Genomic DNA, 72,089 nt, shown 5'->3' with positions numbered 1-72,089 from the left:
TCATATTGACCTAGCCTAGCGCACGCCCTGTGCAGCGTAACCTATATGCCTCTCAGACATGTTTTACAGCCATCGTTCAGTACATCCATGCTTACCTTGATCTTCCTGGATATTTTGGCACAGGACAAAATAAATCCTCATCTCCCTACCCCCAGCTCCCTCCAGTGCTCACGATCAGGTTTCTCCGGTCCTCACCCCCAGGTCCTCCCATTCCCCCAGTTCCCCTTGACACTATCCCCAGCTCCCTGTGAGCTTTGTCTCTCACTGTTTCTCTCACACTGCCTATTTCCCTGTGTTTTCCTTTTCCCTGTCTTCTGTTACTTTCCCTGAACGTATTATCTTCCCTTCTCCCTGCACATGCAACTGTTTGTTTCCTTGTTTTGTTTCCTTTCTCTCTTTGACTGACTGTCCATCTGTTTCGCTCGCTGCGTTCTCCTTCCTTCCCTTTGTTTCTGTTTCTTTGTCCTTCGTTGTGATGGTGATGGCTTCTATATTCGTTTGAAGCAGGTGAATGGTTCATTGGTTCGATGTTGGCAATACAATGCATTCAACAAAGTTTTGGTATGGAGGACATAATTTAAAATTATCAGTTAAATTTCAATTGTTGTCAAAACAGCAACCAGAACGTGGGTATCCATTTAACAGCCAATTATTGCATCTAACTATTTTGAAACCGCTCGGCTCACAGTGCTCTGCATACCGGCAACTCAAAGCATTCTGTTCGGGTGCATAATGACCTGACATGGTAACTGCTCTGTCTAGGACCATAAGAAACTACAGACGGTTTTGTGCACAGTCCAAACCATCACGGAAGACAACCTTTCGCCCATTTGTACTTGTCATTGTCGCAGAAAGGCTGGCAACATCAAAGATCTCCCCCAAAACAGGAATGATATCCTACAAACTCTTCCTACAGGGAGGAGACACAGAAGTTTGAAAACATGGACCAGCATGCTCAGGAACACTTCCTTCCCTACCATTATTAGACTGACAAATTGACATGTCTCACTTTTTAAATAATATTAATCTTGCTAATGTCGATCTTACTTTGCCCACCTCCTGTGAAGCTGTAACCATTGTATGCCTCACTCTGTCCAAGGACCCTGTGATCTCTGTTTTCTTGTTTAGAGTCATGTGCCTGCATTATAATAAAAACAAACCTTTCCATTGTACATTTGACGAAAATAAACGAAACCAAATCTGATCAAACACGTGGACTGCAGTGGCTCAAGGTCTTCTCAGGGGCAACTGGAGAAATGAACTCATGCTGCCCCAGTCAGAGAGACCCTATGTAATTAATGAATATACGAAGATGACCACACTTAGGGAGGACAGACAGAGGGAATCAAATCGCTTTAAACATGATCTTAGATATATACAGGTTTCCCTCAGTATTTGTAAGTTGAGTGTTCCTACGAAACCGTTTTCAAGCTGATATGGTGTAAAGTGCAGTAGGACTAATTTATCTGGGAAAAATTTCGGCTTTCTCCGTACAAGTGAAAATCCTGTTCGGATTTATTTTTGGTTAGCGAAACAATGTCATAATGTAAGTCAGTCGGAAAGGGAAGTGGCGAAAAGCGAACTTTGAAAAGTAGGGGATACCTGTATTTACAAGGGCATGATATTCAGGAAGATGGGAAAGCCGAAAAATAGATGAGGTGAATCTCACATTATATTTCCAGCCCAGCTGATCATCACTCTCTTTGTTTGCTGTTTTTCTTCTATATCTCTCTTTCTCTATTGATCCCTCCTTCCCTTCAAAGCAGACTTCCCTGTCAACGGTATTAATCACACTCCTTTCCAGCTGCTTTCAGTTCAGGAACGTTCCCCAGCACTTTCTGTTCGTTTCTTTGCATTTCTTTCTATAATTTCAGATTTAGAGCATCATCCTTTATTTGATTTCACCTTCAATTTTATTAATTCGTGGGATGTTGGTATCTCTGCCAAGGGCAGCATTTGGGACAATCACTCATTGCCCTGACTCTGAGGCCATTCCACAAGCCAATATAAAGTTAAGCAGATTGCCATGGATCTCAAGTCACAATTAACCCAGACTGGGTAATAACACTAGATTTCTTTACCGAAGGTGATCAGTGAAAGATGAAGGTTTTCAGACAAAATGTTGCTTTTATATTTGGTTTTCGTGAAATTCAGTTTTATTCCAATTCTTATCATTTTTATTTCAGTTCTGTCATCAGCTGTAGTGGACTTGAAACAAATCATTTGAAACATTATCTTTCGTTCAATAAATTTTGCTCTGAATTACGTCCAGCGACATTCCTACATTCATGCATTGTCCTAATCATGAAGTAACTCGACAAGAGCAAGTTTGTGATTGAGATATTTGTAATTGGGAAAGTGGTCAGAAGAGAGCTTGAAATCTTTAGTCTGAATTTTAGCAACGTACAGCCAATGGTTTGCTCAGCAACAGCACTGACACAGAGATGAAGATTGTGGATATGAGGAGCTGGGAGTGGACAGGTTTGGTGACAGAGAGAACACGAGACATAAGTCAGTTCAGGGCAAAAAGGGATCTCGTGGTTGTGCACAGCTTTGTTCGCAGATGTTTGTGAGGGAGGGGTCTTCAATTCATGGATAATGAATGGAGACTGAATTGAAACTGAAGGCAATAGTTTCTTCCTCTGACAAATATAGGTAACAGAAATTGCAATGAAGTTCAAACTTGTTTATGGGATTATTGAATGGACAGAGGTAGAGAACGCCAACAATAGCGAGAATAGGTTAGTAGCACACCCTCCACCCCGCCCAGAATAGCCATCAGCACTGCTGATATCCGATATGGTAGAAATCCCTAAGAGGGGGAAATCTTGAAAAGACTCTAGGAAAACCTCCTCTCCATTGTTGCAATGTTCCAGTCCGCTATTCTCAGATTAAGATCCATGCAGCTGTTGATCTCTGTTACTGTTGGAGCTGATGCATCTGTTACTACTGTGGGTTAACGCACTGAATGAAGCGCTTATTAATAGGAGAGAGAAACCCTCCAGTGACACAGTTACATTGCACCGAGACTGACATCAATCACGGTCAGAGCAAACAGTCCCAGCTTTCAATACAGCACAGTCAGTTCACATTATATCTGGACTGGACTACATGTTGACATTTCTGACTATTGGTCACATCTCCCATCATCAATTGCTCTAGTGAAGTCAGTTATGAGGGAGAATAAGAATATTTTCTTTTCGTAGGCTACATGATTCTGCTCTGTTGTCCGTTTACTATGTTGTACCCATCTCTCCAAAAATCCTTCCACCCCCCCCCCGCCCCCCACCAAAACAATCACAATCAGGATGTTGTGACTGTGCTGATCTCTCCTCCACGGGACCAAACGCCAGCGAACAGACTGTTACTGGGCACAACCGCCCTGAACATAGACAGGAAGTGTGGACTTCTCTGAATATTCCTCTCACTGCTCTAATAAGGCAACTTTTGAACTTCCATAGGGAATATGCTTCAGTATTTAATTTATATAAATTGACAGACTTCTAAATGCAGTTTTATTTGATGTAAACCGTATTTTTTTACGCATTTTGGCATCTGTCCAAAACTAAAAGGGATAATTATAATGAAAGTATTCATTTAGACTTATGAATTAATGAGTCAGGTTCGAGTGAACATGATATTGGGTGGGAGATAGGGCGGAATGGGAGCAGTGCCTGTGGAGACTGCATGGGCAGTACAATGATATTCCCCAGTCATCATCCCTCTTTCTGACAGACAAAATTAAATCTAATGCATAACAAGGAAACAGCCAACATTTGGGTGATGCAATGCTGAATGACAATGTGAACTAAAAGAATAATATTAAATGTGATAAAGTGAACTATATTTTATACACACACCATTTAATCATTGGGAATACAGATCGAGTAGGGTCACCGGGCCTGAAACGTTTACTTTGATTTCTCTTCACAGATACTGCCAGACCTGCTGACCTTGCCCTCTAAGTTCTGATTTTCTTTTTGTTTGAGATTTAACATATTGTTCATATCTGGCAGGATACTTACAATAAAAAAAGCAGACACTCATAACAAAATGTGAAGGGCAATGGGGCCAATACAGGAGACTAACAGTAGAGATAGTCATTCCAAGCTGGAAGAGACAATGGGTTGAGTTCCCCCCACTTTTGCTGTAAATAATTCTGTGATATGTAATCAAAACCTTTGGAGACAGGGTAGACAAGTTTGCTCAAATGGTCACAGAGTGCTCCACCATAAATAATCTATTCCTATTATCTCATGAAATTTCAGCTGCATCTAAAATGTCTTTTTAAACAAAGTGGAGTTCCTGAGATTTACAGGGTCATCAGAAAAAATATTCTTTTTTCCTTTGAATCTTAAAGAAGAAACAGATTTCGGCCATAACAGAGGTGTCCCAGACACACCAACCATAATAGGAACAGGAAAGGACTACATTGTCCATATATAACCAAATTCAGCATGTAGCCCTGTCAAGAAACATGAAATATAGTGATACGGAAACATGAAATACAAACTGAAAATGATGGCAGATGAGGAAGTATCTGCAGAGTGAAACAGAGTTAACATATCGATTATGCTGTGACACTGTTCTGAAAAAGTCATATTGAAATCAAATGCTAATTCTGCGTATCCCTGCTCAGAGGGTGCCAGACCTGCTGAGTTTCCCTCTATCGATTTCTTTTTCTTTCTGAACTGTGACAAATTGACTGGTCTGAACGATATAAGTAAAGTTGCTATCTCAGTTGAATCTCGAATATTAGTTTATGGGCATTAAATGAGAAATTACAAAGTTCCTGTGTTTGACAGAGCTCCAAAAATCCATGACGTATTGCATTGTGATACAAAAACATTGTGAGACATTGTTGAAACAAAACCCCAAGTTCCTGCAAAAGGTCTGCAGCATCTGTGATGGGAAATCAAAATTAATGTTTCTAATTCAGTGGCCCTTCCTCAGAACGGATGGTAGTCCTGAAAATGTTGATTAATATACAGCAGAAGCTGAATAACTGTTCATGAAAACTGTTAGTAGCTAACAATAGGGGTGAGTAATGGAAGGCCACGTGAGAACTAGGCCTGGTGTCTGGGTCGGGGGCATTGAGGAGTTCAGTCCCTAAAATTATTGACCATTATTTTGAGTGTGAATGTCTGCAGGGTCCACCCGCGGAAAATGAGGTGTTGTTCTTCCAGCTTGCGTTGAAATGTCCTGGAACACTGCAGCAAGCCTGACACAGAGATACTGGCCAGGGAACAGGATGGGGTATTAAACTGGCAGGCAACTGGAAACTCAGGGTCTTTTGCAGAGGTACAGCTTGGATATTCAGTGAAGTGGTCACCCAGTCTACCTTTAGTTTCCCCACTGTAGAGCAGATCACAATGTGAGCAGCGAACGTAGTAGACCGGGTTGTGGGAAATGTTGGTAGGATGCTGCTTCACCTGGAAGGTATGTTTGGACCTTAGATAAAGACGAGGGAGGAGGTAAATGGGAAAGTGTAACAGCTTCGGCAGGGGAAAGTGAAGTGTACCTGTGGTGGGGCCTGGGGGAGGTGGTGTGTGTGTGGGGGGGGGGAGGTGTTGGCAGTGAATAACGAGTGGACCAGGGTGTCCTGGAGGAAATGGTCACTTCAGAAGGCGGAAAGGGGAGAGGAGGCAAATATGTGTCTGGTGTTGGCATCTTGCTGGAGGTGGGAGAATGCAGACTGATGATCTTCTGCATGTGAATGCTGGTGGGATGGTAGGTAAGGATAAGGGAAACTCTAACGCTGTTGCAGCAGGGAAGAAAGATGCTGAGGGTAGAAGTGCAGGAGGTGGGTCGGAACTGGTTGAGATCCCTGTCAATAACAGTGCTGGGAGTTCTCGGGTGAGGAAGAAGGTGGACATATCAGAGGCCACATTTTTGAAGTTGACATCATCAGAAGCAATGTGGTGGAGACGGAGGAGCTGAGAGAATGGAATGGAGCCTTTCTAGGAAACAGGGTGTGAGGATGCATACTCCAGGTAGCTGTGGGAGTTGGTCGGTTATTACTGGATATCAGTGACCGGTCTATCCTCAGAAATAGAAGCAGAGATATCAAGTAAAGGAAGGGAGGAGTCAGAGGTAGAGAGGTGAATGTGAGGGAGAGGTGCAAATTGGAAACAACGAACTTTTCCAATTCTGGACAAGAAAGAGGAGCAGCAGCGATGATAATATCTACATATTGGAGAAAGAGTTATGGATGGGGGCTGGAATAGAACTGAAAATAGAATGACCTACGTACCCCATGAAGAAACAGGTATAACTTGGGACCACGTATGTATCCATACACCCCCTCTGTATGGGAGGAGCAGGCTGAAGCAATGGGTCTGCATGGGCAGTTCAGTTTGTGGATTTTCAGGAGGAGATAAAAGCGAACTCTGCTATCAGAGGGCCAGCAGCTTCGGGACTGTTAGGTGGGGTGAGTAGGGGTGGGTGGGAGGTGTGGGCCAGTGAGTGGGAATCTCCAGATGAAATGTGGTCAGATTTAGTAAATAAAATAGCCTGATGTGTCATGGTAGAGTTATGGATCAGCAGGTGACGTGTGGAGGTATCCGAGAGCTGGCACTCAGCCTCTGAAATGTAGAGGTGAGTCCACCAGACTACAGCAGCACCACCCTTATCGGCACAGGCTGAATAACACAGTCAGGGTTGGATCGAAGCATACAGCGTACAGTCTGTTCAGAGGGTGATAGGTTGGATAGGGAGAGGGGGAATACAGAGAATTTAAGACAAGTAAACTCACATGGAAAGTTATCAATGAACATATTGAGTTCAAGTAAATGCCAGAGGAATGGATCCAGGTGGAGGGAGAGTGTTGGAGCTGGGCGAAGCGTCTATGGGATGGGGAGTGGACTCTTGTCCAAAGAAATGGACACCGAGGAGAAGATGGTGGAAGAGGAGTTCAACATTCTGTCGTGCCTGAAATTCATTAAAGTGGGGGCGCAGAGGGATAAAACTGAGACATTTGCTGAGTACAGAACATTCAGCATTAGAGCGTGGAAGGTTAGGAGGGATGGTGAATACACGACAGGAGGTGGGCTTGGGGGAGGGAATGGAGTCAGAGCACAGGGCATGGTGGTGTGGCAGGTTCCAGAGGCTCATAGGCATCTCTAAGTTATTCCATCTTGTGGGCCTCGTATATCTGGTGAGCATGGCAAATGAGCTGGAGAATGAAGTAGAATTGGGGAATGGTGCAGCCTTGAGTCAATGCGATGTGATGCTGTTAGACAGAGAAAATGTTGATCTCAGTGGCAACGATACCGCACGACCAGTCTTCAGAAAGTAAATGATTGAAGATAATCTGAATCGTTACCTTATTGTAATGCTCTGATTTCATTGGAGTGACACTCAACCAGCAAGCTTTTACTTTTCTGAGACTTTAGACCAAACTGTGAAAACTGATGTATCTTGATGTTATTAATAAAAGAAATCCATTCATGGTTTTGTAAGGCACTAGCAAGGGCAGAGTTTATTTGTCATTCCCAATAGCTCTGGGTAAGGTGTCATTGTTCATTGAGGAAATTACCAGCACAGAATTTCCTCTGATTCCCATTAACCACAGTTTGCTGAGGGGGAATGATGTGACATGAATCAAATGCTACTTTGATGGCAAGGGAAGTTAGTCTGATCTCACCTCAACTGATATTGGAAAATAAGTTAAAATACTAAAGAGCAAAAAGGATAGACCACGGCTTATTGAACAATGTGGTCACTGTCCTCGAAACATTTAAGGACAAACAGATGCATGGACTTCTGATTCTGAGGAGAGTTATTTCCTATTTGGGATGAGGCTGCTTGGTTAAGCACTGTGACAGAAAGACAGAAAAAAAAATGTTCCACTCTGTATGGGGAAAATATCTCACCCTATTCACGGTGCATTGGACAATGACAGAAATACACGATTAAACATTGGGCATTGATCATCTCACTCTCATCATTTTTGATGACCAATAGCAGCACAGAAGCCAGGAGCTCCCATCACCCCAGTTGAAAAGCAAAAATGGGTAAGAGATGGCCAGTAGAAGTGGGAGTAACTAGGGAACTGGTGTAATTTACAGTGGGAGTGGCAGAAGAAGGGTGTGAAGAGATATCATCAGTGGAAGAGTATGTGGTAGCAGAAGGGGTCGTGCAAGGGAATTAGGAGTGTAAAAAAAGAGTAGGAACGGGAGGAAGAATGGCTAATGAAGTTTTAGTGACTGGGTAAAGCTTGTTTTTGGAAAAGTGAGGTTGGGTGAAAACCACCACTGTTCAGGAAAATTGGGATCGGATTCCATTGAAAATTAAAATTTGATGCACTTCTTTTTCTATCACTTGATGCTTTATCATATTGTACATTCACTCTGTAGTTTTGTATCTCCATCAAATGCAGGTGACGTGTTACCCCCGGTGTTGTGTCTCAACATTTTTGAATTTTTTTTAACAGTATGTATTTGCTTCCAATCCAAGGTAGACATAAAAATATGATTTGATCTCCTGCAGTTTGTCCATAACATGGAATTTAATTGAATATTTTCCTCATCACATTAGCTGATTCAAGAAATGAATCAGTGTCCATACTGCAGATGAAAAATTTCTTCAGTTTTCACTATTGTTACAAAGGACAGCGCCACACAACAGGCTAATGTTCCAGTGCAAGGTGCCAAACCGAAGTTCTCCCTAAATTAGGTACATGCTTTATGAATAAGACATGCTGAGGGACAGAGTGTAAAAGGTGAATTTAACTTTGTGTCGAAAATGGTATTTTCAGCACCTTCATAATAGGTGTTAACTACATCACTCTGTAAATTCCCCAAAATAAGAACAACAAGAGACTGGAATTTTTAATTATTCCTTTGTAAACAACATGTGGAGAACAGGAAGGAAATCAAGGTTTGTTTGTGATATTCATAAATGATGATGGTGAGAATGTGGAAGATGGATGGAAGTGGAATGATAACTAATGTTGGGGATGACACAAAGATTAGCTGGGTGCTTCACAGTGAGGAGGACAGGGTTAGGCTACAGGACGATATAAACAAATGATTTCAATATCCAGATTTATGGCCGATGAAGTGTAACACTGATAAATGTGAGAGGATGCACATCTAAATTAACAAGACAAGTGAGACCTCAAACTTTGAAGAGCGAGGGCTAAACTTGCTCCTTTTTTCTTTGAAGCAGGGAAGGTTGAGGAGGGAACATGGTACAGGTGTACAAGAGAATAAAGGGTGTGGAGAGGATGAACAGACAGCAGCTATTGAGAGGGGATTTCTGGAGTCTGTATTGAACTGAGAGGGTGGCACAGACATAGAATATAAAGTTCCTATGTGTGGAAACAGGCCCTTCGGCCCAAAAAGTCCACACTGATCCTCCAAAGAGTAATCCACCCAAACGCATTCCTCCTATATTTACCTCTGATTAATGTACCTAACCTACATGTCTCTGAACACTTTGGGCAATTTAGCATGGCCAATTCACTTATCCTGCACATCTTTGGATTATGGGAGGAAATCGGAGTACCTACAGGAAACCCACACGGATATGGGAGGAATGTGCAAAATCCATACAGGCAGTCACCCAAAGCTGGAATCAAACCTGGGTCCCCAGCGCTCTAAGACAGGCGTGCTAACCACTGAGCCACATTTCTGCCCCTAATAGCATGTGTCTGGAATGCATTTCCTAGGCGGGTGATTGATCAGGTAATCTCACAAACGTTAAAAAAAATGCCTTTGGATATGCACTTGGTGATGCAGGCTCGCATTTTCATTCAATGATTCTATGTGGTGGCAGCCACGAACACACAGATATATTCTGAAGCAATAGCTAATGGCAGTTCCTAGTTTGTTCCATTGACTACTCAGTAAATTAGCCTCCAGTGAAGTGCTGGTATTATCTCCCACTTTCTATTTAAATGTTTCGGTTTCCTTGAGTTGGTAATGTAATTACCGGTGTCCATGATGTCATTTCCTGCCCTTTTTCTCAAAGGATGATAGGTGGAGTCAAAATTGATGTGTTTGTTGATGGAGTTCCAGTTGGAATGCCATGTTTCCAGGAATTCTTGTGCTTGTCTCTGTTTGGCCTGTCCTGGGATGGATATGCAGACCTAGTCAAATTGGCGTACTTCCTCATCAGTACGTAAGGTATTCGTATTGGGATCATATCTTTTGTAGCTAGTTGATGTTCATATATCCTGGAGACTAGTTTTCTGCTTGTTTTTCCGTTGTGGTGTTTGTTAAAGTTCTTGCAAGGCTTATTGTTCCTGGAGCAGAACAGACAAAGATGTGAATTTATTGCGGTGCTCAAAAGTATGAAAAACGTTGCAGAGTAGAAAAAGAATACTCGATTAGTAGGCATTATAGCATCAAGGAATTCTAATTTCAAGGTTGTCAGTAAAAGGGCTAGAAGTGAAATAAGAGAAAACGTCTTTATTTAGAGAGTTGTTACGAATTGGAGTTGACCGGCTGGGAAAGTTGAGGATGAAGATTCAAAAGAGAACTGGATATATGTTTGGAAATTATGAATTTAACGGACAACAGAGAGAGAGCTGGCAAATGGGAGGTGCTTGGGAGATATTTTTGGAACTGATGCATACGTAATGGCCAAGGGTTCCTCCTGTACTTTAAAGTTTTGTCCTCTATCATGTGTCAGCTGTAAATAAATGTCAGTATCCAATTATTTCACTGTGTAAATGCTCGCAAATATCTGATTACTTGGTGCAGCGTAAGCATTTAAAATGCAAGTATTGCAAGGTCAGCTTCATTATGAAGTCTAATTACTAGTCAGAACATGAATATTTTACATGTTGTATTCCCATTACTAAAACAAATATATCATTGCTTTGTCACAAAACCCTTTGGAAAGCTTTGACTTTTCACTGACACAATATCATGTTCGTTGCTTTTTTTAACTCTCCACGTTTCATATTAAACATCGTTCATTCTAAAAATTGGAAGTTTTCAAATTATTACTCACTAAAATTTGATAATGCAAATAATTTATTTAGTTTAATGTTCACAGTCCATGGTGAATCATTGCAATTTTTAAATTGCTGGCAAATAGCTGAAGATCGTACATTTCAGTGAGAAAATAAACTGATTGTTTACATATAAATGTATAAGAACCCTAATTCTATTTGTATGTTCAGTCGTTTGCTCATTCCGAACATGTTATCATTCAGAAACCAACCACTTTAAAAATATTGGAGTGGCAAAACATTGCTTTGAATCCTGACATTGAATGTCTAATTCTGATTACCACAAGATGTATGTTCTTTCCTCGATAAAATAAAATGTACATACTTTATTTCTGTGTTAGAAAATCTTGTCAGGAGTTTATATTTTAGTTCCATAAATATAGAATCAACAGAATTGATTGAACAGATTCTAGTTCAGTTGAATGATTATCGTTCACATCTTATTTTTGCCTAATTCATGGAATATAGCAAACATCCGACTATTGTTTGGCTCAGTAAACTCACCACCTTGCAATGAGCTACGCTGAAAATTGCTTCAAATAGATCTGAAATCATTTACAGTGTTATTGGACCTCACAGCTGCCTGAGATACACAGAGACTCAGTCGCCTTTTCCAAAATCTGTGCATTGAGTTTCTAACCTGGTTCGGGGCAGTCAGTCAAACATTTCTTCAAAACAAATAATTTGGAATCCACCTTGGGCAGGGGGAGGACCCGCCAACTGATCTCAGTGGAGGTACAAATGTTGTCCAGGTTAAATACTAATGGCTGACCAGCAACCAAGTTTTAAAATTCATCTTCAGTCAGAGCCTGGCCCAGAGAGCAGAAGTGTTGACATGGAGAGCCAGAATCACACCATACAAGTTACCTATGGTGATGAAATCTGACCTGCCTCCAAGATTCCATACACCTGCACCCCGGGTGAAGACGTTAACAAGTTGACAATCTATTGCAGTGCCTTGTGCCTCACAAAGAAACCTCTAAATCCATATCCAATAAATGTCACCTTCACATTCTCCAGTGTCAAAATAAATTTGTACATCTCTGAATGGTCAGAGATTACTACATGGGTCACACAGTAGAATGTATGTGAAGTAACCAGCAGCAAACGGCAATCCAAAAATCACATTAATAACTGAACTTTACGGATTCTGTCTGGTTTAAGTTACCACACATATTAGACTGGCTTTCAGGTGCCTGTAACAATGCACACCATAACTGGAGGATTTGGCCTTACACCGCTCCACAGCTTCCTGATCTCACACACATCATTCCCTCACACATTCAACAACTGATGACAATCCACAAGCTGGGTGAAACTGGTAACACAGAACAGTGCAGAACAGTGCAGCACTGTACAGGCCCTTCAGTCTTTGACGTTCTGTCGACCTTTGATCCTACTCTAAGATCAAACTAACATACATACCTTTCATTATTCTATCATTCATGTACCTATCCAATTATATATCCCTAATATAGTTGACTTTACTGCAACTGCTGGCTGTTCCTTGTACACACCCACTCCTCTGTGAAAGAACCTAACTCTGACATCACCCCTAAACCTTCCTTCAATTACCTTAAAATCATACCCCGTCGAGAGTCATTTCCACCCTGGCAGAAAGTAAATGGCTATCCACTCTATCGATGTCTCTCATCATCTTGAACACCCCTGTCAAGTCACGTTCCATTCTTCTTCGTTCCAATGAGAAAAACACCCTAGCTCCCTCAAATTTTCTTTGTATGACATGCCCTCCAGTCCAGGCAACATCTTGATAAGTCTCCTCAGCACCCTCACCAAAGCTTCCACGTCTTTCCTATAACGAGGCAACCAGAGCTGATCACAATATTCTAAGTTGGTCTCACCAGGGCTCCATAGATTAGCAGCATAACCTCGCAGCTGTTAAACTCAATCCCTCGGCTAATGAACACACCAAACAGATCCTTAACAACCTTATTAACCTGGGTAGCAACTTTGTGGGAGCTATGTCATGAACCATATGATTCCCCTGTTCCTCCACAATGGAAGAATCCTGCCTTTAACCCTGTATTCTGCATTCAAATTCGATTTTCCATAATGAATCATATCCCATTTTCCATATCGAACACCATCTGCCACTTCGCAGCTTTTTATTGCATCCTGTCAATGTTTCTGTTGCAAACTACAACAGCCCTCCACTCTATCTACAGTTCCACCAACCTGTGTTACATCATCAATCTTACTAACCTACCCTTCCACTTCGTCATCCTCGTCATTTATGAAAATCACAAACAGCAGAGGTGCCAGAACCGATCCTTATGGAACACCACTGCTCACCTAGTTCCACACTGAATACTTCCCATTTACCACCGCCCTCTGTATTCTATGGGTTAGCCAATTCTATATCCAGGCAGATAGGTCTCCCTGTATACCATGCCTCCTTACATTCTGAATGAAACTACCACCTTGTTAAAATCCATGCACTCCGCATTCACTGCTCTACCTTCTTCAGTGTGCTTCATCCCATCCTCAAATAATCAAATAAGAGTTGTGAGGTATGACCTGCCCCTCATAAATCCATGCTGACTATTTCTAATCAAACCTTGTTTTTCCAGAATCCTCTCCAATAGTTTGCCCAATACTGATGTAAGACTGACTGGTCTGTCATTCTCAGGAAAATCCCTGTTTCTTTGCCTGAACAAGGGATTACATTTGCCACCCTCCAATCAACCGACGCTACTCCAGTGGAGAGTGAAGGTGCAGAGACCATCGACAAAGGCACAGAAATCTCTTCACTCTCTTCCTGTAGTAACCTAGACTGTTTCCCGTCTGGCCGAGGGATTTATCTATCCTTATGTTTGTACTTCAAACAGTCTGTATTTCACCTCAACTTTTTACTCCCTGTCCAACCAAATGATTGACGGCTTTCCATTTCAGGACTCTGTATAGTGCTGCCTTCCTGAGCAAGTATGGTTCCCTATATCATGTGTATTATGGAATGGAAAACATGGGAAGCTTTGACTCTGCTGCTCCTCAGATGCAGCCTGACTGCCTGTGCTTTTCCAGCGCCACAATTTTCGACTCTGATCACCAGTCCTCACTTTCTCCATCACTGAGGGCTGTCCCCTCTGCACACTGAGCAGGGAACTAATCAGCAGAAACTCGTTGTATCTGGAGCTGACTATTCAGTTCTGGAAAGTTGCATTTGATGAACACATTTACTAAAAAGGAATTTCACATTCAACAAATATTCATTCAGTCCAAGAGTTACAGTTTTGGTTCATGAATTGGACAGGTTGATAACGAACAGTGAATGACTGAAGAACCCCGAAGTACAGAGTATTCAAGGTGATATATTCCAGCTTGGATGTGCTTTACCTTGATGCTGGTAAAATTATCAGACAGACAGATATGATAAGGAAACGAGGTGACATGTGGAAGTGTGACATTTTTGCCATTACAGAGATGTGTTTGAGGGAGGTCGGAGCTAACAACTCAATATTCTGTGGTACCAGCACAAGAGTCAGGACTGAAGAGAGGGTAAAAGAGGAGGTGGTGGCTTATTAATTATGGAGTTAGTTACTGGCGTAAGAAGGGACGATATCTTGAAAGGATCTTCTAAAGAGACTTGGTGGTTCGAGCTCAGGATCAAAACCATGACAGAAAAACTGCTAGGGATATATTATAAACCCCCAGATAAAGGACAGTACCGGAGCAGGTATAAAACCAAGTTATTGAGGTGTGTAAAACAATAATCGGATAGTTATATTCAGGCATTTCAATTCCAAACATTCATTCGATCAGTGATAAATTTTTAAGAGGGGCAGGTGTTTTTAAATTTATTCCAGACAGTTTCTTGTATCAACATAGAGCAACTTAAACAATGGGCCGTGCAGTGCTGGGCCTCACTGTGGGGAATAAAGCCAGTCAGCTGTTCCAGGCGGAAGTGGGAGAACATTACAGGACCAGTGAATGCGATATCACACATTTTGACTTTGCGAATGAAAAGACCCCAAAAATGTTAGAAAAATAAGAGCTTTTTGCATTGAGGAGACAGATTTTATGGGAACAAATGACAGGATCTGGCCCAAGTGCAATTGTTTCTGTGTGAAACTGTAGCAGAACAAGGTGGAGCGTGGGTGGGGAGATCATTTGACTAAAATGGAATTGATGACAGTGTCGGTCCAGCATGTTACACCGAAGATAAAACTTAGGAAAACAAATCCAGAGAATATCAGATGTCGACACAAATTCCGAACAGGATGAAAAAGGAAAGAGAAGTTTAAATCTGGTACCAAGTGAGCAGGTCAATGAAGGTCCTAAAATAATATAGCAAGTGGAGGGCTAAACTTAAACTATCAGTGGAAGAGCCGAAGGAGGGTTGATAAAACATTAACGGGTAAGATTAGCAAGAATCCACAGTCATTTTTTTTGGTTTATTAAGGGGAAGAGGATAACGCGGGAAAGAATGGGAGTTTTAGAGACTAAGGGGACAGCCTGTTCACAGTGCCAGAGAATATGTTAAACACACCCTTCGAATCGGTCTTCAGTTTGGAGAAGCAGTTCCTGGATTCAGGGAAAGTGACCGTTCGACCCTTGAGCAAATTGACACAGGAGCTGAGGAAGAATTGGAATTTTATGCAAGATGGACTGGGTAAATCACCAGATTAAAGACCACGAAGTCTCACATCAGTGAGAGGGAAACAATTGTAGAAAATTCGGAGGACTGTTGAGGCTGCATCATTAAATATCTTCAAGGCTGAGACAGACAGATTTTTATACAAGCGTTACGGGGAAATGACAGGAAAGTGGAATGGGGGATTAACAAAATAATATAACCTAATCGAAGGAAAAGCAGACTCAGTGAGCGGATAGACATATTGTTGTCCCTACGTCTAATGGTGTTCTTTTCCAATAACCTTGTGTTCACAAGAACATCAACCTCTCTAACTATGGAATGAGACACAGTTTGGAATGCAATTGAGGGATTCAAGGAATTCATAAACGCAATACAAATAGACAGAAAGTACGAGAGGACTGTAACAACACGGATTGCCTGTTAGGGTGAGGATTTGCATCGACACAATCACCACTACCAGAAGAAAGACGTCAGCAAGACACCCTCCAAGGCCAAGAGCAGACCTGCACTGGGGAGCAGGTAGTCTGGGGCCAGGTGTCAAGGAGTGCTGAAGACCTAAACACTACATCACTGTGGTGTCTCCTTCCTTCCCTGACCAAAATTAAATTTGGAGGAGTAGAGGGACATGCCGTTGGTAGTAGAGTAAGCAGGAAAGCTTTGACATGAGAGGCTTCGGATAGCTCAGCTCAGCGACATGTACAGGTAAATTTAAATAAAGTCTTTTAACTTTATTGTTACAGCAGTCGAGATGGCATTTAGGGCAGTTGCACTCTCCATCTTGTGAGATGTGGTAGCTCAGTGAGAATTCAACCATCCCTGATGGCTACACGTGTGGGCACTGCACCCAGCTTCAGCTCCTGGGAGACCGTGTTAGGGAGCGACGCTGGGCGGCAAGGTGGATCATGGGTTAGCACAGCTACCTCAGAGCACCAGTGACCAGGGTTCAAATCCCGCCTCGGGCAACTGTCTGTGTGGAGTTTGCACATTCTCCCCTTGTCTGCATTGGTTTCCTCTGGGTGCTGCGGTTTCCTCCCACAGTCCAAAGATGTGCAGGTTAGGTGAATTGATCATGCTTAATTACCCGTAGTGTTGCGTGTAGGGGAGTGGGTCAGGGTGGACTGCTCTTCGGTGGATCGGTGTGAACTTGTTGGACCGAAGGGCCTGTTTACACACTGTAGGTAATCTGATCTAGGATGCACTGAGGATCATCCGAGATACTGACAAATTCATAGACACGCCCCTAGTTATGTTTCTTTAATGACTGTAATATTTCAGTCCATCATTCATCGTCCTGAGTTCATTAGCCTTACCTGTCAGTCCTGTTGTATTTAAATGAACACAACTTAATCCAACAGGCGTTCCTTGCTTCCTGTCATGTTCCAGGCAGAGGGTAGATGGAGGACCACCAGGAATGACAAAGGAAGTAGGCAGGGATTGCAGGAATCCCCTGTGGCTATTACCCTCGAAAACAAGTAGACCATTTTGGATTGTTGGGCGCAATGTCCGTTCAGGGGAAAGCAACAGTTGCCAGGTTGGTAGTACGACCACTGGCTCTTGGGCACAGCAGGAAAGGGTAAAGGTGAACAGGCGTTAAAGTTAAGAGGATCGATTGTTAATGGCACAGATCAGAGATTCTGTGGTCGCAAACGGGAATCCCGGATGGTGCGTTACCTCCCAGGTGCTAGGGTCCAGGATGTCTCCAATTGGCTGCAGAACATTCTCAAAGTGGAGGGTGAGCAGAAGAAAACATGATGCACGTTGGCACAAATGATATCCGTAGAAATAGGGATGAGGTCCTGCAGCATAACTACAGAGAGCTTTGAGAATCATTCTTTAAAAATACCTTGACAGTGATAATCTCCTGAGAGGGAGATTAACGTCAGAGAATTGCACTGGACGGGATTCCAATATCTTGGCGGCCAGTTTTGCTCGAGTTACAAGGGAGGGTTTAAACTAGATTGGCAAGTGGTCATATCCTCAAGGGCAGGGAGGCAAGTGGAAGGAGATACAATAATCAGAAATAGTAAGGTTAGGCTGGAAAACGACAGAGAGTAAGTCGTGCCTTTTGGATTAAATTGCATCTGTTTCAATACACGAGGGCTGACAGGTAAGGCCGATGAACTCAGGGTGTGGATATGTAGGTGGGACTGGGAAATTATAGCCATTACAGAAATATGGCTAAGTGATTGAAAGGACTGACAGCTTAATGTGCTAGGGAACAGGTGCTTTTGGTGAGACAGAGATGGTGGAAGGAGGGGAGGGGGAGTTGCATTTCTGATGAAGGGGAGTACCACAGCAGTAATCAGAGATAAAATAACTGATGAATCACCCAATGAGGATTTGTGGGTGGAGTTAAGAAATAGGAATGTAATGGTGAGGTGTTGGGGTTGTAATATAGGCCCCCAAAGAGTCAACAGGAATCAGAGTAACAAATATGCAGGGAGAGAGGGGAGACCTGCAGGAGCAATAGGGTTATCATACTAGGGGATTTTAATTTTTCTAATACAGATTGGAACGGCCAGAGCATTAAGGGATTTGATGACATAGAATTAGTTAAATGCATCAGGAACGTTTCCTCAAGCAGTATATAGAGTGTCCTACTCGGGAAGGGGCAAAACTCGAACTTTTCTTAGGAAATAGGGCTGGACAGGTGACTGAATTAATAGTGGAGGAGCACTTTGGGACCAGTAACCATAGTTCTATTAGTTTTCATATAGTTATGGAGAGGGACAAAACTGGTCAACAGGTCCATGTTCGAACTTCGGGCTTGGCTCAGTTCTAGGCCGCTGGGATCAAGGGAATCCATGGATGCATAAAAGAGATACAGGATTTTACTGAAGAAGGACATCAGTCGGGTGAAAAGGGGGCAAGAAAAAGCCTTGGCTGAGAAGATTAGGATGAATCCAAAAAGGTACTTAAATATATTAAAAGAAAAAGCAATAACTGGAGAGAAAATAGGACCCATCAAAGACCAATGTGGACAAGTATGTGTGGAACTATAAGAGATGGGTGAAATCCTCGACGAATATTTCTACTCTATGTTTACCGTGGAGAAAGACATGATGACTTGAGAACTTGAGGAAGTTAGTCGTGATATCTTAGGGACAATACATGTCATAGTAGAGGAGATTTGGACGTACTAGAATGTTTGAAAGTGGATAAATCTCATGGTCCTTACTCAATATATCCAAGAACACCTCAAGTGGCTCCAGAAGAATTTTCGGCGACCCTGGACTATAATGTTGATCATCACTGACCACAGTGGACGTCCTGGAAGACTGGAGGGTAGCAAATGCCATGCCCTTATTCAAGGAGAACTGCACAAAAAAAGCCTTGGAACTACAGATCAGTAGGTTTAACGTCCGTGGTAGGTAAGTTACTTGAGAAGGTTCTGAGGGATAAGATGTACATGCATGTAGAAAGACAGGCTTTGATTAGGAATAGTAAGTGTGGCTTTGTGCGAGAAAGTTTTTGCTTGACAATTTTCTTAATGAAATTGGATGAAGTGACCAGGAAGATTGACTTGGGTGGGGCAGTAGACGTCGAAACACGTGATGTTGTAAAAGCACAGCAGGTCATGCAGCATTTGAGGGGCAAGAGATGTCTCTTTCGGACATAGGCCCTTCATCAGGAACGTCCAATACATCGATTCTCCTGTTCCTGTGATGCTGCCTGACACACCGTGTTTTTCCAGTAGCACACTTTTTGACACTGATCTCCAGCAACTGCCGTGCTCACTTTCTCCAATGGCGGTAGATTAAGTCAATATGGATTTCAATTACACCAGAACAGAATGAGGCCTTTCAGCCCCTGGAGCCTGATATACAATTACAGGAGGAGGCCAATAAACCCCCCGGGCCTATAAAACTGTAACCAGATCATGCAGCACCAGTATCCTGTTACACAGCAACAGGATCAGTCTATTCAGTTACTTGAAGTCAGTAACACAGGAAATGGAAGAGGCCGCAAAGTGACTGGACTATGGGGTTTACTGGAATAAAACCAGGCTACATAGCCCATCAGACCTGCACTTCCATTCAGTAAGTCAGGGCTGATTTGTACTCGGCCGCAATTACTCTTTTATGCCCAATTCTTTGTAGCCCTCGACTCTCTGACGGGTCAAAATCCACTGACACCCACTCGCACCCCCCAAACATTTCAGTGCTTTGGCCTCCCCAACTGTCTGGTCCCAACCGTCACTACCCTCTGAGAGAAGGAAACACTCCCCACACATATACCTTGGCCTATTGAAATGGATAGAAGATATGAACAAAGCGTAAAGTGACTGGCCCTGATATCATGGCAGTATTTGATTGAGCGAGATGTCAAGGAGACTGAACAAAATTGAACTTAATGGGAATTAGTTGTAATCTCCCCACTGGTTGAATCATTCAGAACACAATGGGGCTGGTGGACATAAATCCTCCCAGTCCCTGGATATCCCTGTGGGCAATCCTCAGGGTAGCTTCTTCGGCATAAACATCTTCAGCTGCGTCATCAATGTCTTCCCCTCTGTCATACGATCAGAGGTGGGGATGTTCTGTGAAGATTATACAGTATTTAGAACAATGAGTCACCTCCTAACGCACTCAGGTGTCAAATCTGGACAACATTCAAGCTTGTGCTGCTAATGTAAAGGTAACATTGATCAAAAACACTGCTGGGCACTAAACATTTCCATGGTTAAAAGAAAGAGGAACTCCTTCAGCAACTGTAGCTGGTTTCACAGTAATATTAGAAAGCCATTCCACCCATCTGATCTGTTGGATAACAAGAGGCGCAATGCGGTCACTCACTCCTGCCTGTTACACAAGAAGACAATTTAAAAAAAGACAGTAGATGTTGGAATACAAAATACACACGCAGGAAGCTGGAAGTACAAAATAAGTAAGGCAGCATCAAGACTAGAGAAGTGAATGCCTTGGATATAACCATTCATCAGGACTGTGGATGGGAGTAAGGGAGTTTATAGATAAAGTGGCGGGTGAGGGAGGAAGAGGCAGAGTGACGAGGTGGGGGATAAGTGAACACAGATCAAGGGTATCAGCGGGTTGGTGATGGGATGGCCGAGTCCAGTTGGTAGGTAGCTGGACAAAAGCTTGCTTAGAGGAATGGAATGGAGGGGAGTGTATGGGAAGGGAGTCGGGGAATTGGAAGGGAGGTTATTTGCAATTGGAGAATTCAGTGTTGAGTCCCCGGGGTGTAGGCTACACAGGAGACAGATGAGATCTTGTTCTTCCAAATCATGGTTTGGTTCATTGTGGCAATGGAGGACGCCAAGGATGGCCATATTGGAAAGGGACTGGGAAAGAGAATTGAAATAGGAGTAATTTAGCTAGGATGACTACTACATTTTAAAAAAAACAAAAACTTTATTCATAAAATTGCAAAATGAAACACAGAATAAAGAATCACGACAGAATTCAACCTAATTCAACTAGACTTAATTATGCTGTTCCGAGCATACACAACTGTCCCAATAATCAAACTCCCAATAAAAACCAGTACAAATGCAACAAATACTTCCAGGTTGAAAATGAAGGTCAGAAACGAGAGAGAGTTTCCACACAGCTCCCAGATGAACTTCCTAGTTCAAAACTCGACTGAAAACTGCTCAGCTCAATTCAGCTCAACAAGTTCAGCTAAAATAGCTCACCACTCTCCGTTCATTATACTGGTCACTTATAAAGCATGACCACTTTGGCCTGAAGTCTCATCTGTTTCCATATAAACAAAAGGCCTCTAAAAGTCCTTTTCATCTCTGTACCAAACCAGACTGAGAGGGGCTTGGCCCCGTTTTATTGTCCCTGCGCAAAAAAAACAAGGATAGAGTCTCCTTGAGCCAAGGAACAGCTTTTTGACAAATAAGGGACTTGCTTTGTGACATGTCTCCCCCCACTAAAAAAAAAGAACCATCAATGCTAAAAGATAGCTGTATTTTTAACCCTTCAAACCGAGTTAGTAGTCTCAAAACAGACATATACACTATGCTAACTGTAAACATTCAAACATGCACAAACCCTTTCAAATTCAGGCCGTGGTATACCCACCACGAAACACCTCCGTATTTCATTCGCGTCTCAATAACTCATCAGCTTTCACGCTTTCGCGACCTTCTACATGCACAATTGTCAGATTGAATGACCGCAACAACAAGCTCCATCTAAACAATCTGGCATTTTTGTCCTTAGTTTTTCCCACAAATGTATTATGATCAGTGTATACGATTGTCTCAGATGCATTGCTGGTAATATAAACACAGTTATGGTGTAATGCCAACACTAACTTTAAAGTCTTTTTCTCCACCATTGAACATTTCTGTTGATGAACGTTCGACTTCCCAGAATAATATCCGATGGGTCTTTCTATTCCCCCATCATCCTCCTGCAGGAACACCGGACCAATACCCACATCACTGGCAACGATAGCCACCTTGATAGGCTTCGTGTAATCTAATGTAGCTCATACTGCGGGCAGTGTTAACACAGTCTTTAGGTAGTAAAATGCCTTTTGGCAGTCCTGTTGATAAGTTGGAAATAGATATAGTGACCATATAGAAAATGGAGCTTAGAATGTTAACTAAAATGGCTGAAGCACATTGGCTGTATTGCCCGGCATGCTGAGCGAAACAAATTGCTAACACAGCAACTTGTAAGAATCCCTGCACAAGCTGGGTAAACATGTCCAATCCCACAGATTTGAGAATGATGTAGTACATAGCAATAGGTCAAAGGGCAGCCATCAGAGGAGTACTGGTGCCTCACGGTCTATCTGTAACACAGTAATGAGGTTTGAATGTTTACATTTAAGAGCATCTCTGAGATTTGACTGTTAACTTGAAGAGCAAGAGAAGAATGATGGGGGCTAATGTCTGACTTTAAAGATAGTGTTAATATCTTAACCAGATGGCTGCTGGTGTCTGTGTGTTAGATTTAGAGCATTTTTTTGATGTGTAAGCTTACAATTAAGTATACGTTGATTAATATACTTTGCGATAGCTTAATGACACGGGACTCTGTATTGCGTCAGAAGTTATGTATAAATGTAACAACTTTCCCTATCACCGGTGAGAGAATCCACTCTTTAGTACCCGGCGTGGTCTAAAGTGGCTTTTCTCCCAGGATTGTTTGTATATTCGTATACTGACAGTCTTGAATAAAAACAGTGCTGTTGAAATGTGTTAATCAAGTGGTGGTTCTCTGTTCTTGGACAGGCGTTCACAAGAAGCCAGGTAGCGTGGCTGAGCTTCCACACTGTACCACTGAGAGTTCTTGCCCTTGACAATTTGGTGTGTGGAGACGCCGCACTGCTTAAAGTTTGGCACAAACTTTCGGTAAAATCCAGTCAATCCCATGAACCGTAGTACTGCATATTTATTTTTGTCGACGGTGTGAAACATTCCCCAACTACTTTCATTTTCGTATCTCATGGGGCCATTTGTCCATGTCCAATAACGTGACCCAGGGACGTGACTTGGGCTTTCTCAAATTCACTTTTATCGAAGTTTACCACCAAGCCTGCCTTCTGAGGTTGATCGCACAAGTCTGATAAATGCTCTAAATGTTCCTTCCATGAGTGACTAAAAATCATCAGGTCATCAGCGTAGACCACACAGTTGGGTAATCAGGCAATGACCTTATTATCAGTCTCTGAAATGTGGCTGGATCGTTTTTCATACAAAATGCCACAATTTCAACTGTCCATTTGGCGTTATGAATGCCGAAATTGCCTTTGCTTTTTCTGACAGAGGTCCGTACCAGTAGCCTCTGAGCAAATCCAACTTAGAAATGTAAGTAGCTTCTCCCACTTTTTCGACACCGTTCTCCAAACATGGAATTGGATCTGCATCAGTCTTTGTAACGGCATTGACTTTGTGATAGTCCACACATGACCGTTGGGTGCCATCTGGCTTTGGTACCATGACTATATGTGAACTCCAGTCACTGTAACTCACTTCGATTATGACATATTGGAGTGTGCGCTCTATCTCCTTCTGAACCTGTGCCAATTTTGGAGAGTCATGCCCATAAGGATGTTGCTTAATCAGAACAGCATCTCCTGTGTCTACATCATGCACAATTATGTTCGTACTTCCCAGTTTATTGCAGCATATCTCTCCACAAGATAATAAAAACTCTTTCAGGTCACTTTTCTTTTCTTGTGTAAGGTAACTCAATAATTTATCCCAATTTTTGACAACTTTCTCATTCTCCAATTTGATTTGAGGAATGTCCAATTCAGAATCCTCTGAACTTGGTTCTTCCTTCTGTGCTGTAATCATTAACACCTTCTCCTCTTGCTTTCCTTCCCTGTCAAAATACCTTTTGAGGGTATTCACATGACACACTCCGTGAGATCTCATCCTGTCTGGAGTCCGTATCAAATAGTTCACCTCATTCAATTTCTTCCCAATTTGATAAGGTACGCCAAAACTTGCTTTTCAAGGTCCAACTGTTACTGAAAGTAACACCAATACTTTACTCCCAATTGCAAAATTGCCAATTTATGATTTCTGATCCACTTCCTTTTTCATTGTATGCTGCAATACTTTTAAATGCTGTCTACCCAACTCTCCAGCCCTATTTAATCGTTCCCTAAAATTTGACACATCATCCAAATGGATGGTCTTTTAATTCTGACCTATTAATTCCTCCTTAACCAATGTTAATGGTCCTTTTACTTTATGCCCACAAATAAATTTAAATAGACTGAATTTGGTCGATTCATCCTGTGCATCTGTGATCACAAATAGTTCAAAAGGAATTTCCTTATCACAATCATCTGGATAATCCTGACCATAAAACCTCAACATGGTCGTCAGTGTTTGATGCCATCTCTCTCATGCTCCCTGTGATCCCAAATAGTACGCAGTAAATTTGAATTGCTTTATTCCCAAGTTATCCATCATCTCCTTGAATAGTTCGAATGTGAGGTTTGATCTGTCTGGATCTCTATTGGTAGACCGTACCTAGTAAAAAAACAAGCATTTTTCTACAACTCTTTTAGCTGTGATGCTGCATAATGGGTCTGTCCCTGGAAATCTAGTCGACACATTCATTATTGTTAATAAATACTTATTTCCACTTTTTGTTTGAGGTAGGGGCCTACACAGTCTATCAAGACTCTTGCGAAAGGTTCCTCAAATGTTGGAATAGGTATTAAAGTTGCAGGTTTATTACTGTCTGTGTGACATGTTTGAGACATCTGGCAAAATTCAACTACATCTTTGTGTAGTCCAGGCCAGTGAAAGTATCTTTGTATTCCAGCCTGTAATGTCCTAAACCCGAAATGATCTCCAAGTGGTAGGTCATGTGCCACTCGCAGCGCCTCCTTTCTATACCCAACAGGAAAAACAATTTGAAGAATTTCTGTCCACGCCTGATCTGCCACAATGTGCGCTGATCTCCATGTGCACATTAAGACATTATTTAAGTTATAACACACAGGAATGCATTCATTCTCTTTCTTGCTAAATGTCTTTTGATATAACTTTTGTAACTCCTCATCTTTTTGCTGCCATTCAATCACCTTAGCAGAGCTAAAATACTTTCATGTTTTCATACTTGCTCCTTCTGTTCCACTTACCTGGTCAAAAAGAAACTTTCGGATAACTCTATGCCAGCTTCCTTATCTCTGCCTTTATCCCGCTTCACCCAGTGCATCTGTGATCTGCTGATGACGTAATCAGGTAAAATTCCTGGATAAACATTCTCCAGGTCTTCAGTTGCCTGCATCTTCACTGACTTTTCAACTAGAGTAGGCAGCACGCCTACCAGTGAATCAGCTATATTATTTGCAAGGACAATTTTTATTCCTGGAGCTGAGAGTTAGGGGTCCAGTACTCCGACCACACATTCTCCGCTCTTCTCTGGACTTCGTCGCCTCACTTTACATAACTGAGCACTTTTTGCCTCACTGTGAATTCCTGTTCCCAGCACATTTTCTGGCAATAGTCTCTCAAGAGTTCATAAAGCCTCACCCCTCAGCATTACAGACTGAAAATATTCTGTGTCAATTAATGTTGGAACCTCCTTACCAATTACCCTTCCATGTAGATTTTTTTAACGCAGATTTAGCATGTCCACTGATCATCTTGTACACTCTGAGGCAGTTGCCTAACTCCCCCTATGCTTTTTGTTACTAGTTCAACGAAACTTCCAGGCTTGTCTTGTTATCCTACAGCTGGATTTCTCCCAGCTCACCAACACTGTGAATTTGTGTGGCCCACTTTATTACAATGAAAACACCATAGCATTTAAACTTCTTTGTCCCCCTCAAGGTTTTCTTTATTACCGTGGTAAATTATCCTTACATTCTACACTGTGATCTACATTTCCTTTTGCACATGAGGATATCTCTTTGCTCCAATTTCTGTCCCTCAGAGACCAGAACTGGTTCTGGAAAGCAAATCAAGTTTATGGACCAGTTCATAATCATCAGCCATTTCAGCAGCAAACCTTGTTGTTTGCACTCTCTGCTCTTCCACCTGAGTTTGCACTACTTCAGGAAGTGAATTTTTGAATTCCTCCAAATACTAACTCTCTAAGGGCATTAAAGCTTTGCCTGAATTTTAAAGCTCTTATCCAACAATCGAAATTAGTCTGTTTGATCCTGAGACACTCAGTGTAGGTTTGACCAGGATCCTCAATAGATTCCTGAAAGGTTGCCTATGTTGACTTAATGTTTTTTTTAATCTCTTCCGACTCCCTAGATACCTCCTCTGATAGGGATGTGAATACCTCACCAGTCCTACCTACAAGTTTCGTTTGGATCAACAAAACCCACATTGCCTCTGGTCACTGCATTTTTGAGCCAACTTTTCAAATGAGACGAAATGGTCATCACATTCATCTCATCAAGTTGAAGCAATGGTTGAACATACTCAAACAAATTCTCACTAGGCTTTTGGCTACATGGGGTTGCTCACCCGCACTCTCTGCCTTACTAAGCCCACCCTCAGTCGTTATCTCCAGTGCTTAACACTTACTTCCCTTTTTAAGTGTCAGTTTTTGCTTTTCAAAAGCTCCCTCTTTCTCTCTCCCCTGCTGCTTTCTCTTTTGCCATTCTTTTTTTTTACTTTCTGTTCTGCTGCTCTCTTTTTTCCCCCTTCTTCTGCATTTTATTGAAAGTCAAATGTTTCATTTTGGCTGCCCTTTCCTTACGTCTCGCCGCTAACTCAAGATGTTTCATTTGCAACTGAATTCTTCCCATCTCTATAGATTCTGATGGTTTCTCCAGCAAGTTTAATTGACGAGCTACTGCTGTAATTTCCTCTCCTTTCCTCACAGAAGCAGTCAGTTCCAATTGCAAATTGGTCTTATTCACTTTTCTTAAAATATCCAAAGTCACTGCATGCACACCGAGGAAACGATTGGCGATTGAAATAGCCATTACTATTCGAAGTTTTGTCAACCCAGTCAAACGAATACCCGAACTAAAGACATTAGCACCTCCCACTCGCTGTTGAAAATCCAGCAATGAGCCCCCAATCTGTTATGGACGAGATTAGACCACTCAAAACATTCTTAAGCAAGCAGCACAGATCATAACTTTGCAGTTTGATTTGGTAATTGCCCAATGAAAATTACCCGGAGTAATTTAGCTAGGGTGACTACGAGATATTAAATCAGAGAAAAACATTATTCACAATATGATACAATGAAACACAATGAACAGAATAAAGAACCCCTACAGAATTCAACTTATCCACCTAGACTTAATCCTGGCACCGTTTTATTGACCCTCTGAAAATCATCAAGGACAGAGTCTACTTGAGCTAATGAAAAGCTTTTAGCAAAAAAGAAGGATTGGTTTGTGACAGAGAAGACAGGCTAGTGTTCTGTATGGAGGTCAGAAGCTGGTGGGAATGGCTAATACTATCAGAGTGTGGCTGATGACAGATTTGTGAACAACATGACGTTCAATGCAGGGTCACACAACAACTGTACATCCAGACGGTGAGAGTTCATTTAGAACTTGGAGCTCTTTCTCTCTCAACCAACATGGGGGCTCCATAGAGCTCTGTAAATTATCATAGAGTCATAGAATCATATAGCACGGAGACAGGCCATTAGCACAAACTCGTTTATGCTGATCAAAATGTCCATCCATGCTAACCCCATTTCCCTGCGCTTGGTCCATATCCTTCTAAACATTTTCTATCTATATATTTGTCCAAATGTGAAGACTCATATCATGGAAAACATGGTATATCTAATGTTATCCGTGTTTTGTTTTGGAAATAATGAGTGTTGATTGATAACATTCCAGTGTTAATGCAATCACGTTTTTATTCTTTTTGTAGCGTTACAGATTAAACACTTATTTCCTTCACACTCTCCTCATGGTACCATCACTGCAGGGAATTGTCTGGTGAAACGCCATTACACTGTCTCTCTGTAGCAAGGAGATCATTGATTATAAATGAACGAAAATACTGTCTCAAGTATACTCCACAACTGCAGGACGGTGTCTTCACTCTTATACTTCAATAATTTTGTAATGAACGATACTACTCATTATTGTGCTGATTACTTGCTGAGTCATAGAGTCATAGAGATGGACAACATGGAAACAGATCCTTCGGACCGACCCGTCCGTGCCGAGCAGATATCCCAATCCAATCTTGTCCCACCTGCCAGTACCCCACTGCTCTGTAGGGATTCTGTTAGTGCCTCATGATCAAGGACATCCAGCTCCTTTTCACCAAGAGCACTTCCCATCATCTCGCCTTCTCATAAGTACAAAATGAGAAGGATTGCAGTTTTGGCCAATCATTTATTTGCCTTATGAAGCAAAGTCACACCAACAACAACATCACTGTTGCCATTGGAGTTGATTGGAGATACTGAGGAGGCGATGATCCAGCTGTATTATCTCTGAGTATGAATCCAGGGAATCAGGTAATGACCCAGACACCGGATCTGAATCCCACAACGGCAAATGTTGGAAATTGAATTCAATAAAATATCAGCAATTAAGAATCAAATGAAACAATGAAACCATCGTCGATTGTCCTAGCTGGCACCCTCATGCCCTTCAGGAAAGGAAATTTACCATGTTCAGCTGGTCGGGCTTACATGTAACTCCAGACCCACAGCAATGTGGTTAACTCTCAGTTGCTGTTTGAAATGGCCAAACCAGCCACTCAGTTATATCAGTCACTTCAAAACCTCAAAGAAATGAAACCGCATGGACCTCAGCACTGACTACATACAGCCCACGGACTGCAGTGGGTCAGGAAGGCAGCTCACCACCACCTTCTCAAGGACAATGGGGAAAGGGAATTAAATACTGGGCCAGCATCCCATTAATGAATAAAGGAAGATGATCACACGCAGGGAAGAGAGAAAAACAGACATAAAATCTTTAAACAGGAACTTTGACATATACCTTACATGGTCATGATTATCAGTAATATGGGAACAGGAGAAACATAAGTAAGGTTTAATTTCATTTTTTATTTCCATCCCAGCTGATCATCAACAATCTCTTTGCTTCTTTTTCTCTCTATCTCTCTTTCTCTATCTATTCAACTCAGTCGTTCTCCCTTTCATAACAGATGTCGGTGTCACCAACATCAATCACGCTATTTCCCAACTGTGTTCAGTTCTGATGTATGGTCATTAGAATTGAATTGCCAATTCTATTTTTCTCTCGACCCGAGGAGGCTGCCAAATCTGCTCAGTTTGTCTGGCACTTTCTCGTTCTTTATTGTTTCTGATCTGTTGCATCACTCTTTGAGTTATTTAACCTTTAATTTTGTTATTACTTGGAATGTCTGCATCACTGACGGGCAGCATTTTTTGACCTAACCAAATGTCATTTACTGTGAGGTCATTCTTTCAGGCAGTACAGAACCAAGCACATTTCTATGGGTCTCACATCAATCTTAAGCCAGACCAGATAATAACACAAGATCTATTCATCAAAGGACATCAGTGAAATAGATAAACGTATGGACAAAATGCTGGAAATGTTATGGTTGTTATTTCCAATTCCTGTCTTTTGTATTTACTTTCTGACATCGTCTGTGGTAGGATGTGGGATATCATCTTTCTGTGTAATAGTCTGTGCATCTGAATTACATTTCTTCCGACATTACTGCACTGAGAGAGTGTTTCTGTCATGAAGTTATTTTAGAGACAAGAACAAAGTTGCGATCAAAATATTTGCAACTGAAAGAGTGCTTAGAGGAAAGGTGTAACCATAATGTCTGAATTTTACCAAAGCATAGATAATGGTTTATTAAGCGTCAGCATTGAAGCCAAGATCGTGGCTGGGCATATAATCGAGCTGGTAGTGGATAGGTTTTGTGATGGACAGAATACCGAGACACAAATGAATTTTATTTATTTTAATTCGGTATGGTGAACAGTCTCGTTCTCAGATGTTTGTTAGGGCTGGGTGTGGGCGGTTCTGACATTTGTGGGTAATCAATGGAATTTGCATTTGAAACTAAAGACAATAGTTTCCGTCTTTGTCAAATATAGATAACAGAAATAGCAAAGAAGTTCGCCATGGTTGAAGGGATTAATAAATGGATAGAGATGAAGAAACTTACCAGGAACACCAACAATAGCGAGGATAGGGTAGTAACCCGCTTGGATAATCATCAATGCACCCCATATCCGATATGGTAATGTTGACCAAGACCGGTAAAAATAGTAAAGACCCCAGGATAAACCCCTGTCCATTGTTGCAGCATTCCAGTCTAATGTTCTCAGATTCTGATCCATTAATGGATCATTCCAAACTATTCTCAGATGTTTAAATCTCCTTTTTCTGTCTCTGCAGCTGCTGATCCCTTTGAGCGTTGGAGTTGATGCATCTGTTGCTACAATGGCATAAACCATTGCAAGAGGCCCCTTACTAATAGGAGACAGAAACATCCAGTGACACAACTCTGATCCATGGAGACTGGCATCAATCACAGTCACTGAACAAACAGCTCCATTTAACCCCTTTCAGTATGGTCCCTTCAGTTCACAAAAACTACTGGACAGGATTGAATGTTGGCACCTTTGGCTATTGATCACATTTCCCATCACCCATTGCTCTCGTGAAGTTAGTAGTGAGGGAGAATGATGCATGTTTTCTTATCGCAGGCTAGATGATTCTGATGCGTTGTCCGTTTGCAATACTGTAACTGGCTGAACCTCCCACCATCACCACCCTCAAAAACCACAATCTACATGCTGTTACCGTGCAGATCTCTCCTCGACTGGAACAGGTACCAGCCAATATACTTACAGTGGATATATTTGCACTCCAATACATAGGAAATGTGAATTTGCCTGGGTATTCCTTTAATTGATCTAATAAGGCAATTTTGTATCTTTAACTCTCAATGTGCTTTAGCATTTTTTAAAATATAAACTCACAACCACCTTAACACACTTTATTAAGCACAAGTTTCTTCACTTTCTCCTCATGGTAGCATCATGCCAGGATTTAGTCTGATGAAACCCCGTTGGACTGAATCCTTGATAAGATCATTATTTATAAAGCTGATTCAGCCTGTACACAATACACCTCACAGTCTCTCAACAAAACACTATTACTGGGAAAGATACATTTACTCTGATACTTTAATCATTTGGCATGAAGAGCCACATATCATTTACTTCCTGCTACATAAAAAATCTGTTTGTGACATATGACCAAACATATCCAGGTCTGTTTCAACAACAGCATTTCCCAATCTCTCACTATTTAATGAACATAAATGTGAATTATGATATTTGTTGTTCATATCTAAAATATTTTATATCTTGTGAAGGGCTATTGCCCAACCATTGATCCTTCTGATACCCCAAAGCCTTCACTCCAGATAATTATCCTACTTTCTTCATTCTCTCGATTATCCAACTTTTACTACATTCGGTGTATTCCACCCCTACTTATCCATGGACTCTAACATTCCCCACTCACCCCATTCAAACATGTCAAACTCTGCTGAAAATTTAAATACTTCATTCCCACTGGTTCTCAATTGTCGATATCACAACGGACAACCTCCACAAAATCCAGCAGGTTTATCAAAAATCAAGATCATTTCCCCTTCCTGATTCTAGATTGACTCTACTGAATCATGTCATTATTTTCCAAGTGTCTAGTTGTCACATTCCTCACAAAAGGTTCCAAAGTTTTTCTCACAGCTTACACTGCTTATAGTCCAACAGGTTTAATTGGAAGAACACTAGCTTTCGGAGCGACGCTCCTTCATCAGGTGATAGTGGAGGACTCGATCGTAACACAGAATTTATAGCAAATGTTCACAGTGTGACGTAACTGAAATCATACATTGAAAAACTGATATTCTGTTAAGCCGTTCATCTGTTAGAATACAGTGATAATTTCACTTCTTTCATGTGTAAATCACAAAACTTTTTTTTTAAAGCTGCCTTCTCAGGTTAGCTGTTAACAATGGTGATAGCTAGACAATATGTTGAAGGTGTTACAGGGTTACATTGTACATTGTTCAAAAACTGCATGCATTCATGTAGAACTCTGAGCTGAAAAACTGCACGACTTTATGAAAAACTCCGTTATCTCACTTTTTACATGAGAATCAAAAGGCATAGAGAGAGAACACAGGAGGCTCACACCTTCAACATATTGTCTAGCTATCACCATTGTTAACAGCTAACCCAAGTATACAACTTAAAAAAAAGTATTGTGATATACACATGAACGAAGTGAAACTATCAGTGTATTCTGACAGATGAAAGGCTAAACAGATAATCAATTTTTAATGTATAATTTCAGTTACATCACACTGTAAATTTTTGCAATAAATTCTGTGTTATGATTGAGACCTCCACTATCACCTGATGAAGGAGAGTCCCTCCGAAAGCTAGCGTGCTTCCAATTAAACCTGGTGGACTATAACTTGGTGTTGTGTGATTTTTAACTCGGTGTATAATAGCTGCTTTCCAGTCTGGAGGATCCTTTCCAGAATCTGACCAGCTTTGAAGAACAATCTGTAAATTCTTTCACTCGCTCTCCTGCCACCTCCTCAATAGTCAGATATGTAGCTCATCAGATGCAGCATAATACCAACCTTAAATCCAATAAGATTTTGAAAGACATACCTTTTATTCATTCTAATTACCTACTGTTCCTCATTTTCACCAATCACTCTGTACCCTTGTATTTCTGGAAGTTTCTTTCTGTATCATCCTCAGCGAGATGGACACAATATAATGTTTTCAGTGGAGAGGTGGGTTCTGTCAGCCAGTGAATATATCGGACGACTGCATCCAGTGATGATGGATATGTTAATCACGCCTGCCTGGAAAGTTCCAGAGCTAATCCAGTTGAATTCATGTTGAGCATCTGCACAGTCCTGTCAGTGGTGTGAGGCTACACAGTATACTGAAGGAGGGGACACAGCTCAGTGACCATCTCAATTTTGAAACACACTGGTTTCATACCTGACTCCTGGTCCAACTTAGACAAATGTCCCGGGAAATCCCAGGAAAGATATTGCACTGTCCTGCACCACCCGATTGATAGAGATTCCCTTCTGTGGAGCCCCATCTCCATTAGTTTAACATGGACCCAGACACTTTGTAAATGCAGTGTATAGAGGTGGGGTCACCAGACCCAGCAGCTGACAATACAAACCCAAGATAAGCATCCACAGAAACTCCACTGATTTTCCAATGAATGGAATGGGTCAATTCCCCACACGGAACGTGCGCGCGCTCAGTGTTGAAAACTATTTCCACTCCTGAGTTTCTCTTCCTGGCTGAGAAAGCCGTTGCATCTCTTCACACTCCCACACTAACAGTTTCTCTCTACAAAGAAGCAGTTGACAATGTAACATTACCTTTCTCTATATCTCAGCAACTATAAGGGCAGCACCAGTATGGCTAATGGATTTGATCATCACACTCAGAGAAGAGAGGTACAGGGAACCTAACTCACTTTTAACAGGGACAAATCTAAATGGATGCGATATTCAGGAATATCGGAAAATGGGGAAATGTGAGAATAACTTTCCATTTTGTTTTCCTTTCAGTCCATCATCAGAAATCCCTTTGCTCACTTGTCATTTCCTTTCCTCTCTTTTTCTGGCCATTTCTCCATCTATTCAATTTAAACCTGTTCCCCACCTCTCTCTCCAACCCAACCCTCCATGATACCAGGATAAATAATAATATTTCCCAGTTTGCTTTCTGTTGTGAAGCAGTGTCACTGGACTCAAACTGTTACCCGCATTTTTCCTGACAGAGGCTGCCATACCTGCGAGATTCTCCAACACTTTCAGACGCTGGAAAATTTTATTTTCGATCTCTAGCACCCAGCGTTCCTTAGTTTATTTCACCTTTAATGCTGTTGTTTCTCGCGATGCCAGCATCACGGGCAAAGGCAGCATTTGTTGTCAATCACGTATTGTCCTTGACTACGCGGCCATTTGTCAAGACAAAATGGAGCCAACAATTTTGTTGGGAGTCTGAAGTCACACTGAGCTCAGACTGGGTAATAATATGAAGATTTTTGAGCAAAAACTATCAGTGAAATAATAAAAATAAATCTTTACGGTTTCTGGTTGCCATGAGTGCAATTCGGTTTCATTCCAATTTTTGTCATTCGAATTTAAGCTCTGTCATCGGCTGTGGTAGGATTTTAAATACAGCCTTGGAGTCACAGCCCCTGCCTCTGAATTACCCGTCTAGTTACATGATCACTCTGATACAGAGTACTTATTGCCTAATCGGTATTCCCAAATTCCTGCGAGAGACAGATGGCGGGAAAATCCATTTTTCTTCCCTTTTCTTCGCTTTCTATATTCATACAGTCATATCGCATGCAAACACATTCTTTGATCCAACTTGTCCATGCCGGCCAGGTTTTCCTAAATTACACTATGTCCATCTGCTTGCATTTGGCCCATTTGCCTCTAAACAGTCCCCATTCACGTGTTTGTCCAAATGTCTTTTAAATGTTGGAGCTGCCAGTCTTCCTCTGGCAGCTCATTCCATCACCATGTCACTCTCTGTGTAAAAAGAAAGTTTCCTCTTCCTCCCTTTTAAATCTTCCCTCTTCCACCATAAACCTGTGGCTCTATGATTTAATTTTCCTAGCCTGTGGAAAAGACCTTGGCTTTTCACCCTGCCCAAGCCGCCCCTGATTTTGCAAATTTCTATAATGTCACCCCTCAACCTCCTACACTCCATCTGATACTAACTTCAAGAACAAGCACTTAAAGATCAGCCCTCCAAATTTGAAACAATGTTAAAAGTGACGGGTAAACAACACTCAGCCCAAGCTTCATACTGTTATTTGCTTTCTTCTTTATGTTACAATAACGAGCCAGCGTGAAAATCTAACTATTGCCAATAAGCCGTCAAGCACCTGAATGTCTTTGTCTGATGGCGGTGATCTCTACAGTGAAAGTGTATCTCTGGCCAGATCTGTATAATATCACTTATTCAACATTCTCCCTCCTGGCCTCCCTATGACCTTATGTGGTTGTTTCTTCTTTATGTTGCACTCAATAGAGAGAATCCCTTTCCCCCAGTCACATCTTAATTTAAACTCATTTTATGTCATCTTCTCATTCACCACTGCTAACAGCCTGTTTACCTTTTGCCACACCCTCTTTTTCCTGTCACCTACCCTTCACCTCTGGCAAGGGACTAAAATACCCAGTGTCCAATCCTTTTCAGTTCTGAAGAAGTGTCACACTGGACTTGAAACGCTAACTCTGTTTCTCTGTCTCTGCAGATGCTACCAGACCTGCTGAGTTTCTCCAGAAATGAATAGGCACAGCACAAATTTTCAATTAAACAAATAACTATGAATACTTGAAATAAAAATTCACAAATTGCTGTAGAAACTGGGAGCTTTGCCGAAGGGTCACTGGACCCAAAAGATGAACTCAGCTTTCACTCCACAAGATGCAGAGATACCTGCTTAGTGTATTCAGCAATTTCTGCTTTTGAACATTTTCCAAAGACGTATGTCGAATCTGCTCAAAAGCCCTGTCCAGCACAGAGCGCTGTACATTGAGAAGTGAACTAAAACAAAGTGCACAGTTTCAGTGGCTCTGAAACGACATAAGGCTGGCATCACTGGCACGACAGAGGTCTTAATCATGGTCAGGGAGAAAAACACTCGAAAAGCATTCATTTCAAACACAGAAGATATGATGATGGGAAAGAAAATGATTCATATTAATAGTTTGCACGTCAGAAACCAGGTTACGTCACTGAGTACAGGTCTGATGGGTGAATGGGTCTCGGTGTGAACTGGGGGAAAGTTTGTCGAATTGATTTGCAGATATTGCAGCTCACACTGGGTTATCATGTGATGCTGTAGATCACAGCAGCAGCGGCAGCAGCATTGCATTCAATCACAATCCATAACTTTTCTTCCAGGATAATCCATCACTGTACCATTATCATCAAGCCGAGTGATGGTTCAGTGACGAGTTTGGGTGAACATACCAGAGTCAGAACCATGTGTATCTAAACCTGATGACAACCCATTAAAGCTACCGCACTTGACTGGTTACATTCCAAACAGCAGAACTACCATCTGGTGGAGAAGGGGAAATGATCCCAAGACTAACAGATAAGATCTAAACTGTGCAGTCAAGCCACATCCAGTCATCATTGTTGATGGATTAATAAACAACTTACAGGAGAAGATAACTCCACAAATATCCCCAGCCCCGTACATCGGTGTAAAAGACAAGGATGTAGTATCTGCACCATCCTCAGCCAGAAGTGTTGAGTCGATAATCCACCTCACCCTCCTCATGATGCCCACAGAATCACAGATGCCAGGCTTCAACAAATTCGATTCGCTGCACGTGACATGAAGAAAAAGCTGAACACAGTAAATATGATAACGGCAATGGACCCGGACACAATTCCTGCAATAGGACTGAAGACTTGTGCTGCACAACAAGCCGTGTCCCTGAGGAAGCTGTTTCAGTCCAGCTCCAACTCTGAAATCTGCCTGGCCACGAGGGAAGTTCCTCAACTATATCCAGTCCCATAACAAGGGAATGATTACAGTCTGACCATTTACCATGCCTTCAGTCCCGTCGCGATTATCATATTGGTGGGAGTTATTTTTGACAGAGCTGTCATACAGCACAGAAATAATGTGCTCAGTTTAGTGAGTTTTCTAAATTTCACTATGATCACTCTCATTCTTTGAAAGTCTAAAGAACACAGGCCGAGTTTCCACATCAGGCAATCTCACCATCTGAGGGACTAATCTGGAGAATGTCCATTGCACACCCTCCGTGGTCAGTGTATCCTTTCTCAGATTGGGTCACCAGCACTGGTGAGGTCAATGTACAGTTTCATTAGCAAGCTGTGATACTGTTTCAACATGACCTTCAGACTATGTTATGATTCTCTTAAATGAAGGCGAACCTTACTTTAACTTTCCACTTCGACATATACCTCCAATTACCATTCACATTACTTTATTTATGGATTCACTGCATGAGGTCTTATAAAAAAAGCCTTCTGAAAATCGAAATATGTCATTTCTATGTTGCAATAAACAAGTTCAAATCATTCTGAAGTTTGTCAAGGATGAAGACTCTGTCAGAATCTGTCAGAGCATATTGATTCTCTCCAATGTTGCTGTTAATTTCTAAATGTCCAATATCACATCCTACATAATAGATTCCATCGGTTTCATTACAGATGTCAAGTTAATTGGTCTGCAGTTCTCCACACTATCTCTTCTTCCCTTTGCAGATGCTTAATCCCTTCCATTCATCTCCAACGCTTGGAACACATTTACTAACTTCTAGCCTCTGCAGAATGTACAGGAAAAAACAGTGATCGACAGCACAATTAATGCGTCTACTGCTGATTTATTTCTAATATTTTGATACGAAGTACAACTGGCTCATCAGACTTAGCAATGCTCAATCCAGCTACAATACTACTATGCTAGCCTTCAACTACTACCTTGTTATTGACATGAATTGACTTTATGTCTTTAGTTCCACAAATTCCATGTGATCACTTATTATTTCTCAGCGATTTTCTGGATCTTCTTCCGTGATGACAGATGCAAAGTAACTGCTTACTTTCTTGGTCATTTTCCTGTTCTCCACAATCACCTCTCGTCTCCCGATTACAAAATTCCACATTTGACCATACTTTTATTTTGTTTTCTTTGCAATACAGATTGTAGATTTATGTTGTCTTTGTGTTCTTCTTTCACAGAATCATTAAAAACCCACAGTGTGGAAAAGGCCCTTGGGCCCAACAGGTCCACCCTGCCCCTCCGAAGAGTAACCACCCAGATTCATTTCCATCCAATTCTACATTTTGCGACTGATGCACCTAATCTACACATTCCTGAACACTTTGGGCAAATAAGCATGGCCAATTCACCTAACCTGTAAATCTTTGGACTGTGGGAGGAAACCAGAGTACCAGGAGGAAACCCACACAGGCACAGGGAGAATATACAAACTCCACACAAACAAATTTCTGAGAATTCTCCGGTTGCCACAATGTCTAAAATTCTTCTGAACTCACTTCCTATGATTAATATAATCTTTAATTTATTATGTTAGCCTCCATTAAGTCACTTGCCCTTTCTTTGGTGATTCTACCTTAAAGAAGTAGACATATTTTTCAGACATTGCAGGATTTCTGTAGATCTCCCGGTCCTGATCACGTGTATCCAGGAACACAGCAAGAGGGGAGAGAAGATATTGCAGGGGCCCGGGCTGATCCTTTTGCATCATCGCTGCCCATGGGGGAGGTCCCGGAAGACTTAAGGGTAGTGAACGTTTTGACCGTGTTCAAGGAGGGCTGCGAAGAAGAACCTGTAAACTATAGACCAGTTAGCTTAATAACTGTGACATGTAATTTCCTTGAGAAGATTTTGAGAGATAAGATATGCATGCATTTGAAAAGACACGGTTTCATAAGGAGCAGTCAGCACTGCTTTGTGCATAGGATATCATGGCTCACAATTCTTTAGCGTTATTTTGAAGAAGTGACATGGAATGTTGATGAGGGTAGATGGTAGTCGTATTCTATCTAGATTTCAGAAAGCTTTTGATAAGGTTCAACATGATAGGCTGCTCTGAAAGGTTCGATGGCGTGGAATCCAGGGGGATCTGGCAAATTGGACACTCAATGGGCTTGATGGTAGAAAGCAGAGGCTAATACTGGAAGGATGCTTGTTGGACTTGAGGCCTGTGATTAGTAGAGTGTCTCAGGTGTCGGTGATAGACCTATTACTGTTTGTTATCCATATCAATGATTTGGATGAGAATATGCAAAGCATGATTCGTAATTAGGCTGATGACAATAAAATGGGCAATACCGTGAACAGTGAGAAAGGTTATCAGAAATTGCAGCAGGACATTGATCAGCTGGGGATGTGGGACGAGAAATGGCAAATGGAGATTAATATATGTGGGGTGTTGCATTTTGGAAAGTCAAATCCAGGTTGGCGCTTCGTGGTGAATGTTAGACTCTGAAGGAATACAGAAGAACAGAGGGACAATGGAGCTCAGGTCCTTGGTTCTCTGAAAGTAGTTGCACGTAGATACAGCAGTGAAAAAGGCTTTTGGCACACTGGCCTTCATCAGTCAGGGCATTGAGTATACACGTTGGCGAGTTATATTGCAGTTGTACAGGACGCTGGTGAGGCATGCACTTGGAGTATTGTGTTCGGTTTTGTTCACTTTGCCGTAGGAAGGATGCGATTAAACTGGAAAGAGGACTGAAGAAATTTACAACGATGTTGCCAGTACTGGATGGTCTGAGTTGTAGGGAGAGTTTGGACTGGCCAGAATATTTTCCTTTGAGTATAAGAAACTGAGGGGAAATCGTATAGAAAAGTATAAAATAATGGGATGCATGGATAAGGTGAATGCACTCATTCTTTTTGCCAGTTTTGGGAATCGAGGTCTAAAGGACATCAGGTTAGAGGTGAAAGAATAAAAAGGATCCTGAGCGCCAACTTTTTTTAGGCAGAGGTTGGTACACATACGGAATTAGCAGACAACGGTTTTGTTGAGGCAAGCACATTAACAACGTTCAAAAGGCTTTTAGACAAATATGTGGATAGGAAAGATTTAGAAGAATAAGGGCAAGGACAGGGAAATGGAATGAGCAGGATGGACGTTTTGGTCGGCACGGACCACTTTGGTCCAAAGGGCCTGTGTCCAAGCAGCAGGGCTCCATGGTTCTATGACTCTAACAACCATTGCATGTCCATCACTTCATGCTCAAACATTAAATATTGCAGGCGCTGTACAAAATATAACATATTAACGTCTCTATTCCTCAGAGCAAGATTACTAATGAGTCCTTCTGACCACACAACACTAAATCCGAAATAAACTGCTCTCCTGTTTGAGTTATAACATACTCTTCAACCAACTTGTTATACGCTTATAGAATTTATTTTTCACAAAATTAGCAGTCGCTTAGTTAACGCAGTTTAGATGCAATTTAAGATCATGCAATAATACTGCAGCACCCACAGTATTTGCATCTCTAATTTCCAGAGTATACAATGCACAGAATTTACAAGAGAGCATTGGTTTAGATACAATGCTTGCTTCTCCTTCCTATTTGATTCTGTGTAATCTGAAGGATATGGTCAGTGGCGTTATTAGTGATACACTTGGACAAGATATTCGGTGAGGGTCACCTCGACACTGACATGATCTGAAGAAATGACCAATATCACAGGACAAGTATCAATATCCTGTCAACTCTGTCAGGTTAACTGTTAGCCTACTCTCTCTGTTCCCTTACACTCACTACCTGTTATAGCACCTACCCCCTTACAAGGCTTACATTCTATCTCCAAATCAGGCTCAGGCACTACCACTCTCACTATTGAATTCAGCACCTTTCCCACCCCACCCCCAACCCACGCGCTCTCTCTCCCTCCACTATACTCCCAACACTAATAACACTGCATGGATATAACACTGTAGACTGACTCCCGCCGGACACCTCACCATTTCCCCTCCCCCTCCACATACACCAGCTCTAAGAGCAGGGCCACACACCCTCGCCATCACTCCTCCCCGCCATTCTCCCATTCCAGGAGATATGGACTGTAATAGGAGAGAAAGGACCAAGCCAGATGGTGGAGCACCCGATATCTGACCCATCCTCCAGCCTACCCCACCTCCCCCCTCCCTGGCATGTGGGGAGGACCCTGGTACGAGCCAGAGTGGACCGGGAGTGACGTATGGAGATTCCGTGACATCCATGTCCTTCCAACTGAGTTAAAAACAATGTTCAGTGAAGGGCAATTCGCATTTTAACCACTCCGTCTGTTCTCAAATTTTCTCCCTCCCCAAAACAACAAATATCTCTCTGCAATGAGATACAGACACAAAAATATTCAGAGACATATGTAAACACACTAATATACTAACACTCACGGTACTTATACAGAGATAGAACCGCACACAAGTAGTGGCATACGGGAACATAGACATAGAACATAGAAAATAGAAAAATACAGCGCAGTACAGGCCCTTCGGCCCTCGATGTTGCGCCGACCAAAGCCTACCTAACCTAAACTAGCCCAATAACCTCCATATGCTTATCCAATGCCTACTTAAATGACCATAAAGAGGGAGAGTCCACCACTGCTACTGGCAGGGCACTCACAACCCGCTGAGTAAAGAATGTACCCCTGACATCTGTCCTATACCTACCTCCCCTTAATTTAAAGCTGTGTCCCCTAGTAACAGCTGACTCCATTATCGGAAGGTTCTCACTGTCAACCCTATCTAAACACCTAATCATCTTGTACAACTCTATCAAATCTCCCCTAAACCTTCTTTTCTCCAATGAGAACAGCCCCAAGTGCCTCAGCCTTTGCTCATACGATCTTCCTACCATGCCAGGCAACATCCTGGTAAACCTCCTCTGCACTCGTTCCAATGCCTCCACGTCCTTCCTATAGTATGGCGACCAAAACTGCACGCAATACTCCAGATGAGGCCGCACCAGAGTCTTATACAACTGCAACATGACCTCAGGACTCCGGAACTCAATTCCTCTACCAAGAAAGCCCAGTACACCATATGCCTTCTTCACAGCACTATTTACCTGGGTGGCAACTTTCAGAGATCTGTGTACATGGACACCAAGATCCCTCTGCTCATCCACACTACCAAGTAGCCTAACATGAGCCCAGTAATCCATCTTCTTGTTACTCCTACCAAAGTGAATGACTTCACACTTACCTACATTGAACTCCATTTGCCACCTTTCTGCACAGCTCTGCAACTTATCTCTATCCCGCTGTAACCTGCCACATCCTTCTTCGCTGTCCACAACTCCACCGACTTTCGTGTCATCCGCAAACTTGCTCACCCAGCTTTCAAGCCCCTCCTCTAGGTCATTTATAAAAACGACAAACAGCAATGGTCCCAAAACAGATCCTTGTGGAAAACCGCTAGTAACTGCACTCCAAGATGAGCCTATACCATCAACTACTACCCTCTGTCTCCTTCCAGCCAGCAAATTCCTAATCCAAACCTCTAATGCACCCTCAATGCCATACCTCCGTAGTTTTTGCATTAGCCTACCATGGGGTACCTTATCGAACGCCTTGCTAAAATCCATATACACCACATCTACTGCTTTACCCTCGTCCACTTCCTTGGTCACATTCTCAAAGAACTCAATAAGGTTTCTGAGGCACGACCTGCCCTTCATAGAACCATGCTGACTATCCTTGATCACATTATTCCTATCCAGATGTTCATAAATCCTATCCCTTATAATTCTCTCTAAGACTTTGCCCACTACAGAAGTGAGACTCACAGGCCTATAGTTACTCGGGCTATCCCTACTCCCCTTCTTGAACAAGGGGACCACATTCGCTATCCTCCAGTCTTCTGGCACTATTCCCGTAGACAATGACGACATAAAAATCAAGGCCAATGGCTCCGCTATCTCTTCCCTAGCTTCCCAGAGGATCCTAGGATAAATGCTATCAGGCCCAGGGGACTTATCTATTTTCATCCTTTCCAGTATTCCCCAGACCTCTTGCCTACATACCTCAATGTCATCCATTCTAATCACTCGTGACTGAATGTTCACATCAGCAACAGTGTCCTGTTCCTGAGCGAATACTGAAGAAAAGTATTGATTTAGTGTCTCCCCAATCTCCTCCGCCTTCACGCACAACTTCCCACTACTATCCTTGACTGGACCGATACCTACCCTAGTCATTCTTTTATTCCTGACATACCTATAGACAACCTTTGGGTTTTCCCTAATCCTACCAACTAAGGACTTTTCATGTCCCCTTCTCGCTGCTCTTAGCTCTCTCTTTAGATCCTTCCTGGCTACCTTATAACTCTCAATCGCCCCAACTGAACCATCACGCCTCACCTTTACATAGTCCGCCCTCTTCCCTTTCACAAGGGATTCCAATTCCTTATTAAACCACGGCTCCCTCACAAGACCCTTTCCTCCCTGCCTGACTGGTACATACTTATCAAGGACACCCAATAGCTGTTCCTTGAACAATCTCCACATATCATTTGTGTTCTTCCCTTGAAGCCTATTTTTTCAATCCATGCATCCTAAGTCATGCATTACCGCATCATAATTTCCCTGCCCCCAGCTATAACTCTTGCCCTGCAGTGCATACGTATCCCTCTCCATCACTAGAGTAAAAGTCACCGAGTTGTAGTCACTGTCCCCGAAGTGCTCACCTACCTCCAAGTGTAACAACTGGCCTGGTTCATTACCTAGAACCAAATCCAGTATAGCCTCACCTCTTGTTGGCCTATCTAAATATTGTGTCAGGAAACCCTCCTGCACACATTGGACAAACACCGACCCATCTAATGAACTCGAGCTATAGCGTTCCCAGTCAATATCTGGGAAGTTAAAGTCCCCCATAACAACCACCCTGCTAGTTTCACTCTTCTCCTGAATCATCCTCGCAATACTTTCCTCTACTTCTCTCGGACTATTGGGAGGCCTGTAGAAAACTCCTAACAGGGTGACCTTACCTTTCCTATTTCTAACCTCAGCCCAAACTACCTCAGATGGCAAGTCTTCCTCCATCGTCCTTTCCACTGCTGTAATACTATCCTTGACAAGCAATGCCACACCTCCCCATCTTTTACCCGCATCTCTGACCCTGCTAAAACATTTAAACCCTGGAACCTGCAATAGCCATTCCTGTCCCTATTCTACCCACGTCTCTGTAATGGCCACAACATCGAAGTCCCAGGTACCAACCCACGCTGCAAGTTCACCTACCTTATTTCTTATACTTCTGGCATTGAAGTATACACAGTTCAAGCCACCTTCCTGTTTACAGGCACCCTCCTTCGAGATCGATGCCTTGTTCCTAACCTCCCTATACTCAAGATCCTGTACCCTAAAGCTCCAGTCCAGGTTCCCTTGCCCCTGCTGAGTTAGTTCAAACCCACCCAAGAGCACTAGCAAACCTCCCTCCAATGATACTGGTGCCCCTCAGGTTCAGGTGTAGACCATCCTGTTTATAGAGGTCCCACCTTCCCCAGAAAGAACCCCAGTTGACCAGAAACCGGAATCCCTCCCTCCTGCACCATCCCTGTAGCCACGCATTTAACTGTTCTCTCTCCCTATTCCTCGACTCTCTATCACGTGGCACGGGTAACAAACCAGAGACAACAACTCTGTTCCTTCTAGCTCTGAGCTTCCAACCTAGCTCCCTGAAAGCCTGCCTGACATCCTCACCCCTCTTCCTACCTATGTCGTTGGTTCCAACGTGGACCACGATCTGGGCCTCTCCCACTCCCCCTTAAGGACCCGGAAAACACGATCAGACACATCACGTACCCTTGCACCTGGGAGGCAACATACCAATCGAGAGTCTCTGTCGCCCCTGCAAAACTGCCTAACTGTTGAGTCCCCAATAACTATCGCTCTACCTTTCTCCACCCTTCCCTTCTGAGCAACGGGGACAGGCTCCGTGCCAGAGGCCTGAACCTCGTTGCTTAACCCTGGTAAGTCATCCCCCCGACAAGTATCCAAAACGGTATACTTGTTCTTGAGGGGAATGACCACAGGGTGTCCCTGCACTGGCTGCTTCCTCCCACTCCCCCTCACTGTCACCCATCTCTCTATAACTTTCGGAGTAACTACTTCCCTAAAGCTCTGATCTATGACCACCTCTGCCTCACGAATGATCAGCAGTTCATCCAACTGCAGCTCCAGTTCCCTAACACGGCCTTGGAGGAGCTGGAGATGGGTGCACTTCTTGCAAGTGTAATCAGCAGGGACTCTAATGGCTTCCCTCACCTCATACATGTTGCAAGAGGAACATTGCACTGCCTTCGCTGCCATCCCTCTAAACGGTAAACTTTAAAAAACTAGATCTAAAGAAACAAACAAGCAAAATGCAGCACTTACCTGCTTACCACAACGGCTCTACCCTTGTAGTGCCTCGGGTTCCTCGCCTGCGCGCTTATATAAGAAAAAAAAACCTTCCCAGGTAGTCTAGCGAGACACCAGCTTCCGGGTCCGCTAGGCGCTTAAAAAAAACTTTAAATTTTAGCCGTTAAAAAAACAAAAACTGGACTATACCCGCGACTTAAAAAAAAACACCACCAGACAGCCGTTACCTGCTCCGCCGAGAGAGTGAGGCCGAAGACTTGAAGCTGCGCACTTATATAAAAAAAACTTCCCAGGTAGGCTAGCGCGACACCAGCTTCCGGGTCTGCTAGACGCTTAAAAAAAGCTTTAAATTTTAGCCGTTACAAAAACAAAAACTAGACTATACCGGCGACTTAAAAAAAAACACCACCAGACAACCGTTACCTGCTCCGCCGAGACAGTCGCACACAAATAGGCACAAGCGCAAGTAAAACGCACAGGCTAATACACACATAAACCAATGTCAGCACATAAATACACAAACACACAGACACATGAACAAACACACACAAGTACAGATATGGACGCACAGAGACACAGATACGAGTGCTTATAAGACAGAGATAGATAGGTTTTTGATGAATAAGCATGTCAAGAGTTACAGAGAGTAGTCAGCAGAATGATGTTGAGAAAACTCTAAGCCAGTATTAAATGGCATTCAGAGTAGATTGGCCGAATGGCCTACTTCTGCGTTTTTAATGCTCCTGTGGTGTCATGCTATCAGTTATTCTCTTCCTAGGACAGGTGCAGAGAATGAGTTTAATACATATTTGATTGAAAAGAGTCAGTGGTCCTATTGGATAGGTTTAGAGGGCTGAATGGTTTATATCTATGCCTAATTATTCTGGCCTTGTGTTTCAAAAGAGGTGGCGATTTCATGTTAGGTTAACACAGTTTAATAGAACGAGTCCCACACTGAAATAAGGTCGCCCCATTTCACTTTAGTGCTGTACAATCTGTAGGGTCCTCATCCTCAGGGAGCAGTGAAGACTCGGTTTTTGAAGATATTCAAGACTGAGCTCGACTGATCTTTGCTGGACAGGATAGTCAATATTTATTGGGAACAGACAGGAGATGGATGGTCAAACACAATCAGATCAGCCATGAGCATTCTGACTGGTGGCTCCGAATAGCCAACTGCTGCCCCTACCCCACGTGTTGTTCCCTCAATCCACCCTCGACTCGGTTACAGGGATATACTGCTGCTACTATCTCATGCATTATGCCCTCCGTCCACTCGTCGAAGCTGGGACAGAGATATGGAACCACCTCATTCAGCCAGTCTTTATCATTACCATGAGACTGGAGGAGACCATTCTGCCTCTTTCACGAGTTACAGAGAAAAATGGAACGAATCATTTGAGCTCCTTGTGTACATTTTACTGCACAGCAGGCCATTTAAACTGCCTGAACTGCTGTACAGGAAGCGGTTGCTAACAGTCAATAGAGAGAAGATGTAAATGATTATTTTCACATTACAAAGCTGTAACTGGTGGAGTGCCTCAGAGATCACTATGGAATCATCAACGCTCAATATCTGTATCAAAAATCTGGAGGAAGGGACTGCATATATCAATGCCCAATTAGCTTAAACACCAAGCTGGTCATCCAGTATGTTATCAAATGGATGTCGTGTGTCATCAATGTGATAAAAGTAAAGGGATGTTAGTGAGCAAACCTTCAGCAGATACAGCAGAATGTGAGTTGTCTATTTTGGATGGAAGGAAAAAACAATGTTAAACAATTTAAGTGGAAAGAGAATAGAGAACTCTGTGATACAGACGGTATTCATGATCCTGGTACATGAATCATATGTGGTTAGTCTGCATTTGCAGTAAGTAATTTGGAAGCTAAGTGGAATGATTGTGTTTCTGTTAAAGGGTACCAGGTTTGATCAGGAATGTTTTATTGCACCTGTACCAGTGGAAGTGAGGAGTGCAGATGCTGGAGATCTGAGTCCAACAGTGTGAGGCCTGAAAAGCGCAACCTATCAGGCAGCATTCGAGGAGTGGGAGAATTGGCGTAACGGGTATAAGTCCTTCATCAGGAATCTGCCAGAAATATCGAGTCTCCTGTTCGTTGGGTGCTGCCTGACCTGTTGTGATTTTCCAGAATCACATTTTTCGAGTCTACATCTGTACAGGGCTTTGCTAAAACCACATATGACTCATTATGTGCAGTTTTTATCCCTTAACCTAAAAACAAGATAATTGTTTTCGAAGCTTATTAACAATGTTTTGTTCACATTTTCCTGGAGTGAAGGCCTTTCGTTCTGAAACATTATCAGTTTTGGTCTTAAATGAGAAATCTTTTTGAAGCATACACGATTTCGAGAAAAATCAGCTGGATATGTATTTTCTCTTCTCAGGGACACTAAAACTATGGAATAAATGTTAAGAATAAAATGTATTGATTTTCGCACAGATATTTTGAAGACATCAAACGATTTTTAAAAATTAACCAGATGCATACCTACATATCATCAAATTATAAAGCAGGAATTTTCTTTTTTGGTAATGAAAGGCACTGGGTATAACAACAGCAATGATGCACTTGCATATCGTCCATTATTATCCATTCCAAAGAATGTTCACAACGAGCGCACACGGTCCAGTTTTGTGTTCAGTTGACGTAATTGTATGTTTCAACACAGAGGGAGCACAATGTTCCCTGTCAGAGAAGCAGCAGCTGACTGATCCCTCTCTGTTATTGTGTTCCACCTGACAACAGTAAATCCCTGACTCACCGCTACCTGATGTGTCGTGGAGAATTCCTGTTGAGAGATTCATTGGAATCTCCATACAGTCTGAAGCAAAGGGAATTCAGCTAAATCCAACTATTCTGGCGAGAAATCGCATTACAAGCAGCTTGACTGTGCAGAATGGGCGGCACGGTGGCTCAGTTGTTAGCACTGCTGCCTCACAGCACCAGGGTCCCAGGTTTGATTCCAGCCTCCGGTGACTGCCTATGTGGAGTTTGCATATTCTCCACCAGTCTGCGTCGGTTTCCTCCAGGTGTTCCAGTTTCCTCCCACAGGTCCAACAATGTGCCGTTCGGGTGAATTAGCCATGCTAAATCGTCCATAGTGATAGGTGCATTGACCAGAGGGAAATGGGACTGGTTGTGTTACTCTTCGGAGGGTCGGTGTAGACTTGTTGGGCCGAAGGGCTTGTTTCCACACCATAGGGAATCTAATCTAATAACTTCAGAGGACAAAATAACATTTGAGACAGTCTATCATCTATCCATTTGTTATGAGTTCCACTATAATGACACCTTGGAAAGCTTTCATTTTTCTATTTTGTCTTACGATGTGAATGGATGTGTGTGTGTGTGTGTGTATGTGTGTGTGTGTGTGTGCGCATGTGTGTGTTTGTGTGTGTGTGTATGTGTGTGTGTGTTTGACATTTTTCTAGAGGATGAGCCAGGCTGACATTTATATGATTAGCCATATCACTAAACTTTGAAATTTGTTGTAAACAGTGGAGCAGTCTAACTGCAAAAGGGAACACTGACCCTGCAACATTGATTGGACCACGAATTCTAAAAGGGCTGTTCAAGTGAGAAATCCCTTCCCCAGAAGTTTGTGGTGCCTGGATGTTTACATGTATTCAAAGTTGTGTCTGTTAAATATTTGATAGACAAGTGAATGTAGGAAAATGGTGTACGTACAGAAGAAGCACTGCTGAGACCACAATCAGATCAGCTACGATTTTAGTGCGTGGCAGAGCCAAGAAAAGTGCCTAATGACCCACTCTTGCTCCTCAGTCCGATGTTCCTATTTTCCATTCAGCCTCTCCCAGCTCCTGCACACGAGTAGATGGAGGCCACTTGCTCGAAATACCTGGTCCACAGTAATCCAAGATTTCCTTCTGTCCATCACAATTGGCATATACAGTTTGGTCTGGGGTCAAAAATGTTAATTCAAAACCCATGATGGGCTCAAAAGACGCCTTTGATCTCTTTACATAGTGTCTCCTCTCTGCAACTTGTGCTTCATTTGTTGGTTATGGTGCAGACCCAGATTCATTGTGAATACAGTCCCCATACCTCACCCAGAGATGAGTCATAAAATGCTTTGCTTTCTTTAACTGCAACATCCAGTAACGGAATGCTCAGGAAAAGTACAACCATTAACTTTCTAATTGCAGAGTATGAAAGCATGAGGAACAGGATCGGATGGTAATTCGGATGGTCAGGCCTGCCATGCCATTGTATAAGATTATGGATGATCCAATGTTGGTATCAACTCTGCTTTATTTCCCGATTCTTCACATCCCTCAATTCTATGACAGGTTCAAAAATCCCACCTACCTCCTCTACAAATCCTTTCAGTGACCTAGCTCCCCGAACTCTATGTATCAGATAACTCCTGACATTCACAATCCTCTATGAGAAGGTTCCACTCCCAAAACATACACAATAACCTATTTGTATGTTCAAAAGAGGTGAACAAAGTAGCTCACGTAAGAGTGACAGACGCTGATATCAAGGCCAGAGTTGACTTAGGACGTTATCAAGGAACGTTAACTAAATTACATTTAATAGGAATCAGCCACAATCTCTCCCCTGGTTGGGGTCAGCCATCGCAGAGAGGAAGATGTACGTGGTTGGTGCACAACAATCCTCTCAGTCCTGGGACATCCCTACAGGAGATACTCAGGGTAGCTTCCTCGACACAATCGTCTTCAGCTGCGTCATCACTGTCCTTCCCCATCATTATGTCAGAAATGGGGATGGTCTCTGAAGATCACACAATGTTCAGAACATTTCCCCCCCTCAGCTCCTGAAGCAGTCTGTGTCTACGTGCAGCAAGACGTGGACTGCATTCAGGCCTGTGCTGGTAAAGTCTCCGTAACATTCATGTAACAAAATAGCCTGACACTACACATTTACACAGTTAAATGAGGAGCTCATTCAGCATCTCAAGCTGGTTTCACGCGAATATGAGCTAGCATTCAGCCCATCAGAACTACTGAACGGGAAGAGTCGCAGTACATTCAATACACCTGCCTGTTTCATAGGAAGAGGAAGAGTCTGGTCAGCACATCGAAATGTTAAACAGGAACAGATGGAGCCCAAACAGTCTCTATAAACTGTTATACAGGACCAGGAAGAGGCCATTCATCCTCGCAAAGGCTTATACAGGAACAGGTAGATGTCACTGATGCTCCAACATGACAAACCAGAGGAGCAGATCATGATGTTCGTCGCGGCTCCATTGTCTGTGGAGCATATGCTACTTTAACGTGGTTTGCTGGTAGTGAGGAGGGAACCAAGATGTTTTCTGTTAAGTCTCAAGGAGACATCTTCCATCTCCGAAAATGTAGACCCATGTTCTTCGTAGGGGTCGGAAGCTAGTGGGAATAGCAAACTGCTTTAGACTGAAGGTATTGTGGCTGATGTTGGGATTATGGATAACATGACGTTCAGTGCAGGATCGTGCACCAAATGCACTGGATTAATATGCGGGGTTTTTATTCAAAGTCTTGATTTCCTGCTCTCTCATTGATATGGGGAGTGGGGGTGGTTGGGGGGGATTGTTATCAGAGGTGCTAAAAGTATCTGGAATTTAATAAACTTAGTAACAACAAAGAAGCCGTGGCATTTATCGCAGTATCAGTGTCTGTTTAGAACATCATGTGTGATCGTCCATCCCACTGAAGGTTCAATGCAATGCCATCTTATTCTCTCGCAGTGAGACAGATTAATCTTCACGCACACCACATGGTACCATCATCCCAGGGATTAGTTTGGTGGAACTCCTTTGCAATCACTCTGTGGTAAGGAGATCATTCCTTAGAAAGGTGAGAAAATCTGTGGACAAAATTCCAAATACTGCCTCAACAAAACTCTCAGGGATGATCACAATAATTACGTTGCCTCACTTCGCCGTCTCCATTTCTTTCTTATGGCGTTAAAAAAAGTCATTCGCTATATACTTCCACTAATGCGAAATTTACAACTTCCTGACATCTGTATGTCAACAAAACCAGTACCAGAGGTGCCTATCGAGATGGACGTCACTCTCGGGGACAGACTCAATGAGATGGAATAGACCTACCATAAGGAATAGTAGCCTACCTGATGGAAATGAGCAGTAGGAATATGGCAGTCAGGAAGCAGAAGGGAGTTATCATTACTTTTGTTATTTTTCATGAAGTATATGAAGCCCTGGTCAGACCAGCATGTTATCCCTGTCTTCAACTGAGTGTCTGGTTCATCTGTTCCACTGGACAGAAAGAGTAAACCACATTGCTGTGGGTTTGCAGTTACACGGAGACCTGATCAAGGAAGGGTAACCCATTGCCCTCTCTAGAGGACATGACACAAGCAGAGGGCTTCTGTTTATTACAAATGATGGTGGTTTCTTTTAAATTCCACCAACTTGCTTCATGTGACATCAACAGATTATTGTTCTGTGCCTCTACATTAAGTGTCAATGACTTGAGTACCATACACTATCTTCCTCTCTGACAGATAGTATGGAGAGAACAAGTTAAACATCTCATGAGTAATTATCTTGTCAAGGACATGTGGTAAGAAGGCACTGTAAACATGTGAACCCAGATTTCATAGTGGCACAAATAAAGAAGTTTACTCAGAAGTTGCACTGAGGCTGACGAGTAGATTGGTGCATCGTAATGGTGGTCTTTGGCAGGATTTTGATTGAGGAGGATATGCTAATGTAGCTCTGTGCAGGGCTAGAAGGATTATGGAGTTTGAGAACAGTCTGATTCCTTCTCACATATCAGTGCGCAATTTATAAATAGTAAGTTGCTTTATAGAATTTATCAGGAAAGGAATTGTTGATTGGAAGTGAAGACACTGATTTCCCCTTTTCCAAAATTGACCTGGCATGAGCAGAAACACAGTTCAACTCGTTCTAATAGACAAGAGAATGACTTACTAGGAACAACAACGAGAGGGAGGATGGGATAATAACCACCTTGTATAATCCAAAGGATATCTTCGATCCGTGATGCTAATGACATCCAAGGCTGAGAAAGGTAGTAAAGACCCTCGGATAAACTCCTGTCTATTGTTGGAACATTCCAGTCTATTATTCTCAGATTCTGATCTCTCTTTCCCGTCTCTCTGGAGCTGCTGATACCTGTTAGTGCTGTCGGTGATGCCCCTGCTCATACTATGGGATATCACATCGAACCCAATCCTTACTTGAAGAAGAGCCTCATCCTCCAGTGACACATTTAAGATCCACAGCGACTGACATTAATCACAGTTGCTGAACAAATAGCTCCAGTTAACCCCTTTCAAATCAATACAGTTATTATGAAATTTCAAAATAACGTATAAAGTTACACATTTGGAGTCGGACACTTAGGGGTGACTGAGGGAAGGAATGTTGGAGATGGTGGATTGATTGTGTGCTATCATTCAATCTGAATTGGATATGGGAGTAATGACAGAGAATTGTCAGAGCATAAATGAGTTTCTCTGTTTATAATTGGAAACATACAGTCTGCAACTAGTGATCAGTCATTACAATATAAATAAAACATTGAGATAACTTTTATAGTCGATAATCTGGCAGGAAAATATGCCTAAAACAACATGGGGTTATAATAGACAAACGGCATATATATGTTAACAGAGAATTGTCCTTGACAAATGCAATTAAGTTTGTTGCTCCAAGATCAGAGAGGACAGGTGAGGGTCATGCTGTTGATTTATTAATGGCAATCAGCTGCGATGAAGTGCCACTTACAGGACTTTAATTACAATGTGATTATGGCATTGGGGAGGAGACAGAAAACAGACAGAATTGGGGGACATGGCTGCTGAGACGAGAGTGAGGGAACATGATATTGCCCGTTCATCAATATTAGAACGTTTCTCTTTATAAATAATTTGAAGATCAGATTCAAGAATAAATCTACAATGAGGACTGAGGACTGCCAATATTGCTAAAGGCCATATGACCACAAGACATAGGAGTAGAAACCTGGCCATTCAGCCCATCCAGTCTGCTCAACATCAATCAAACGTGATAGATTTCTCAAACCCATTGTCCTCATAATCCTTGATCCTCTTTACAGTCGAGAACCTATCCGACGCAGTCTTAAATATACTCAATGACCTGGCCTCCACAGCCTTCTGTGGCAGTGAATTCCATACATTAATATGCTCTGGCTGAAGAACTTACTCGTTATCTCTGTTCTAAAACAGCTTTGCTGCGATCTATGTCTGTGCCTCGGATCCTAGTCTTTCCTATCAATGGACACATTTTCCCAATATCCACTCTGTCCAGGTCATTCAGTATTCTGTAAGTTTGAATTAGATCCCCCTCATCCTTCTAAGCCCAACGAGTATCGACCCAGGTCCTCAAGCATTCCTTATATGTTAAGCTTTTCATTCCTGCGAGCATTCCAGTGAGCATTCTCAGACACGCTCCGGGGCCAGTACATATCTGCTGAGATATAGGGGCCAAAACTGCAGACAATAATCTAAATGTGGGCCTGATCAGAGATGTTTACTGTCTTGTGAGTTCACCCCCGCTTTTATATTCAATTACTTTCAAAATAAATCCTTTCATTATATTTGCCTTCGTAACTACTTACTAAACTTGCACATTTACCTTGAGAGACTAGGATTGCCAAGTCTCTTTGTATTTCACACTTCTGAAATTTCTCCCCATTTAGAAAATAGTCCGTGCCTCTATTCTTCGTACCAAAGTGCATGACCTCATACTAGTCCATGTTTTACCCTATCTGCCACTGCTTTGCCCATCTCCTAACCTGTCCAAATCCTCCGGAAGCTTATCTGCCTCCTGCTTGCTACCTGTCCTCTCCATAACTTTGTAATAACTGCAAACTTAGCCAGACTGCCCTCTGGTCCATCATCTAGATCATTAATGTACAATGTGAAAAGTCATCCCAACATTGAGTCTTGCAGAACGCATTTTGTCACCGGCTGCCATCCTGAGAGGGACCATTTCATCCCCACTACCAGCTTTTTGCCAAACAGTCAAGTTTCTATCCATGCTAGCACCTTGCCTGTGTCACCATGGGCCCTTACCAAAATCAATATTCTTCTGTGTGGCGCTTGTCAAAGGCCTTCTTGAGGTCCGGGTAATAACATCCATGACAAGCAACATGAATTCGAATGGGACAACACTACTATTGTAGGATAAACCCAACAGAGAACAGCCAGGGAATTCCTAGAGGCATGGCACTCATCCACAGATTCAATCAATAAGCCCATCGACCTGGACCCAATATACTGACCACTGCTGCGGAAAGCTGGAACTGACAACCAGAAGCGGCAGATTCAAACCACTACAAATGCGGGAGGAAAGATCACAGAAGTGCTTCACAGGAGGCTCCCAAGCACTGAGGATGTCACCTAGACAGGGGACGAAACATCTGCAACCCAAATTCCCAGCTCGGCAAACAGAACCACAACATCCATTGTCTCTCCTTGGTCTAAGCTGCTTGTTACTTTCTCAAAAGGTTCTAGCAGATGTGTCAAGCATGACCTCCCCTTGATGAAACCAATCTGTCTTATCCTATACTACCATACACTTCCAAGTATTCAGAAATCTCATCCTTCTCGATCTGTTCCTGGATTTTACACACGACTGCGGTTAGGCTGTTTGATCTGTAATTTTACATCTTCTGCCTTATTCCCTTTTTAAGCAAGGATTTTACATTAGCGCTATTCCAGTTCTCTGGGGCAAGCCCCGATTCTAATGATTCCTAAAGATCATCACTAACGCCTTCAGTACATCTGAGCTTTCTCCCTTAGAACTATGTAGTTTAGTCCTTCTGGTCCAGGTGATTTATCTATCTTCATCCCATTGAGCTTTCCTACCCCTGCCTTGGCGATGGGTGACATTCTGAGCTTTGCCCCTTCACACTGTTGACGTTTTGGGAAATCATTTGTGTCCTCAGGCATTTCTTTGTTCTCCACTACTGTCTGTCCTGTGCCATTTTCCAGCAGCCTAATGTCCACTTTTATCTCACCTTTGCCCTTTTTATATCTAAAGAAAACCTTGCAATTTTCCTTGATTTAATTGGCAAACTTACCCTCATATTTAATCTCCTCCCTCCATATTTCTTATTTTGTTTCCACCTGTTGTCTTTGTGAGCTTCCAAATCGTCTGGTTTTCCTCTGACCTTCTTCACATTATATGCTTGCTCTTTTGCTATTATTCTGTCCCTGACTTCCGACACAAACACCTGATGAAGGAATGGCACTCCGAAAGCTAGTGTGCTTCCAATTAAACCTGTTGGACTATAACATGGTGTAGTGTGATTTTTAACCTAGTCAGCTATGTTTGTGTCATCCTCCCCTGTATCATGCTTCTTTTTTTTCTCTGGATAAATCTCTGTAATGTCTAATGATGTATTCCCAGATACTCCTGTCATTGCTGTGCCACTCTTTTTCATGCTGGGCCCCTCTCCCAGTCACTTCATTCAGCTGAAATAGCTTTAAGTCTGATTCTATCTTCTCCATCTCAAATTGCAGAATACATCAATCATGTTATGATCACTGCTTCATGCGTGTTCCTTCACCTTAAGCTCTCTTAAATAGTCTGCCTCATTGCACAACACTAAACCAAGTATTACCTGTTCCTGAGTGGGCTAAATCAGAAGCTGCGTCAAAAAGCCTGATCGAAGATTATCCACAAATTATTTTTCTTGCGACCCACTACAAACCTGATTTTTCCAGTCCCCCCATGTATTGAAATCTCCCATGACTACTGTACTTTGCCTTTTCTACCCATCTTTTCTATCTCCTAGTGTGAATTGTGCAGCAGCTCCTTACTACTTTTTGGAATCCTGAGCATAACGCCAACTACGTTTCTTTTATCAAACTTTGGGGATACTCAATTCTACCCACACTGATTTTGTGCAATCTGACCCTACTTTAGGTGATACAGTCAGAGAGATGTACAACATGGAAACAGGTTCTTCAGTCAAACTCGTCCATGCCGACCATATATCCCAACCTAATCTAGTTCCATTTGCCCGCACTTGGCCTATATCCTTCGTACACCTCCTATTTACATACCCATCCAGATGTCTTTTAAATATTAGAATGGGACCAGTGTCCACCACTTCTTCCCACATTGTTTCCATGCACACACCACCCTGTGCATGAAAACTCTTGCTCCTTTGGTCCCTTTTAAATCTTTTCCTTCTCAACCTAAAACTATGCCCTGTAGTTCTCCCCCACCCCAGGGAAAATACTTTGTCGATTTATCCCATCATGCCCCTCGTGATTTTCTAAACCACCATAAGGTCACCCCTCAGTCTCTGACGCTCCAGGGCAAACAGCCCAAGCACATGCAACTTCTCCATGTAGCTCAAACAGTCCAATCCTGGAAATCTTTGTAAATCTTTTTTGAATCCTTTCAGGTTTCGCAACATCCTTCCGATTGCAAGGAGATCAGAATTCTTATGATTGATTGATTTGCATTCTTACTAATACAGCAACCGCTCCCTTCACTCGACCTGTCCTTTTGATATGATGCATGCCCTTGAATATTCAGCTGTCAATCGTAATCCCCTTACAGCACATCTCTGCCAATTTAAGTCTGCGCCACAAGCTCATTTAACTGATTTTGTGTCCAGCATGCATTCAGATATAACACTCTTATTCCTGTATTAACCATCCCTCCTCTTATTGTCATTTGTCTGTCCAGTGTGCTTGAGGTTTGATTGTTTACATTTTCAATACACACTGTCCTATTTGTGGCTGTGCTGGAGATTTTAATAACTCCTCCTGCGTTCTGCACTCTTACCTCCTCTTTTAATTCGAGTTTCCTAATTTCCACATAACTGAAACCCCACCCCAGACCTAAAAAATTGTTCAAAGATCTGTCCGCCGTCCTAGTTATGTGTTTTTTTTAGACTATGGTCCCAGCATTGTTCAGATGAAGATCAGCCCATCAGAACAGGTTCCTTTTTCCCCCATAATGTAGTATGCTTATGCAAGACAAAATACAGGGAAAAAAAGACTTTTTATACATTCCAAAATATAGAAAGTACAAAGAGATAACATTGTTAAAATACACTCATGACCTGGAGCTATATAATTTGCAATGTGAATTACAAAACCATGGAAGTGTTGTGCAAACTTTATCAAACATTATTCGGCCCACAGCTGAGATGCTGACTTCCCCTTTGTCAGTGATCCCCTTCACTGAGATTCTCGGGTCCAGTCCCACACACAGTATCCCGGGGGCTGATCATTTCCTGCTGCTGTTCGCCCAGTCTATTTAAGTTAATCCACCTTCTCCATGGACCAATCAATTGGTCTATTGGATTCTGTTTAACTGTCAGCAACCCAGCTCTATGATGTTTTTGGAGACAAATGATCTGGGGTAACAGCCAATATCAGTACAGTGCTCACAGGGTATTGCATCACACAATACCCTGGTGCATTCCATGGGAATTTCTAAATAAAATTTCCATCTTCTGTCTATTTTCGTCATCATGTCGCATGATCTATCCAGCTTCACTCTTGTCTAACAGCCGGTCCTCTTACTCAGTCTGTCACTCTGCTTTCAATCCGCTCTGTTGATCTCCCTTCACATTCTTTCTTTTTGTTTCATTCTCTCTCTCTCTCTTTCTCCCCCTCTCTCCCAGTCTGTCTCAAATAACTGTCTCTGCTTTCAGGTAGTGCAGTTGCAGAGCCTGTGCCTGTCCAATGGACTGAATTGCCTCCGTATGTGCTGTATTAATTCTGAGGTTCTCTGACCTACAATGAAGACTTTCAGTGCCTGGAGAAACAAGCTGGTCCTGCGAAGGACACAGTACACAATCATCCATTATCTCTTCCTGTTTTCTGGCATGTAGTGTCCTGGCAATATCTGTTCAAACACAATAGGTTAAAATTGGAGCAGTTGGGAGTACATTCACCAGACGATATTGCAATCAGTATTTAATAAACAGTTCCACCACTCAAAATGTGGATTTGCCTGATAGCAGCTCCTCCCAATTAATAGCCCCTCTCTTCTGCCTGATGCTGGTGTAATTGGCCTTCTGCCAATTTATTAACTTCCACAAGGCCCTGACTTAGTCCATGTTCGTAGCTATCTCTAACCTGAGGGCGTTGTGATCACTGTTTCCAAAATGATCTTCTACTGAATGGTCAGTCACCTGGACACACGCATTACCTTATACGAGGTCCAGTATGGTCTCTCCTGTAGTTGGACTATCCACATACCGCTGCAAATAACTTTCTTGGATGCACTTAACAAATTCTACACCATCTAAGCCTCTTACTCTAAGGGAATCTCAGTCAATATTGGGGATGTTAAAGTCACTCATTATGGCAACTCTTTTATTAATGCACTTTTCTGTGATCGGCCTTCATATTTGTTCCTCGATTTCTCGGTGGCTGTTGGAGGGACTACAGTATAAGCCTAACACCGTGCTTGCATCCCTCTTATCTTTGAGCTCTATTCATGTTGCCTCAGTAGATGAGCCCTCCAATAGATCCTCTCTAAGTGCAGATGTAACATTCTTCCAGATTAGTTAATGCCACTCCTCCCTTTCTTTTATCTTCCCCTCTATCTCATATTAAACAACAAAATCCTGGAAAGTTGAGCAGCCAGTCCAATTCCTTTCTCAACCAAGTCCCTATAATATTTCCAACATCGTAGTCCCATGTACGGCTTCAGGCTCTAAATTCATCTGTTTAACCATAATATTCCTTGCATTGAAATAAAAAAAAACACTTCAGCCAAACACATCAGATACAGACGTGATATTTGGTTTGAATTTCCCTGATGTAAATTCTCTGCTACTGTTTTCTGATGACAGGAGATTACAAAAGACTATCAGTAAAGCAGAAAATATTGTAAACAGACAATTCCAGTTTCCTCCTTTGTCACTTCAATCTATACATTGCATTACACTTGGTCCGATTTCGACAGCGTGCTGAATAATTATTTAACTTTAAACAACTGTCTCCATCCACTCACTGCATATTAAACAACTATTTCTCGACCCACTGGATTGATTCCTCTCTTGTCCCTCTCTCACGCAAGCTCTGTAATATGTACATTGTCATTATATGTACTCACCCAAGCTCCAAGTTCTGACCTGCCAGATTCCTCACATGAAACTAATCACACTTCAGGTTGCCAGTCCCATTGTGTTCAGTGCCCTCTGCTTCTGTGTTACTGGTCTTAGCTGCACTCCTTTTTGTCTCCAATTCCTCCTCAGTTCCTGTATTGTGGACCTAGTGCTCTGGTTCTCACTCCCTGTCCCCACCCCCGACCATCCCGACCACACTAATTTAAACCCTCCTGAGTTACAATAGCAAACCTGCCTGGCAGAAGGTTGCAGCCAGTTCAGACCCAGCCCATCCTTCTTCTGTATATCCTAGGTAAAACAAGGACTGCAGATGCTGGAAATCAGATTCTAGATTAGAGTGGTACAAACAAACCAACTCCCACAGCTACCTGGATTACACCAATTCCCACCTTTCCTCCTGCAAAAATGCAATCACATATTCCCAGTTCCTCTGCCTCCGCCGTATCTGCTCCCAGGAAGACTAGTTCCACTATAGAACACACCAGATGGCTTTCTTCTTTAGAGACTGCAATTTCCCTTCCCACGTGGTTAAAGATGCCATCCAACGCATCTTGTCCACATCCCACACCTCTGCCCTCAGACCCCATCCCTCCAACTGTAACAAGAACAGAACCACCCTGGCGCTCACCTTCCACCCTACCAACCTTCACATAAATCAAATCATCCGACGACATTTCTGCCATCTACAAACGGACCTCACCACCAGGGATGTATTTCCCTCCCCACCCCTTTCCGCCTTCCACAAAGGCCATTCCCTCCGTGACTACCTGGTCAGGTCCACGCCCCCCAACAACCCACCCTCTGTCCTGGCACCTTTCCCTGCCACCGCAGGAATCGCAAAATCTGCGCCCACACCTCCTGCCTCACCTCCATCTAAGGTCCTAAAGGAGCCTTCCACATCCATCACAGTTTTCCCTGCACATCCACCAATATTATTTATTATATCTGTTGGTCCCAATGTGGTCTCCTCTACACTGGGGAGACTGGCCGCCTCCTCACAGAGCGCTTGAGGGAACATCTTTGGATCACCCGCACCAATCAACCACACCGCACTGTGTCCTAACATTTAAACTCCCCATCCCATTCAGCAGAGGACATGGAGGTCCTAGGCCTCCTCTACCACAGCTCCCTTACCACCTGACGCCTGAAAGAAGAATGCCTCATCTTCCACTTCGGAACACTTCAATCCCAGGGCATCAATGTCGACTTCACCAGTTTCTTTATTTCCCCTTCCACCACTTCATTCCAGTTCCAAACTTCCAGCTCAGCACTGTCCGTATGACTTGTCCTACCGACCTATCATTCTTTCCACCTATCCACTCCACCATTCTCTTTGATCTTCCTCTCCACACCCATTCACATTGTACGCTTTTCTACCTTTTCCCACCCTTCTCTCTGACCCATCACCTCTATTCCAACCCCCATTCACATATTGTACTCTTTGCCACCTTCACCCACCCTCCTCCCTGTCCTATCACCTCCAACCCACCCCCATTCAATTATTGTACTCTATGCTTCTTTCTCCCCAACCCCACCCTCCGCTCATTTATCTCTCCACCCTGCAGATACTCTGCCTCTTTTCCTGATGAAGGGCTTTTGCCTGAAACGTCGATTTTCCTGCTCCTCGGATTCTGCCTGAACTGCTGTGTTTTTCCAGCACCACTCTAATCTCGAATCTTGTGTAGATCCTACTGACCCAGGAAACCCATTGATCCACATATCGGAGATTGTTGCCAGTTCAGGTCCATCCTGTCTTCCTTACGTCAGTCCAACTGACCTGGGAAACCCAATGATCCACATATCAGATGTGTTGTCTCCTCTACCAGGAGATTTGGCCAGGTTGATTTTTTTTATTTTCTGTACTATCTTCCTGATCCTAACATCACTGGCAAGTGACATGTTCTAGTCTCTCCAAAATTCAAATATCATTCAGCATAACTCCGGCAAGATCTTTCCTTTAATTTTGTATATATAGTTCCTATATTTTTTAACTTTACAAACATATAAAGTTATTGAAAAATACAGTCAATAACAAATATCAGTATAATAAAAGAAAAAAAAATTACAATACAGCAATTGTCTCCTAACTATTAACCTACCCTTTATTACAAAACAAACCCTAACACTGTGCAAAGCAACACCAAAGAAAAGGAAAACAAAAAAAACACACAAAATGCAGCACAGCTATGCTCGTTGCAAAGCTCCCAAACAGGGGAACAGGAGCATTGTCAAACCTTACCATTCTGGTTTAACAAACACCATAGTTAAGACAACTGACAAATCTGTTTCCAAATAACTCAAGCAGTGCTGCCATGCCTTATAAAAATGGTCTGTTGTGTGCTGCACCATGTTTGTAAAAGAAGTCCAAGCGAATGTCCTCCACAAGTTATTTCTGCCATCCCAGCAAGCCCGGTTGGTTCTCAGACACCCAATTCATCAGAATTTTATTCCGTGCACAGTATACAAGAATATTAAATAGTTTCTTCCCATGCCCGTCTAAAGATAGTAAATTCGGTAGACCTAAGAGGAGAGATACTGGGTCGAGTTTGACTTCAGTCTTCAATACCCTCCCTATCTCTCCCGCCACAGCGCTCAAGTAAACACAGAGCCTATGGCATGTCCAGAAGCAATGGGTAAGAGTACTTACACTTATTTTACATTTAGGGCTAAATGGAGATGCCCCTTTTATAATCTTCGCCAGATGGTCTGGTGCCAGATGAGCCCTGTGCAGAACTTTTAACTGTGCAGCGCACGTCATATTACAGATTGAGATCTTTCAAGTATTCTCCCATATGTTCTCCCATGTTTCAGAACAGATCTGCACTCCTAGCTCTTCCTCCCTGACCTCACATAACCGGTTAATATCCTGCCAGGCCCTGCCACCCAGCAGACGATAGAGAGCACTAACCAAGAGGGAGCTTGTAGACCTTAGCAACAACCTCTCTGGATTGGGCTTATAGGGCTTAGTGAGAAGCATAGTCTTCTTCTGGATGAAATCCCTAACCTGGAAAAAAAAGGAAAAGGTCTCTGCTGGGTAACCCGTATATGCAGCTCAGTTGCTCAACAGACATCATAACTTCCCACTTAAACAAGTCTCCCAAACTAGAAACTCCTCTCGCTGCCCATAGTTTGAACTATGTGTCCATCATCCCTGGTTGGAAGCCTGGCATGCCAAGTATTGGTGTAAATGGAAAATCTTAGATAAACAAACCTCACTCTGCCGCATTGCCCTCCAAGCACTGACTGTACTAATGACATTGGGGTATCAGCAGTGGTCCATAACTATCCTCATCTTATCCATGATAAAGAGGGCACTTGGCTTAGGAAGCCTCAATATCCAGCCATACTGAGTTTGGATCGTTACCTATCCATTCGCAGACGCAGGACAGCAGGGAACTTCATTGATACCTTCTGATCTCTGGGAAATCAACTCCTCCCCCTCCACGTGGCAACTGCAAGTTAGTAAGTTTGATGAGAGGCCTCCCATGATACCAGACAAAGTAACCAAACCACCCCTGAAGCTTCCACAGCGTTACCCTAGGAAAAGAAAATATAGGGAGCATACACATGGGATAAGCAAACGAGAAGAACATTTTTCTCAATGAGAGATAATTCGGATCAGCCATGAAATTGGAAGAGCCTCCCATCTCTGGAAATCTCTCCTAATATTGTCGAGCAAGTCAACCAAGTTAGTCTGGAATAACAGATCAAACTTGGGGGTAATAAAAATGCCTAGATATCGGAACCCTGCCCATGAGCGCTTAAAAGGGAAGTTAGGGCCACCTTCAACTTCTGGCACATCCTTAAGGTTCCCCAAAGGCGATTTTTCAAAGTTAATCTAATATCCTGAAATAACGCCAAATGAATTGATACATTGTATCAAATGAGGTACGGAGGTCATCGGGTTCGATAAAAACAGAAGGACATCATCCACATACAGTGTAATCTTGTGTACCCTTGATCCCACTTCCGGAGCGGTTCTGTGGACGTTCTGACGAATGGCCTCTGCCAGCGGCTCTATCACCAACGTAAACAACAACAGCGAGTGTGGGCTGTCTTGCCAATTACCCCGACCTATCGTAACATTCCCAGACTTCACCGCATTGATGATGACCGCGGCCAGAGGGTGGCGATATGTAACCTCCACCCACCTAGCAAAGACTTTACCCAACTCAAACGGTTCTATGACATAAAAACAGATACGGCCATTCCACCTAGTCGAATGTTTTCTCTCCACCTAGGGAAATCACCATCCCCTGAATTGATGTTGCTGATAAACTTGAACCACATTCAGGAACCCTCCAATATTATGAGAGGACCTATGGCCCCTTATAAAGCCTGTCTGGTCCCTTTTAAATAATATGAGGCAACACCATTTCCAATCTCAGCACCTGGGTCTTGGACAGAATCTTGCAATCTGAATTTAATAGGGAGATGGGCCTGTATGAGGCACAGTCCTCAGGAACCTTCCCTATCTCAAGAATTAAGGAAATATTAGCTTCTCTCAAAGATGGTAATAGGCATTCATGCATATAGGAGTGATTGGGCATCTCTAACATCGGTCCTGACAGAATCCCTTATAAAACTCGCCCGGAGGACCATCAGGGCCAGGTGCTTTCACACTCTGAAGTTGCCTTACTGCATCTTGTATTTCCCGAACTGTCAAGGAGCCATTAAGGAGAGCGACCTGTTCCAAGGTTACCCCTGGGAGGACAAGGTTCTTAAAAAAGGTTTCCATTTTACACCTCCTGTTTTCGCAACCGTCAAACCGATACAATTCAGAGTAAATGCTCCGTAAAACCTCATTTATCTTTTCAGCAACGCATGCAAGGACCCCGGTGCTATCTCTGATTGCAGTAATGGATGGGGGAGCATGCTTTTTCCGAGTCAGATATGCTAAATACTACCCTGGCCTATCCCCATATTCGAACACCTTTTGCCTAGCAAAGGCAAGTTCTTCCTTTGCGTTTTGTGTCAGTATTGAATTCAAGGCAGCCTGAAAGGCCGTGATCCGCTGTAGGTTAGTGCTCGAAGGCCGCGCAAAATGTCCCGCCTCCGTGGCTTTCAATCACGTCTCAAGTAGACGCTGCTGTTACTCCTCTGTCATTTCTGGCTAGCCGAATAGGAAATATCGAATCCCTAGCAAAGATTTTTGCAGTCTCCCATTGCATGGACAGACTGCTAGCCATGCCCGAGTGGATAGTCAAGAATTCCTGAAAGTCCTTCAAAAAGTATTGCACAAATTTGGAATCCTCACGGGGAAAAAGGCCCAAATGCCAGTGCCACAAATCTAACCCTTCAGTCTTGGTCTAATCCTTCAAATAGACTGGTGCGTGATCAGAGATAGCTATATTCACAACTTTGCAACCCATAATAGAATCCAGAAGGGCGAGAGAGCCACAAAGAGGCCAATCCTTGTGTGACATTTTTATTGGTTTGAAAAAAGGTGAAGTCCTCCAAGTAACCACCAGCCCCAACTCCTCGCATAAGCCACCCACCTGCTTGACCTGAGAAGAAATAGCTGGGGGCCCACAAGGCATCCTGTGCACTGTCGGATTCAAAAGAGGCATTATCTTTAGCATCGCGGATTGAAGTTATACTGATGGCAATTCAAGTTGGTTACTATACTAACTTGGCTATAGCTGGTGTTCCTGGTAAGTCATTCGAGCTGTCTCGTGAAACGGTCTGAACTGAATTGATGCTCATGATATGAAAATTTTGGAAAAGTGCAAGTCAACGTTTTCATTTCCAATCAACGATTCCATTCCTTAGGAATTATAACTCGCAAATTACTCATTACAAATTGTTCATCAATATGCGAGGATGATAGAGACTGTTCTCAACCTTCATGATTCACTCAGTAAGTCACTCAGTCTGTCGATTGAACTGAATTGATGCTGATGATATGCAAATTTTGGAAAGGTGCAAGTCAACTTTTTCAGTTCCAATCAAAGATTTCATTCCTGAGAAATAATAACTGGCAAATTATTATTGCAAATTACTCCCCACTATGCGAGGATGAAACACACTGTCCCCAACCGTCTTGATTCATTTTGTCCTGCGCAGTTTATATCTCCATATCCTCCACACTCACCAATCCTATCCACTACCAACATTATGACATCCAGTCTCTTCCTCAGCCTCGTGCAACTCCTGAATAAACCATTGTTTGTGCCTTTTTTAATTCCGGATACATAGAACATAGAAAAATACAGCACCAAACAGGCCCTTTGGCCCTCGATGTTGCGCCGACCAAAGCCTACCTAACTCACACTAGCCCAATAACCTCCATATACTTATCTAATGCCCACTTGAATGACCATAAAGAGGGAGAGTCCACCACTGATACTGGCAGGGCATTCCATGAACTCACAACTCACTGAGTAAAGAATCTACCCCTAACATCTGTCCTATACCTACCACCCCTTAATTTAAAGCTGTGTCCCCCAGTAACAGCTGACTCCATAATCAGAAAAAGGTTCTCACTGTCAACCCTATCCAAACCCCAAATCATCTTGTACAACTCTATCAAATCTCCTCTAAACATTCTTTTCTCCAATGAGAACAGCCCCAGTTGCCTCAGCTTTTCCTCATACGATCTTCCTACCATACCAGTCAACATCCTGGTAAACCTCCTCTGCACCCGTTCCAGTGCCTCCACATCCTTCCTATAGTATGGCGACCAAAACTGCATACAATACGCCAGATGAGGCCGCACCAGAATCTTATACAACTGCAATATGACCTCAGGACTCCGGAACTCAATTCCTCTACCAATAAAGCCCAGTACACCATATGCCTTCCTCACAGCACTATTTACCTGGGTGGCAACTTTCAGAGATCTGTGTACATGGACACCAAGATCCCTCTGCTCATCCACACTACCAAGTAGCCTACCATTAGCCCAGTAATCCATCTTCTTGTTACTCCTACCAAAGTGAATGACTTCACACTTAGCTACATTGAATTCCATTTGCCACATTTCTGCCCAGCTCTGCAACTTATCTATATCCCGCTGTAACCTACCACTTCCTTCCTCACTATCCACAACTCCACCGACTTTTGTGTCATCCGCAAACTTGCTTACCCAGCTTTCAAGCCCTTCCTCTAGATCATTTATAAAGATAACAAAAAGCAATGGTCCCAAAACAGATCCTTGTGGTACACCGCTAGTAACTGCACTCCAAGATGAACATAGTCCATCAACTACTACCCTCTGTCTCCTTCCAGCCAGCCAATTCCTAATCCAAACCTCTAATGCACCCTCAATGCCATACCTCCATATTTTTTTGCAATAGCCTACCATGGGGTACCTTATCGAACACCTTGCTAAAATCCATATACACCACATCTACTGCTTTACCCTCGTCCACTTCCTTGGTCACCTTCTCGAAGAACTCAATAAGGCTTGTGAGGCACGACCTGCCCTTCACAAAACCATGCTGACTATCCTTGATCACATCTGTTTCAAGTTCCTTCTTACCACGTTTCCATTATGAAACAATTGCACTTGAGATGTGAAATTGTTCTCTGCACAGAATCTGAAAGATGGGAGGGTGGTGTATGGTGGTCACATCATTGGCTCATAATCTAGAGCCACAGAATAATAATCTGTGGATATCGGCTTGCCTCACGCTCTTTCGAGAAAGCAGTGGGTCATCCTTACCTGGTCGGGTTCTGTGCGACTGCAAACCCACAGCACTGTGTTTTACTCTTTTCTGCCGTGTGGAACAGCTGAACTAACCACACAGTTCAAAATCGGCATAAGATGTTGCCCTGACCAGGTCTGCATATATCCCGTGATGGACGATCAAAAGGAAAGATCACTCCCTTCCTCTGCCTGTATCCCATATTCCAGCAGTTCATTTCCATTCAGGTAGGTAACCATTCACTGTTTTATATGCATTATTTGCGATTGATTCCCTCCCCGAGAGTGATGCCCATCTGAATTGCCACCTCCGGTGCTGGCTTTATTAATACTGACCTACAGATGTAAAGATGTTTTAAATTCCAAATCAGTGACAGTGCATCGTAAATGAATAGTTTTCTATTTCACACAAAAGAAACGGAGCCAGCTAAGTGAGGGAAAGGAATTCTTCCGATCAAACTTCAGAGTGTTGTTGAGGCAGCATTTGGGTCATTGTGGATAGATTTTCTTTCCTTTGTAAGGAGTGATCTCCGTACCACAGGCAGAGTGAACAGGGATTCCAACAGATTAATCCCTGGGATGATGGCACCATGAGGAGTGAGTGAGGTTGATCTGTAGCGCCGTGAGAGAATGCGAGGGAATTGTATTGAACACTGAGTGGAATATGCAATCACCCATCATATTCTAAACACACAATGAGAATGTAATCAATTCCATGACTATTCTTTCACTCAGGTTGCATGCTTGAGGATAGTTTAAGTGCCTAGGAGGACATTACGCCTTCCTACCCCAACCCCCACTCCTCACGGTGATTGACAGTGACAGAGACTTCCAGGTTTGAAAAATAAATCTCTCCCACATTAATACAGTGCACTTGGTGTGTGATCCTGCACTGAATGTAATATTATCCACCACCCCGACAGCAGCCACAATGCCTTCATTCTAAAACAGTTAACCATTCCCTCCAGCTACTGACCTTCATGATGAAGTTGAATCCATATTCTCATAGATACAAGGTGCCTCCTTGAGGTTTGGACCATAAGACGATAAGGCATAGGAGCAGAGATTAGCCCATAGAGTCTGCACCACCATTCAATCATCGTTGACAGTTTTCTCTAACCCATTCTCTGACCTACTCCTTGTAACCCTTGATCCCCGGGATAATCAAAAGATTATCTAACTCCATCTCAGATATACTGAATGATCTAGCCCCTCACAGCCTTCTGTGGCAATAAATTTAAAAGATTCTCTAATCTCTGGTTAAAGACATTTCTCCTTATCACTGTTCTAAAAGGTGTTCCCTTTCATCAAAGGCTGTGCCCTCGGGTCCTCGTACAATGGAAACATCTTACCAACATTCATTCTGTCCAGGTCAGTCAGTATTTTGCATGATTCCGTTTCAATCACTCTCATTCATCTAAACGTTATCGAGTATAGACCCAGAGCCCTCATATGATAAGCTTTTCATCCCTATGAGCATTCTCGTGAAGATCTTGTGGACACGCTCCAGGGCCAGTACATAGTTCCTGAGATATGGCGCTCAACATTACGCACTCCAAATGTGGCCTGACCTGAGATGTATACAACCTGTTTTATATTCAATTCCTCTCATAATAAATGCCATCAATAATAAATGCAATTGCACCCCTAACCACTGCCTCAACCTGCAAGCTTACCTTGAGACAACCCTGCACCAGACTTCTCCCCATCTTAAAAATAGACCATGCCTCTATTCTTCGTGCCAATGTTCATGACTTCACATTTTCCCACATTGGAAGGCATCTGCCAATCTCTTTACATGTCAAAATCCTTCTTCAGCCTCTGCGCCTTCTAAATACGACCTGTCCATTTTTCTACCTTTTTATCGCCTGCAATTTTAGTCAGGGTGCCCTCAATTTCCTCATCTAGATTGTTAATGTAACGAGTAAAAAGCTACGATTCCAACACGAGCCTTGTGGAACACAACTTGTCACCGGCTGCCATTCTGACAAGGATCAATTCATTCCCACTCTCTGCTTTCTGCCAGACAGGTCAGGCAGCATGAAAGGAGCAGGAGAATCGACGTTTCGGACATAGCCTAAGATGCTTAGTCTACTTGGCACACCCTCCTCATTCCTGAAGAAGGGCTTATGCCCGAAACGTCGATTCTCCTGCTGCCTGACCCGCTGCGCTTTCCCACCAACACATTTTTCAGCTCTGATCTCCAGCATCTACAGTCCTCAGTTTCTCCTTTCTGTCAGACAGCCAAGCTTCTACCAATGCCAGTACCTTGCCTCTAACACCAGGGGTTCTTATCGTACTCAGTCATCTCCTGTGTGACACATTGTCAAAGGCCTTCTTGAAGTCCAGGTGGACAATATCCATTGGCACTACTTGGTCAAGCCTGCTTAATTTCACTTCAAAGAATTCCAACAGATTTGTCAAGCATGACCTTCCCTTGATGAAACCATAATGACATTGTCCTATTTTTCCTAACAGTTCCAAGTATTCAGAAATCTTGTCCTTCCCAATGGATTTCAGGATCTTACCCACGACCGAGTTTAATCTATTCATTTCGTCTTTATCCTTATTCCCTCGTTTAAGAGGTGTGTCACGTTAGTGGGTTTCCAGTGTTCTGAGATTGTTCAAAGGGTGATAGGATCGCCTAGGATGTTGTTGAAATGCATGTTTCAGTAATAAGGAAGTTTAACATCATTTACTTCACCAGTTACCTCACATGTGGAAGTAACCACTGCTGAAAACTATCACATATTCTCAGTTACCATTCAGAGAAACTGAGTGGTACGGCCGCGAAACTCCCAAATTAATGAGAATACACAACTTCTTTTTCAGCACAAGTTTACCTCTAACTATCGAGCAAAAGCACGAAACTGGAGTTAAGTCTTATCAGATCAGCTGTAATCCCACAGAATGGCTGCACAAGCACAGGGTGAATGAAAGCTTCATGAGAACAAGTGTGTTTTCCTGACGAAATTATCCGCTTCACAATGTGGGATCAATTGGAGTGAAGTGATGAATTTGATTATATTTACTAGTTGTTCACCCTGTGAACGGTTACAATTGTTTCTCCGGGTCCTGATATCATCACAGAACTGCTGCAAGCGTACTTGAATCAGTGGCTTAATGATTTGCTTATTTGCAAATCTGAGGGTTGTTCATTCAACTATTCACTGTCTCAAAAACACTGCCGATCTTTATTACACTTACAAACTCATTGCCCCGAATCCGAAATGTGCTTTGAATTCCTGATCTGCGGGACGAAGAATCTTTGAAACTCTGGGATGTCTGAACTATTAATATGAATGCATGCCTACCTTCAATCTATTGTCCACTTATTAGTATTGTCGATTATACCGCAATTCTGTGTTTAACAGATTCGTTTTTAAACAAGGGGTCGGTGTGGTAATGTAAAGTACTAAAATGATCAACACAATTCCACCAAATGGTTCAAAAGATTTGAGGTCTTCATTAGAAGCATCGTGAAAAGCAAGTTTTATATCTTCTTAAACATGGTTTTCCTAAATACCTCTCAAAAATGAGCAGTTTGTGAATTCTTTGCAGGCAGAACACTTGAAAGAATTTAATTCTCTTTTTAATTATTTGTGGCATTTTTAAATATACCAGTTAAAGTCTCCAATCGATGAATGCAACTGAGAACATCAGAGTCAACCTCACAGTACTGTCAGAGGAGGGGAAGATAGAATCGTCTCGCGCGCTGCTCTTGAGCAAATTGTCAATTTCAAACAACCCAATACGTGCAACCAGTGGGAGTGTAAAGGAACCAATTAAACAGAGCCCCGTTTCAACTCTGGAAATCTTTAGGAAATGTGTGAGAGGGGAATAAAGGGTGGACTGACCGACTGAGCAAAGGCTGTCAAAGTACCTTCCCCTTCTTGCAGGAGCAGGGACATGAACTCTGATATTCTCGAGGTATTAACTGATCTGAGATATTGAAAGCATTCCCATCAGAGCTGCTCCACTCTCGCTATTATCAGTCAGGAACAATAAAACCTGATTCTCTGACTAGGCACCCAACTCTGGCCTCGATGAGGAAAATATCCACTCTTAATCAATGCACATGATGTGCTGCCTCCCAAGCTGTTGGACTGCTTCTTAATGGCAATGCATATGGCGTTTTATTTATCAGGTCATACGTTTGAGCAAGTCATCGACAGTTTACAGAACGGAAAGAGGCCCGTCATCCAAGTTTTCAGCTCTTGGTGTGTCCCCTTGTATTCCTAGATGTTTCAAGCACTCGTCGCAATGCTAATATCCAGTCACATTTTGCAATGTATGCGACTGCAGTTAAAGATGGATAACCTGTGTTTACACTCCCTCGGTGATCTGAACCCCATTTCACTTACAGAGGCAAACGCACAGACACGTTCTGGCGAAGTGACTGTGGCCTCAGGAGATATCAGCCAGAAAGTAGGATTGCACTCAATTGGCTTATTTTGTCTCATTTCAGATTTCAACACCAGAGTCTGGTTACAGCAAAGAAATGAAGCATTCAGCCTTTCATTTGTCCATGTTCCTCCCCGATCTAAGCATTGAGCTACGGAGGCAGTGTGCCCTGAGAGAAGGATTCTCATTCATTTGAAACTGCAACATAATAGATGATTGAATAGCCCATGTATTAGAAAACAGTCGTAACAAAATCAAGACAGAACTGAAGGCATCATGTGCAGAAGGATGGGAGACTGTAATGCCGAATTAGACAGATTCCAGGGTGAAAGAAACAGAGACCGTCCCTGGAAGATTCGTAATTTGGATTATGTGCTCAGACAGCCATGGCCTGCAAATCATTGGCATTTATTGTTACCAATATGTAATGCTGCCTTCTCCTTAAAAGTAGAATTATGACCTGGACATGCAAACATAAATCGTGAAATTGATCAAAATTGATGTATTGTTTTATTCCATATTTGGGCAGTAAGAATAACCATGTTAACATTTAGATAATCAATAAAATCCCATATTAAAGCCAGTTAGTGATTTCACAAAACTACAAAAGCAGAGGAAGAGCTGGGAGTTGCATGACGGAAGGAGGCGACTGCTCCTGCTTTTGACATGCAACTTTTCATACATTTTGTCCCAAGAACATGTGCAGAAGCAAAAAAACTGGCAAATTGATACATATTTAAAAATAAACAGAAAACGCTGGAAGTATTCAGCTTGTCTCACAGCTTCTGAAAGAGTGGTAGAGCTCAACACAATCACAATCTGATTGTATTTACTTTGTATTCACGATAACTAATGTCCAAGTCACAACTCATTCAGATATATTTCCTCATCTTGAAAAGGTATGAACGCTGTCAGTTTGCCATGAGAAACGGTTTGTCAATTAATTCAATACTGACAGGAT

This window comes from Hemiscyllium ocellatum, unplaced genomic scaffold (assembly GCF_020745735.1).
Source record: "Hemiscyllium ocellatum isolate sHemOce1 unplaced genomic scaffold, sHemOce1.pat.X.cur. scaffold_212_pat_ctg1, whole genome shotgun sequence".
NCBI lineage: Eukaryota > Metazoa > Chordata > Chondrichthyes > Orectolobiformes > Hemiscylliidae > Hemiscyllium > Hemiscyllium ocellatum.
Note: the sequence above shows the minus strand (reverse complement) of the source record.